The sequence below is a fragment of the Coregonus clupeaformis genome, chromosome 37, assembly GCF_020615455.1.
Source record: "Coregonus clupeaformis isolate EN_2021a chromosome 37, ASM2061545v1, whole genome shotgun sequence".
Classification (NCBI taxonomy): domain Eukaryota; kingdom Metazoa; phylum Chordata; class Actinopteri; order Salmoniformes; family Salmonidae; genus Coregonus; species Coregonus clupeaformis.
The window spans coordinates 21329990-21400857 of NC_059228.1; the positions used below are offsets into that span (position 1 = coordinate 21329990).

The 70868-nt window shown below is 44.8% G+C and overlaps 4 protein-coding genes across 7 annotated transcripts; 1 reads left to right on the top strand and 3 right to left on the bottom strand.

Moving 5' to 3' along the window:
- Window positions 1–1934: 1934 nt before the first annotated feature.
- LOC121553505 (alpha-actinin-2) lies at window positions 1935–23811 on the bottom strand. Of its 3 annotated transcripts, XM_041866650.1 has the most exons (22): window positions 23489–23810; window positions 13696–13810; window positions 13495–13614; window positions 13066–13152; window positions 12756–12843; window positions 12484–12562; window positions 11001–11082; window positions 10382–10467; window positions 9391–9483; window positions 8917–9147; window positions 8537–8684; window positions 8156–8306; window positions 7885–7993; window positions 5570–5710; window positions 5245–5427; window positions 5005–5139; window positions 4545–4724; window positions 4197–4343; window positions 3778–3855; window positions 3302–3367; window positions 2977–3135; window positions 1935–2775 (listed from the first exon to the last, which is right to left on the bottom strand). In XM_041866650.1, exons 1-22 carry the CDS (start codon window positions 23618–23620, stop codon window positions 2617–2619), a joined length of 2769 nt encoding a protein of 922 aa, XP_041722584.1. In that variant the 5' UTR covers window positions 23621–23810; the 3' UTR covers window positions 1935–2616. The 3 variants fall into 3 exon arrangements, 2 of the variants coding, with proteins under 2 accessions (XP_041722584.1, XP_041722583.1); XM_041866649.1 differs by lacking the exon at window positions 3778–3855; XR_005997541.1 differs by lacking the exon at window positions 1935–2775 and having other exon boundaries at window positions 3103–3135; window positions 3302–3461; window positions 23489–23811.
- A 4645-nt stretch (window positions 23812–28456) lies between these two features.
- LOC121553313 (prolyl 4-hydroxylase subunit alpha-1) lies at window positions 28457–43612 on the bottom strand. The gene is made up of 15 exons (XM_041866335.2): window positions 43371–43612; window positions 37867–37964; window positions 37517–37613; window positions 37266–37417; window positions 36942–37079; window positions 36622–36861; window positions 35975–36198; window positions 35270–35446; window positions 34347–34417; window positions 31435–31534; window positions 31284–31337; window positions 30739–30804; window positions 30539–30607; window positions 30334–30430; window positions 28457–29554 (listed from the first exon to the last, which is right to left on the bottom strand). The coding sequence occupies exons 1-15, from the start codon at window positions 43406–43408 to the stop codon at window positions 29484–29486; spliced, it is 1692 nt and encodes a 563-aa protein (XP_041722269.1). The 5' UTR covers window positions 43409–43612; the 3' UTR covers window positions 28457–29483.
- Window positions 43613–44606: 994 nt separating this feature from the next.
- Window positions 44607–46967, bottom strand: LOC121553259 (probable rhodanese domain-containing dual specificity protein phosphatase). The gene is made up of 4 exons (XM_041866279.1): window positions 46961–46967; window positions 46603–46771; window positions 46140–46276; window positions 44607–46001 (listed from the first exon to the last, which is right to left on the bottom strand). The coding sequence occupies exons 1-4, from the start codon at window positions 46965–46967 to the stop codon at window positions 45349–45351; spliced, it is 966 nt and encodes a 321-aa protein (XP_041722213.1). The 3' UTR covers window positions 44607–45348.
- A 9346-nt stretch (window positions 46968–56313) lies between these two features.
- Window positions 56314–70391, top strand: si:ch211-248a14.8. 2 transcript variants are annotated; one of them, XM_041866834.1, is made up of 6 exons: window positions 56314–56368; window positions 56783–56880; window positions 58129–58246; window positions 58406–58616; window positions 69107–69404; window positions 69552–70391. In XM_041866834.1, the coding sequence occupies exons 2-6, from the start codon at window positions 56856–56858 to the stop codon at window positions 69953–69955; spliced, it is 1056 nt and encodes a 351-aa protein (XP_041722768.1). In that variant the 5' UTR covers window positions 56314–56368; window positions 56783–56855; the 3' UTR covers window positions 69956–70391. The 2 variants fall into 2 exon arrangements, with proteins under 2 accessions (XP_041722768.1, XP_041722769.1); XM_041866835.2 differs by lacking the exon at window positions 56314–56368 and having other exon boundaries at window positions 56388–56880; window positions 58085–58246.
- Window positions 70392–70868: the final 477 nt, after the last annotated feature.

Here is a 70868-nt window from a genome sequence, read left to right on the forward strand (position 1 = left end):
CAGCATGTCTTCATCAAGTAACGTTAGCTTATCAAAAATGAACGATTAACCCTCTCACACGAATATAAAAGTACAGAAGGCCTACCTTACAGCATTACAGCAAACCAGGCTTAATTTTGACAAAATCATGCAAATCATTACGAGGTAAAAGCAAATTGCGACTGAAAACGTAGGTTTTAGTGAATTTACCGTGATGAGCTGTTTTATATGGAAGCCCATAACTGCCACCAATTTAACTGAATTTTATGACTCATGATTTGTCAACATGCACAATTAATCTGTGCTTTCGTTTGTTCAACTGTAGCCTACGGATAACAACCACAGCTGCAGGTAGCCTAGAGAAGCAGCCTTTGCGCTCTGATCATATCTGGGCCTGGCCAGGGGAAACGTAACATCATGGTTTTATAGCCTAAGCTATGTATTTATAGCCTAAAATAGGCCCATTTATTTGTGTTCTGAGAAAATGTGAATGTGATCATATTTGGTTTATATTCACACTTCGGGTGGCTAGGCTTGTCACACCCTGATCTGTTTCACCTGTCTTTGTGCTGGTCTCCACCCCCCTCCAGGTGTCGCCCATCTTCCCCATTATCCCCTGTGTATTTATACCTGTGTTCTCTGTTTGTCTGTTGCCAGTTCGTCTTGTGTCGTCAAGCCTACCAGCGGTTTTCCCGTACTCCTGTTTTGCTCTAGCCCGTTTTCCAGTTTTTCCCGGCTTTGACCATTCTGCCTGTCCTGACCCTGAGCCTGCCTGCCGTTCTGTACCTTGTGACACTGTTCTGGATTACCGACCTCTGCCTGCCCCGACCCTGAGCCTGCCTGCCGTTTCTGTACCTTTCGGACTCTGCTCTGGATTACTGACCTCTGCCTGCCCTTGACCTGTCGTTTGCCTGCCTCCTGTTTTTGTAAATAAACTTTTGCTATTTTGAACTGTCGGCATCTGGGTCTTATCCTGAGTTGCGATAAGGCCACCTAGGCCTTTTTAATAAAACAAGTATTGACTGGAATTAATCAATCAACACAATAGTGATGACATACAGTATGAGTATCTTTTTAATTACAGATGCAAAGGCCTAAATGATGCAATCCTGCATACAGCGAGCTCAGCTCTGTTAGTTTTTCTTTTTCAGTTTTTGTCCAATCGCAGTTTTTGTCTCTTTGTCTCTGTAAAGGGTTTTAATGTTTTCATCCTCCCTAGGGCCAGGAGTTTTCCAGGGGCTTTTAAAAAACACATATGACCTGATTAGAAAAAGAATCTGGTGCCATCTTTTGAATTCCAGGTGAAGCTGGTTGAGAGAATGACAAGAGTGTGCAAAGCTGTCATCAAGGCAAAGGGTGGCTATTTGAAGAATCTCAAATATAAAATATATTTTGATTTGTTTAACACTTTTTTGGTTACTACATGATTCCATATGTGCTATTTCATAGTTTTGATGTCTAATATTATTCTACAATTTAGAAAATAGTACAAATAAAGAAAAACCCTTGAATGAGTAGGTGTGTCCAAACGTTTGACTGGTACTGTACATTTTACATGTTTTTGGTGGTGAGGATGGGCTTCCATAGTTTTACGTGGCTCAGTGCAGCCGGCAGCTACTGCAATAATTTCAGAATGTAACAGGCTGTTACTGCAATTTCAGTCTCAAATATTAGGAAAATGTCTGTACATTTCAACTGTTTCAAAAACATTTCTCTGCTATTACCATTTATACTGTAGGAGTGTTGGCTCAATTAATGAGACAATTCTGTTTACACTGCCCTGCTTCAAGGGGGGCAGCTGTTGAGCGAGTGTTGTGCACTATACATGTGTAGCCGACATTTTTACGAAAAGAGTGTAGTAAGTGTGAAGAGACTTTTAGCTTTGGGTTTGAGAAATGTATATTGTGTGTGAACTGTGGAACTTATTGTTCAATCAATCACTCATAGCCTTTAGCCAAACTGTTCTTCATTTATATTGGGTAACTTGCGAGAAATGTTTGCATAGAGCAGGCACCATGTGCTATGATTATATCACAAGTACATTTTGTTGACATAAACAACACGTTTGTCATTACTTTTTAGAATGGAGTATGAGAGTCACACTTGATAACATTGACACAGATATCAGTATGCTATCATAGAACCTATTATGATACTTAAATGTCTTACTTTACTATCATTTCAATCAAGCTTTTGCTAAAATAGTCCAGATCTCTCAAATCAGCAAATGGATAATCCTGATGTTTGGGTCATCATATACCACTCTGTCTTATTACCAATCAGAACTCATACAGTAGTTCCTAATAAGGCACTGACAGGAGATGAGGAAACAACGTTTACTGATACTATTGTTCTGTAGTCAACTGTTCTATTATATCGAACTATTGCAGCTTATATGATCATATCATTTTTCTTAGCAGATAACAAAAACTGTTTTTCTATCTTCACTTCACCGCAGAACTCATATCAGGGAAACTATTGTGCCACACAATAGTAGGCAAATGTACAATATCTACCTAATGTGAATCTAACATAGCTAACATCACCTTGCTTTAACAGTGTGTTTGGTTAAAGGGGATTTCATCCAGAAGTGTTGGGTGGGGTCAAAAGGTCAATCTTGAGGGTCATCTTGCGGGTTTAGAGGTCACTCTCTCCGTAGAGGGCAGTGGAGAAGTCGGTGTAGTCTAGCGCTCCCGCGGGTCCCCCTGGACCACTGTAGGGGGCCATCCTCAAGATGCAGTACTCTGCCTGGTCAGGGGGGAGCTCCCTCCTCAGCTCCTCAACCAGGATGTAGGGCTGTAGAGGGGGGAGAAGAACGGGGAGGGGGAGAGAACAGGGGCTCATTTAGGGAAGTCCGCTCTAGCAAATTTTCATCATCTGACAGAATAATATGTGTGTTTACCGTTATACTGAATGTGCCCCTTCTGTGTGATTGACATGGTCCACTCAATTGCCACACTCCCATTCACTTTCTCTTTCTCTCTCGCACACACACACCTTATCGGCTGCCAGAATCCTGAAGGATGCCATGACCTGGTCAGCGGTGTCTGTGTCAGCGGTTTCTCTGGTCATAAAATCGATAAAGGATTGGAATGACACTGTGCCAGTGGCACTGGGATCTACCAGCATCATGATGCGGGCAAATTCCACTTCACCCTGACAGTCAAAGAGAGAGAGAGAGATCAGGGAGAGAGATCAGAGAAAAGAACACTCATATCTTTATTGGTCATTACGTCATCACACATAGAATATTAATACCTCTTGGTATTAGTATGCATTGTTTGCATACTGTAATTCTGTATGAGCACATTGAGACCCCTACCAAATCATAACCCATGGAGATCAGACAGGCCCTAAAGTCATCAGTGTCCATCGCCCCGTGTTTCTTCTGTAGTCAGAGGTCAAGGGTCGTAGGGTGGAGGTTGGGAGTGGGTCACCACACAGGGAGCAGAAGGGAGACCAGGAAGGGGAGAAGACCAAAGCTAACACAGAGACATGGACACACACACAACCAGACAGATGGACACAGTGACACAGACAGTAACATTAGAAGACATGGAGAGAGAGACAATAAATACTTTAGGAGTCATTTCTAAATTAACTGTCATAACAGGCCAAAGCTGCTGCCACCAACATCGTCATGCTGTAGAGCCCACTGTCAAAATATTGATACAACTCAGAAAATATGAGAGGTAGCAGCAGGTGTGGTCTGTTCTAGAAGGGATGGAAGAAGCCCAAGTCATCAGCGAGAGGTCAGTCAGGGATCATGAAAGTTTAGAGGTCAGTAGGGTTGAGTACCTGATGGTCATTGCCCACATGACCCAGGCTGATCAGACAGGCCTTGAACTCCTCACGACGCAGTTTGCCTGTGTCCTCCTGGGGCCAGGTGTTAGAGGGGGTGTTAGTCGCACAGAACTGTCTCACACACACATGCAAGTGTCCATAACATGAAGCATTACAACAATGTGGAACCAATATCAGACCTATACATTACACTATCATACAATAGTAGTTCTATTTGAATTTATATTTTTTGACTGTCTAAACAACCAAGCCCAGAGAGCAGTGACCGTTGTAGTACAGTATCAACCACAATATATTACCCCAGTTTCCTTATGCAGCTTCTGGTATTATGCTACTTAACATGCCATTCAGGTTAAATGTTAATATATGAATCAGAGAACCCGGGAGTCCAGGGAGCGGAAGGAGCACTGTACCCGGTCAAAGTGGTTAAAGGAGGAGCGGAACTCATGCATCTGTTCCTGGCTGATGCCCTTGGCGTCGCGGGTCAGTATCTGGGTCTCGATCTCGTTGATGGTGCGGGCGATGGTGGTAAGGAGGAGCTCCCAGCCCACACGGATGTGCTGTTACCATGATGACAAGACACATAGACAGATATAGACTCAGACAAACAGTTATAGACACAGACAGATTAATCAGTTGCCAATGTTTCCCAACAATGCACTTTGGAATCTCGATGACATCCATCATCATTATCCCCATGACCACATCTAATCTTCATAGACTGCATGCAGAGACCGTCTCTCTGTGGTGCTCTGCAGTACCTCCATGGTGTAGTTGGTGTGCTTGTTGTCAAACACCAGGGACTCCTGGATGAGCTGGTGGTCTCCCTCCAGCTTGTCGATGTTGGGCTTGTAGGTGACGATGACGTGCTCCAACTGCTTCAGCTGGGTCATCTGGTCCTCCAGGGTACCGCCCACCTCCAGGGAGCAGCGGCCAATCTCCTGTCAGAACAACGCACATGAGCAAGTCAGGTTTTTGTTCCGGTTCCAAAGGTACCCCTAGACCAGGGCTCTCCAACCCTGTTCCTGGATCGCTACCATCCTGTAGGTTTTCACTCCAACCCTAATCTAGCACACCTGATTCTAATAATTAGCTGGTTGATAAACTGAACCAGGTTAATTACAACTGGGGTTGGAGCAAAAACCTACCGGAGAGTAGCTCTCCAGGAACAGGGTTGGAGACCCCAGCCCTAGACACTAAACTGATGGCTGACTCTCTGACCTCCATCCTTGTCTGTATCCAGGGTCCGATGAGGTTAGCCTGGGCAGCAAACTGCTGTCTCAGCCTCTCGCTAGCATGCTGCCGGGCTAGCTCTTCCTGGAGGGAGCCTTCTCTCTGGGGAACCAGCTTCTTCACCTGGTCAGCAACATGGCGACAACACATACATCAATCTGACATAGAAAGTGACTATGTATGCGCATGCGTGTCTCAAGTGTACGTATGTGAATTTCGAGGTCCTACCTTGTCCCACTTGGCGAGGAGCTCCTCTGTGGTGATGGTGCTGTAGGGGTTGATTAGGTTGGCCTTGATGCCGTAGCTCTGAGAGATTTTCTGCACCTCCATGTGGATCCCGAGGATGGCCTGTCTCTCTCCGTCTGCCTCTGGGAGGGTGGCCTTGAACTGCTCATGGGCAGAGATCAGGCTCTGCAGAGGAGGAGGAGAGTAGAAGTTGCAGTGTTGGCTTGTACATTCAAGAACGTGGCAAGTAATGGGCACTGTGTCAAAATGACGTAACAGTTGTAACAACGATAGAATGATTAAAATATTAATAGCGAGTGATACGTACCTGGACCTCATCGATAGTGTGTACAATAAACATATCCTGCAGATCCTCCATGGCCCCTTCCATCCAGTTGTTGAAAGGTGCTGATCTCTTGGCAAACTCCAGGAACAACTGATCAATGGTTTCCAGCAATTTCTCTGTCCTCTGGAAAACAGAAGAGAGAAAAACACTTGTCATTCATCTCATTGACAATTAATCAACATTGCCTGTTTGGACTGTTAATCCCAGGATGCATCACATTGACATGACCCAATTGACCCCTGAGTTGGCAAGGTGGTCTGCATGGATTAGACCCCTCCCTTTGGGCAGGGAGAGGGGGCAGACAGCAGCCTAACCCCAAGCCTGGCTGTGGGTCTTGACACCTTTGTAGGTCATGAGCGCCCAGTAAGGATCAGAGGGGCTCAGAGGAAAAGGACTGTGGGTATCCTGCCTGCTAGATACTGGACAGGCAGCCATATCTAGATACAGTGCCTTCAGAAAGTATCCATACCCCTTTACTCATTCCACATTTTGTGGTGTTACAGCCTGAACTCAAAATGGATTAAATGTATATTTTTTCTCACCCATCTACACACTATACCCCATAATGACAAAATTAAAATATTTTTTTTGGGAAATTTATTGGAAATGAAATACAGAAATACAGTCTCTCATTTACATAAGTATTCACACCCCTGAGTCAATACTTTGTAGAAGCACCTTTGGCAGTGATGAGTCTTTCTGGGTAAGTCTCTAAGAGCTTTCCACACTTGGATTGTGCAACATTTGTCCATGATTTTATAAAAATTATTCAAGCTCTGTCAAATGTGTTGTTGATCATTGTTAGACAATCATTTTCAGGTGTTGCCATAGATTTTCAAGCAGATTTAAGTCAAAACTGTGCCTCGGCCACTCAGGAACATTCACTGTCTTCTTGGTAAGCAACTCCAATGTAGATTTGGTGTTTTAGGTTATTGTCCTGCTGAAAGGTGAATTCATCTCCCAGTGTCTGTTGGAAATCAGACTGAACCAGGTTTTCCTCTAGGATTTTGCCTGTACTTAGCTCCATTCAGTTTATTTTTTATCCTGAAAAACTCCACAGTCCTTAACGATTATAAGCATACCCATAACATGATGCAGCCACCACTATTCTTGAAAATATGGAGAGTGGTACTTAGTAATGTGTTGTGTTGGATTTGCCCCAAACATAACACTTTGTATTCAGGACAAAAAGTTAATTGCTTTGCCACAATTCTTGCAGTATTACTTTAGTGCCTTGTTGCCAACAGGATGCATGTTTTGGAATATGTATATTCTGTACAGGCTTCCTTTTCCCTCTGTCAATTAGGTTAGTATTATGGGGTTACTACAATGTTGTTGATCCATCCTCAGTTTTCTCCTATCACAGCCATTAAACTCTGTAACTGTTTTAAAGTCACCATTGGCCTCATGGCAACTGAGTTAGGAAGGACGCCTGTGTCTTTGTAGTGACTGGGTGTATTCATACACCATCCAAAATGTAATTAATAACTTCACCATGCTCAAAGGGATATTCAATGTCTGTTTGTTTACAATCTACCAAAAGGTTCCCTTCGCGAGGCATTGGAAAACCTCCCTGGTCTTTGTGGTTGAATCTGTGTTTGAAATTCAGTGCTCAACTGAGGGACCTTACAGATAATTGTATGTGTGGGGTACAGAGATGAGGTAGTCATGCAAAAATCATGTTAAACACTATTATTGCAACTTTTGTGACTTGTTAAGCAAATTCTTTACTCCTGAACTTATTTAGGCTTGCCATTACAAATGGGTTGAACACTTATTGACTCAAGACATTTCAGCTTACCATTTTTTATTAATTTGTAAGTAGTTCTAAAAACATAATTCCACTTTGACATTATGGGGTATTGTGTGTGTGTAGGCCAGTGACCATGAATCTCAATATAATCCATTTTAAATTCAGGCTGTAACACAACATAATGTGGAAAAAGTCAAGGGGTATGAATACTTTCTGAAGGAACTGTAAATGTGCCTTCATTTCATCCCCTTATCTCAATCAGCTGTCTTCATGCCCCACCCCTAGCTATCTCACTATAATATACATGAGATTTAGCTTTGTTATGGGTTAAGTAGTCCTGTGAACTATCCACCCCACCCCAAGGTAACGTCATTCACTGCTTAACCTCCTCAGCTCTCTTCTGGATTCATGGAACTGGTTCTCTTTCCAACACTACCAAGCTGTACTGTGCCGGCTAACTTTTCACTGGGCACAGCAGCTTAGCCCAGTTTAGCTTAGCTGGGAATATAACGTCATGTCCCAAACCTCAACCTCCTCCACTCACCTCCAGAGCCTCTCTCCTCTTCTGGGTCAGTGTACCAAGCTGATCCCACAGGTCACAGATTCTCTGGCACCTCTGGTTGACAGCAGCCACATCATGATAGTCCAGCTCACTGCACAACACCACATGAAGCATATAGGTTAATGAAGAGCAACTTCAGACTGTTTGGTATTATTTAAATAGAATGCCAGTTGTAGTCCTTGTCAAAACCATGATTTTAGGAATAGGACTTGGTTGGGACGATGGTTGGGAGGGTTAGAGGAAGGGTCCGTACTTGAGCTCCTGTGCGATGGCAGCAATCTGCTCCACCCTGTCCTGGTGAGCAGCCAGATCACTCTCAAATGCCTCGTGTTTCCGTAGCAATGCCCGCACCTCCGTCAGGGTGGCTGTCTCGTAGTCCTTCTGAGATAGAATCAACTCTTTCCCTGGGTCATACACACACACACAGAGAGAGAGAGAGAGAGAGAGAGAGAGAGGGGGGGTCATGAACCTCCCATTAGCAAAAACAAATGCTGAAGATTTACTGACATTTTCCCATTGACAAATCTCAAAGGATTTGGAGCTAATCAATTACATTCAAACGTCAAACTCTAGACAAACCAGGAACATAAGTAAACCCTCCACAGACAGACAGACAATCATGTCCCAGACAGACCATTAGCCCAGGTCTCATGGGTGGTGGCTTTCTGGAGGAACTTTTCAGCCAGGTGGTCCAGTCTCTCCAGCCTGCGGATCTCTGTCAGAAGCCACTCCTCGTAGCCTTTCTCTGCACCCTCCAGCCCCTGCCATGCACTGGCTATGTCCTACAGCCACACAGAGACACAAAGACCCGGGTCAAAACCAGCAAAGCACCACGCTCAGTAGATAGGCTATTAAAAAGGCTTTTTAACTCTATCAGCATTTTGGTAAGAGTGCCATGGTGTTTACCTTTGGTATTTTGATGATCTATATCCATAGCTACTGTACTTCGACTGGTGGCTTGTGTTTCATCAGTTTGATATGATTTATCATTGAATGCTGGGTGTTTACACTTACAGACACCATCTTTCCCTCAGAGGGCATGAAGGCGGGACGGTTGCTGATGCGCAGCTTGGTCTGCAGGGTGTTGAAGCTGATCTCCAGCTGGCACTTCTCCTGCACCTTGGGGGGCTTGTGCATGCGGCGGTAGTCTCTGAAATCCTCCAGCTTCCTCTGCATCTCAACCATGGTTTTCTCTGCAGTTCTGTTCTCCAACCATGGGGTAGTCCGGCGGATCCACTCCAGTAGCTACGGAACACAGAGGGTGGTGATGGGGTGGAGCTTTGGGATTGATGTGTTGTCATTCATCTCAATTCTGTTAAGTTGAATTGGACATTGAATTTGATTTGAATACTGGGAAATTCCATTCCTACGAGTTTGTGTGAGACGGTGGACTTTTTGAGTATTCAGATTGGGGTAGAAGTAGCTCTCCTGAGAGAGTTCACCAATATGAAAGCATACGTCCAAATGTATGCTTCTGTGTTGCTTTACCTCGCTGGCCAGCCTCTCGTATTCCTCCATCAGTTTCTCATTCTCCTGGTTCACACCCAGCACTTTAGAGATCCTGTTGGCCGCCGTCTCAGCCTACCAAGGTGAGGGAGGAAAGAGAGGTGAGGGGAGGGGATGGGGGAAAGAGAGATGAGGGGAGGGGGGAAAGAGAGATGAGGGGAGGGGGTGAAAGAGAGGTGAGGGGAGGGGGTGAGAGAGAGGTGAGGGGAGGGAGGAAAGAGAGATGAGGGGAGGGGTGAAAGAGAGATGAGGGGAGGAGGGAAAGAGAGATGAGGGGAGGAGGGAAAGAGAGATGGGGAGGGGGAAAGAGAGGTGAGGGGAGGAGGGAAAGAGGTGGGAGGGGAGGGGGGAAAGAGAGATGAGGTGAGGGGGGAAAGAGAGATGAGGGGAGGGGGAAAGAGAGGTGAGGGGAGGAGGGAAAGATAGATGAGGGGAGGGGGGAAAGAGAGATGAGGGGAGGAGGGAAATAGAGATGAGGGGAGGAGGGAAAGAGAGATGAGGGGAGGAGGGAAAGAGAGATGAGGGGAGGAGGGAAAGGGGGGGGTTTAAGAGAGGTGAGGGGAGGAGGGAAAGAGAGATGAGGGGAGGAGGGAAAGGGGGGGGTTTAAGAGAGGTGAGGGGAGGAGGGAAAGAGAGGTGAGGGGAGGAGGGAAAGAGAGGTGAGGTGGTTCTTGTCGCATATCTAGTGCTATTCCTCACACAATACAATTCAACCTACACCCCCCCCCAACACGCACACACCATTTAAGTCATTCCTTTAATGCAATCTGTGTGCATCATTTCAAAAACATTCATTTCAATGTGAAACTCACAATTTACCAACTCAGTAGAATTATGATCTCAAACAACTCATAGGCTAGAGAGGAGTGATTGACATATGGTAATCCTCATCAATTGGTTTAGGAGGTATTGTACCCACAACACATTGCATTCACAAACTCGATTCAAATTGTTCATGGTGCAAGCTGTATACCTGCTCGGCTCCAGCAAATGCATGATAGAAGCAGGACACATAGGTCATAATAGCTCTCTCATCAGGCTTGGGGGTGTTGATGATGTCTACAGAGGGCGGGAGGGACAGAAGAGGGTGACAGACGACAAGTAGAGAAGAAGGAAGATATGGAAGGTGGAGACAGGAAACACAAGAACACTGACAGAGGAGAAGGACCACAGATCGACTCCACACCTGAACTTAGCCCAGGGCTATCCTGGAGGTGGTCTATGGCAAAGGGATCTAAACAAGGACCTGGTCACCTTGACACTAGGACTACACAGCATCAATGTCCCCTCACCTTCTGTACCACTGCAAATGTGTGATACAAACTGGACATATAGGTCATAACAGTCCTGTCGTCTGGCCTGGCTGAGCTTATAAAATCTGTGTGGGGAGACCAGGCAGATAGGACTTTATCATTACAATGTGCATACAATGTGCATGAAGACAATCCTCCAGGCAATCCTGCAACAAAACCACAATCTGACTCCCACCATAACAGGACCAGATAAGATGGTTTATGTTTTCATAATGAGCAGAACGACATGACTTTAGCTAATGCCGATTTTCAAAACTTTGTTTCCTTAGAAGACATTACCTTCTGCGTCCAGCATCTTGGGAATATCCAGGTGCTTCTCTGCTATTTCAAACGCCAGGTTCAGGTTCCCCATTGGATCATCCTAGAAAAAGATCAATATTATAGAAACATACTTTCCAATTAAATTAATACACAAAGTCATCTTTTCATTTACTTTTTATATGAGAAAACAGTATTTGAAACCAGTTTACAAACTGTCCTGCATCCAGTGATGGTATTAACTAAACAGGTGACAGACAGTCAGTAAGTGCCTCCTCACTAATGGAGTAGTAATGGAGTAGGGTGAGTCAGTGTGTTTAGTGGGAGGAGAGGGCTCATGCTGCTGATTTTGTCCTAAGTCTGTTCCACTGATGCCGGCCGAGAGGAAAAAGCCTGTTACAGGACAGTGGCAGCTGCAGAGATCCAGGGTGGGCAGATACCCATGGGCCTGTTCCCCACACGGAGCCATTTCAGCAAGCTAACACTCAGGGCTTACTGAGCCCACTCACCTGGAGCCAGACACGACAGCTGACAGGATCTGTCTGGGCTCAATGCATGTGTGGGAGTGTTGGTGGGGGGGGGGCATTTAAAGGTGATTCTGATATAGGTGTGTGTGTCTGTGTGTGTGTGTGCATATGTCTGAGAGAGGGGGGACACCTCTACTGAAACCCAAAGCCTCTGGCTTTCCGAAAGGTTTGGGTTCCACAGATCAATCCATTTTCCTGTCTGTTTCCATACAACCGTGAATAGATTGATTGCCCTATAAAGAGCAGTACCAGGCAGAGGTATCTGCCAGCCACAGCTGAGGTAAACCCTGGGCTCTCCTGGGATGTGACTCACATTTCTCTGTCTATTCACAGTCAGGACTAAGTCAGTTCAGGATGGAGATGTAAATGTCACTCACTATTAACAAGGCCACAGCTTCCAAGGTGTAAGGAGAAACGTGTAGATTCCACACTGTAGCCTACTCTTTACACGTCCACATTTTATTTTACAAAATGTGTCTATACACAACACCTGAACACCGATACACTAATATACTCTTGAACTCTAATGAATGCACTACAGTGACCCAGTCTACCATAGAAAGGAGAAACCTTGAACAGCATAGGACTACACACTGTACACACAATTCTACACACAACATAGTCCACTTTTTATTTACACATACGATACCTTCAGATTGTGATAGTTGATTAGATCTGGCCTGTGTTTGTGTATCAGGGCACAGAAGGCTAACCCATCCTTCCAGCTTTATATAATGGTGGGCCAGGTGAGCATGTCATTAAGACAGTGAATGCAGACATCAGTAAGGAGAGATTGGGCAAGTTAAACATAACAAAGCACTCTTATATCTGCTTCTCAAAGGTCAATAGCTTTCTGTTAATCCATGCTGTGGGAAAAGACTGTGGAGTTACTATTCTGGACATCGGGAACCCTTCTCTGTTAGTATGTTGGAGGCACTTGACACCATCAAGGTTAGTGTTTGGGACACACGAGAGACCTTGTTGAGCTTAGCGTAGTCGATGAGGTCAGGCCTGTGTCTGTGAATCAGGGCACAGAAGGCCAGTCCGTCCTTCCAGCTTCACCAGCAGGCAGCAGAGATAACCAGGTCAGAGGTCAGAGTGGCATAATAACTGAGTAAAGCAGAGTTTACCATCACTGGTCCTAGAGAGCTACAGTGTCTGCAAGCTTTGCCTGTCTTATCACTTAGTACTAACACATAAGTACAGAATATAATAAAATAGAAAAAATACAATACAAAAGTGTTTTCACCTAACGTGGAAGTTCTGGACATTGACGTTCCTGTAGGGGGCAGTCTTTCTCTGGCACCACAAGAGAAGGCCTTCCTTTGCAGAGGTTTCTGAGAGGAGAGAGAAATACTTATTCAACAGAGCTATTCCCCAGTGAGATCTCTATTTCATTAACCAGGAAGTCAATACAGATCATCTCTTTTCAAGGGAGACCTGGCCAAGAAGATAGCTGCAGAATAAAAACATTATGCAGGACATAACCTATTTACAATAGTAATAAAGGCAGTTGATTTTTTTAAGTATGCTATTTTGTTTGAATTGTTCTATCTTACCTTCTACAGAGATGTCCTGGATGGCAAAGCGGAGGATGATGGTCCATATCATTCCAAGAGTCATCTTAATGTTACCATCCACAATTTCTGAGGAGAAAACATCCAATTACCATCAGATCCATCACATAATTAGAGTAGGAACTGCTTCAGAGAATTATCAAAAAGATAATGGGGCGGCAGGAAGCCTAGATGTTAAAAGCGGTGGGCCAGTAACTGAAAGGTCGCTGGTTCGAACCACTAAGCCGACTAGGTGAAAAATCGACCGATGTGTCCTAGAGCAAGACACTTAACCCTAATTGCTCCTGTAAATCACTTTGGATAAAAGTATCTGCTAAATGACTAAAATGTAAAATAATGAATGGATGAATCAAATAAGTCAAAAGATACTGAGCTGCCTGAACATGAAGTACTGCCTGAATAAAACATCACCTTCAGCTCCAATAGAGACAAGTTTCACTCCTTTGCTGGTGATGAAATCCAGGGCTTTGTTGACATTGGCAATCTTGTGAAAACGCATCTTCCCTCTGTCAGGCTTGGGTAACCTCTCACCTGAGGGAAAGAAACAGCATTTAACTCTAAGCGTAATCACTAACAATCAATGTATTCAACTATATATTAAACAAACAGTACCTGAAATAACTTCCAAGAGAAGCATGAGTTTGAGGCCATTCCTGAAGTCGTCCTCAATGTACTCAATCTGTGTTCCTGCTTTCCTCAGGTGGGAGTTACACCAAGCTGTGAAGGTCTACAAATGAAATGATATTTTGGTGAGTAAAATACAAATAGTACAATTTAATTTTCACATAACTTTGATGCAGTGACTTCAAATTAGGATGGGGTTGAGCATTGATGATCGAGACTTCCTGTGAGCTCATCAGAGAACATTGAGTGAGTTTTCCATCAAGGGTCTTATTCATCAAGGGTAGAATGTTCCAAAACGTTTTAAAACTTGAACAGTGAATTTAAAACTTGAAGGCTCATATACCCTTCCCACTTGAAAGTGTTTGCCAACCATACATTATGAAAGTAGCTACCTCCCCAATGTCTTTCATCACAATATGGATTTTTCTCCATTTCGCCTAGCTCTAGTGTATAGCCTGGTTGTAAACATACAAGACTAGCCTGGTTGTAAACATACAAGACTAGCCTGGTTGTAAACATACAAGACTAGCCTGTTTGTAAACATACAAGACTAGCCTGGTTGTAAACATACAAGACTAGCCTGGTTGTAAACATACAAGACTAGCCTGGTTGTAAACATACAAGACAACAGCTTAGCAGGACTTAGCCGGCGGTCATAAATTGTGATGACTCTGGTCCATAAAATACACATGAATTTGATTTTAATTCATGCTTTGTACTGTATCGTTATGCAAGACTTCAACATGAGAACTCTCTCCTGCTATGTTTATATTAAGTTACTCTATCTCACAACAGCAAACAGAACCCACAGGCAATCAACACTGTACCGTTGAAAGCCCTGAGAAGCCCCTAGCTCACATTCCAGATGATATAAGGTGTTCAATTTAGCCTGCTCTGGCGGTCCTAGTGATAAGAGACAGGAAGAAAACATTTTAACTGAATATCAAGATGAGAGGAAAATGTCACATGCATACACGTGTTTCTCTTTGCAAAGTAAAGAGACACACTTTTACTAAAATGATAACTACTGTCTGATAAATAAATAAAAATGCTAAGTGGAGCTATCGCCATATTGCTTTCACTATCTATCCAGTCCTTCTAGATATGTGAATACCGAAAGGGCAGAGGCTAAAATGGACGGAGGGCTATGGGCCTAAATTGAAACACCTAAATGTGTAATTTCTTGGATGTGTCACAAACTGGGAGTGCTCTACAGTATATTGAATGGGATATTTTGAACATCTCTTCTCAAAAAGCCTCAGTGGATCAGCCTCAATTTGACTCCTCACAACAACCAGGAATGTGATCTCTCAATCTGCCTCCAGCTTTCATCTACAGTGTTGACCGTACTGTGTAAACACAGGGAATGTATGTTTTCAAGCCATTCCAGTTCACACAGCATGACTGGGAGAGTGATCCTCTGGCCCTTAAGTTCTTATAGCACATAGCCTGGTCCCCCAGAGGGCTGTGGGTTAATGCCACCCGTCTGGAGAGGCTGCCCGGTGGGACGGCTGTCTAAATTAGGAATATTAGAGGCTTTGAAACAAAGGACCGCATTACACATGACAAAAGAGACCAAAGTGCATGTGACATTGAACGGCTGCCTCCTCGTTAAAACATGGCTGGCCCTCCAGACCTGACCTCGCCAGAGCTGCAGACCCCCCACCCCCTTTCCCCACTCCAACAGCTCTGACAATCAGAGCTAAATATATTCATGAATCATGTCCAATGAGGACCACCCATCATTGAAGTAGTTGAGCCTTTGCGGCTTTATGCGGTGTGGTCTGGAGGTAAAAAATCTAAGTTTAATAATGTTTTGTAAGGCGTTTAAGAATCCTACATTTATTTGTATATAAGAAAAGGGAAATAGGTGATTTTACTATATAACTTCAAACTCGTTCAAACACCTGAGCACGTTGGAGGCTGTTTCTTCATTGATTTCAGTCTTGGTTCCAAGAATGTCTTATGTGCCAAGGTTATTTTCACTACACAAGGCTAAATCAGTGGGTGGCATACCTGGTTGTGTCAGGTGGAACACCTAGCACGTGCTACAACATTGTAGCCTAATGGGCATGTTAGGCTACTGTATAAAGGTAAGGACAGTTCAGGGTGCAAGCAGGTCTTATTCAAGGGCAGCCCTGTCTTCCCCTGTGGCTCTTACTGGGTAATAGGATTAAAGTTGAGGGAAATGATTAGGGAAAGCTAATATAGAGCCCTACTTAAGATGCCAGAGAAGTTACTCAGAACTGCAAACAAATCCCACGTGGTCAACACTGCTATCCAACAATACCAGGCAGAAGGCCCTCAGTAGGCATATAGGTCTTCTTTAGCATGTACCTCAAATAAATATTTGTTTTGCCTCGTTAAACCAAGATATTTGAGGAACAGTTCAACCTCTTCCATAGCAATAAAGTGTGGGGAAATGGGGAAATGCTCTGCTGACAAGTATTTTTCTCCGCTCATACAGGAGTAATAAAGGCCTAGTGCACAATTATTATTATTTGTGTGTATACACTACCGGTCAAAAGTTTTAGAACACCTACTCATTCAAGGGTTTTTCTTTATTTTTACTATTTTCTACATTGTAGAATAATAGTGAAGACATCAAAACTATGAAATAACACATATGGAATCATTTAGCAACCTGTCAGCTTCCTGCTTCCCCTGTTTGTCTCCTGGCCTCTAGAGGTCAGCTGTGTTCCCCTTTGCCTTAGTTTTTCCTCATGTGTCCTAATTAGCTTATCTATGTCACCTGTGCCTTGTTTCCCCTTGAGTATTTTAGCTGTGTGTTTTCCCCTTGTTTCTCACTTGGTTATTGCGTCCTGTCTATGTGTCTCCTGCTTTGTCCCACCGTATCAGTCCTAGTAAGTTATTCAAAGTTATCTTTAGTTTGTTTTTCTCCCCTCGGGGAGTTGTTTTGTTTTGCCTCCTGTTTTGGAACATTAAATCTACTTACCTGGAGTATTGCCTGGGGTGTTTCATTTGGGTCCTACAACATCTCCTCTGTGGCTAAGGGGTAGTACCCCCAGCTCTACACATTTGAGACCGGAGTTCTAGCCCGGCTTGTGACAGAATAACCAAGTCAATCATGGACCCAGAAACACTCAGTTCCCAGGACCTGTTGGCGGTGATCATTCGACATGAGGCTTCTTTCCAGCGCCATGAAGCCGTTCTCAGCCGACAAGAGGAGCTGATGGCTAGACATTCTCAACTCCTGGCCGAAATGATGAGTTCCCTTCACCAGCTCTTTGAACGCCTCCTTGGTTCTCCCCCTTCCCCCGGTCACCTCCCAGTGACGACAGGCCTTCTCGGTTGGCGGAGCCCCGACTACCACCTCCCAAGCCCTTTTCTGGGGATCCAAGCTCTTGTCAGGGTTTCCTCACCCAATGCTCCCTCACCTTCGAGCTCCAACCCTCAAGTTTTCCCACAGACCGTTCCAAGATTGCCTACCTCATTACCCTTCTTTCAGACAAGGCGCTCGCCTGGGCCTCTGCGGTGTGGCAGTCCCAGGAGGCCTGTTGTGACTCCCACGCTGCATTTGTAGAAGAGTTCAAGCGGGTGTTCGATCATCCTGTCAGTGGGCGGGAGGCTTCCAAGCGCCTACTGTCTCTCCGTCAGGGCCCCCGAAGCACGGCAGATTTTGCCATTGAGTTCGAACCATAGCAGCAAGGGAGCGGATGGAATGATGAAGCGCTGAGGGTCTGCTTTCAGGGAGGGTTATCTGAGCCCCTTCAAGATGAGTTAGCCACCCGTGAACCAGCTGAAGATCTCGAGTCCCTCATAGCCTTGGCCATCCGCCTGGACAATCGTCTAAGAGAGCGGAGAACGGCTCGCCGTCAGGTGTCTCAGTCCCAAGTTCCTCTGAGCAGCTCTGTTTCTCCTGTTTGGACTCCGTCATTCAGAGCTGCCCCGGCTCCTGAACTGCCCCAGGATTCCCCGGAGAGCATGCAGTTAGGCCGTTCCAGGCTTTCTTCCAACGAAAGGAACGTCGCATGAGGGAGCGTCGGTGCCTCTACTGCGGGGTTGCCGGCCACTTCCGCTCCACTTGCCCCGAGCTTTCGGGAAACGCCTGTCCCCGCCCAGCTACAGGAGGGTTGTGATGGGGAAAATTAGAGCTCCTCCTACTAACGCGGTCCTAGCTATTCCAGCCACTCTGTCCTGGGAGGGCCACCAGCATCGGGTCCAGGCTATGATCGATTCCGGTGCCGCAGGTGATTTTATGGATGTAACCTTGGCTAAGGAACTTAAGATCCCTACCCAACTACTTCCTCAACCCCAGGCAGTTACAGCCTTAGATGGCAGACCTCTGGAACCAGGAAAAGTTACTGAGGCGACTCAGTCCCTGCGACTTACCATCTCTCAACACCAGCAGGAGGAGACCTTCTATCTCATTGACTCTCCCGAGTATCCTATTATCCTGGGTCACCCTTGGCTATGCAGACATAATCCCCAGATCGACTGGCCTACTGGCACCATTCTTAGCTGGGGTCCCACTTGCCAACTCACCTGCATGCTTCAGAGTTCCTCAGCCCCTAGTACCCAGTTTCAAGAGTCTGTTGACGTCTCCCGAGTCCCCAGTGTTTACCATCGGTTCAAAGCAGTGTTCAGCAAGGCCCGGGCTACTGCCTTACCGCCTCATCGCACTTATGACTGTGCCATTGATCTACTCCCTGGGTGCTGCCCTCCTAGAGGTCGGATCTTTTCCTTGTCCTCCCCGAGCACGCAGCTATGGACACCTACATTAAGGAGTCCTTGGCAGCCGGCCTCATCTATGCCTCTACTTCCCCGGCTGGGGCGGGCTTCTTTTTGTTGAAAAGAAAGACGGGGGTCTGAGGCCTTGTATTGATTACGGGGACTCAACAAGATCACGGTTCGGAATCGATACCCTCTTCCTCTCATGGCCACTGCTTTTGAGCTGCTTCAAGGGGCTTCCATTTTTACTAAGCTGGATCTCCGCAATGCTTACCATCTCGTGCGGATCCGGCCAGGAGACGAATGGAAGACGGCGTTCAACACGCCCACGGGACACTATGAATATCGGGTGATGCCGTTCGGGCTCACCAATGCCCCCGCAGTATTCCAAGCCCTGATTAATGATGTTCTCCGGGATATGCTTAATCTGTTCGTCTTCGTGTACCTGGACGATATCCTCATCTTCTCGAGGTCACTGAAGGAGCATGAGGGGCATGTTAGCCGGGTTCTCCAGAGGCTCCTTGACAATCACCTCTACGTTAAGCCTGAGAAGTGTGAATTTCATGTTTCTCAGACTCAGTTTCTCGGGTTTATTGTCACTCCCGGGCACCTAGAGATGGATCCCAAGAAGGTCAAGGCGGTCCACGATTGGCCCACACCTGCCACGGTCAAGGAGGTTCAACGGTTCATTGGCTTTTCTAACTTCTATCGGAAGTTCATCAAGAATTTCAGCTCGGTGGTAGCCCCCTTGACGACGCTTACCAAGGGAGGAGGGACCAAGATTCACTGGGGTCCGGAAGCAGCAGGGGCCTTCGAGGATCTCAAGCGCCGCTTCACTTCTGCCCCGATTCTGGTGACCCCTGACCCAGAGAGACCTTTCGTGGTGGAGGTGGACGCCTCAGAGGTGGGGGGTGGGAGCCGTCCTGTCACAGAGGGGTGCGGATGGGAGATTACACCCTTGTGCCTTCATGTCTCGCCGCCTGTCTGAGGCCGAGCGCAACTACCACGTGGGGGATCTAGAGTTGCTTGCGGTTAAACTGGCCTTGGAAGAGTGGCGCCATTGGCTTGAGGGGGCTCAGCACCCTTTCCAGGTTCTCACAGACCACAAGAACCTGGAATATCTCCAACAGGCTAAGCGGATGAACCCTCGGCAAGCACGATGGTCCCTTTTCTTTAATCGATTCCAGTTCATCCTGACTTACCGACCTGGCACCAAGAACGTCAAGCCGGATGCTCTGTCTCGAGTCTATTCTCCCGAGGTACAAGTGAAGCCCTTGGCATCGATTATTCCGAGGTCTAGGATCGTCGCACCTCTTCAGTGGGAACTAGAAAGAGGGGTACGAGAAGCTCTTGCCCATGAGCCCGATCCAGGCGGTGGTCCTGCCGGTCGCCTGTTCGTTCCTCTCTCGGTTCGGGCCCGCGTTTTGCAGTGGGGTCATGAGTCGCCCTTGACATGCCATCCTGGCAGTGCTCGCACACTGGAGTTCCTCCGACGGCGGTTTTGGTGGCCGTCCATCAAGAAGGACGTGCAGGTCTTTGTTGAGGCCTGCCCTGTGTGCAACCAGGGAAAGTCGACACGCCAGCGACCCCAGGGACTGCTCCATCCCTTACCTGTTCCTCGAAGGCCATGGTCACACCTTTCTCTGGACTTTGTTACGGGACTTCCTCTATCCCAGGGCAACACCGTCATCCTGGTGGTGGTAGACCGTTTCTCTAAGGCTGCCCGGTTTATTCCCCTGCCCAAGCTGCCCTCGGCTAAGGAGACTGCGGAGCTCCTCATGAACCATGTCTTCCGGATATTTGGCATTCCCCTGGACGTGGTCTCTGACCGAGGTCCCCAATTCTCGTCCCGGTTTTGGGGGGCCTTCTGCAGGCTTATTGGGGCCACAGCCAGCCTATCGTCAGGATTCCATCCAGAGTCTAATGGCCAAACGGAACGGATTAATCAGGATCTGGAGACCACCCTGCGGTGTATGGCGGCCAGTAATCCCACGTCTTGGGCCACCTATATTATTTGGGCTGAATATGCCCACAACACCCTCCAGTCCTCAGCCACCGGATTGTCCCCCTTCGAATGCCAGTTCGGTTACAACCCTCCTTTGTTTCCAGAGGAAGAGGCGCAAGTTGGTGTTCCCTCGGCCCAGCGCTTTGTCCAACGCTGTAGGCGGACCTGGAAGAAGGCCAGGTGTACCCTCCTTCGGACCTCCCAGAGATACCAAAGTCAGGCTAATCGCCACCGCCGGACGGCCCCTAGTTTCCGAGCTGGTCAGAGAGTTTGGTTGGCCACTAAGAACTTGCCCCCTCGGGTCGAATCCAAGAAGCTTTCCCAGAGATACATCGGCCCTTTCCGCATTTCTAGAAAGGTTAACCCTGTGTCGTATCGTTTAGTTCTGCCTCGCTCCCTTAGAGTTAACCCCACTTTCCATGTTTCACTCCTTAAACCTGTCTTGTCTTCTCCTTTTGCCCCCCACACAGACCCCCGCCACCTCCCAGGATCATAGACGGCCAGCCAGCCTACACAGTCCGCCGGATACTGGACTCCCGGAGGGTCCAGAACTCTCTGCAGTATCTGGTGGACTGGGAGGGCTACGGGCCAGAGGAGCGCTCCTGGGTTCCGGCCAGGGACATCCTGGACCCAGGGTTGATCCGAGATTTTCGCACCCTGGGGCCAGGGTGTTCTGGAAGGAACGTCAGGAGTCGTTCCTAGAGGAGGGGGTCCTGTCAGCTTCCTGCTTCCCCTGTTTGTCTCCTGGCCTCTAGAGGTCAGCTGTGTTCCCCTTTGCCTTAGTTTTTCCTCATGTGTCCTAATTAGCTTATCTATGTCACCTGTGCCTTGTTTCCCCTTGAGTATTTTAGCTGTGTGTTTTCCCCTTGTTTCTCACTTGGTTATTGCGTCCTGTCTATGTGTCTCCTGCTTTGTCCCACCGTATCAGTCCTAGTAAGTTATTCAAAGTTATCTTTAGTTTGTTTTTCTCCCCTCGGGGAGTTGTTTTGTTTTGCCTCCTGTTTTGGAACATTAAATCTACTTACCTGGAGTATTGCCTGGGGTGTTTCATTTGGGTCCTACAACATCTCCTCTGTGGCTAAGGGGTAGTACCCCCAGCTCTACACATTTGAGACCGGAGTTCTAGCCCGGCTTGTGACAGCAACCTAAAAAGTGTTAAACAAATCAAAATATATTTCTTCAAATAGCCACCCTTTGCCTTGATGACAGCTTTGCACACTCTTGGCATTCTCTCAACCAACTTCAACTGGAATGCTTTTCCAACAGACTTGAAAGAGTTCCCACATATGCTGAGCACTTGTTGGCTGCTTTTCTTTCACTCTGCAGTCCGACTCATCCCAAACCATTCAATTTGCTTGAGGTCGGGGGATTGTGGAGGCCAGGACATCTGATGCAGCACTCCATCACTCTCCTTCTTGGTAAAATAGCCCTTACACAGCCTGGAGGTGTTTTGGGTCATTGTCCTGTTGAAAACCAAATGATAGTCCCACTAAGCCCAAATCAGATGGGATGGCGTTTCGCTGCAGAATGCTGTGGTAGCCATGCTGATTAAGTGTGCCTTGAATTCTAAATAAATCACAGACAGTGTCACCAGCAAAGCACCCCCACACCATAACACCTCCTCCTGCATGGATTACGGTGGAAAATACACATGCGGAGATCATCCGTTCACCCTCACCGCGTCTCACAACGACACAGCGGTTGGAACCAAAAATCTCAAATTTGGACCAAAGGACAAAGGACAAATGCTCGTGTTTCTTGGCCCAAGCATGTCTCTTCTTATTATTGGTGTCCTTTAGTAGTGGTTTCTTTGAAGCAATTCGACCATGAAGGCCTGATTCACACAGTCTCCTCTGAACAGTTGATGTTGAGATGTGTCTGTTACTTGAACTCTGTGAAGCCTTTTTTTGGGCTGCAATTTCTGAGACTGGTAACTCTAATGAACTTATCCTCTGCAGCAGAGGTAACTCTTGGTCTTCGATTCCTGTGGCGGTCCTCATGAAAGCCAGTTTCATCATAGCGCTTGATGGTTTTTGCGACTGCACTTGAAGAAACTTTCAAAGTTCTTGAAATGTTCCGTATTGACTGACCTTCATGTCTTAAAGTAATGATGGACTGTCATTTCTCTTTGCTTATTTGAGCTGTTCTTGCCATAATATGGACTTGGTCTTTTACCAAATAGGGCTATCTTCTGTATATCCCCCCCTATCTTGTCACAACACAACTGATTGGCTCAAACGCATTAAGAAGGAAAGAAATTCCACAAATTAACTTTTAACAAGGCACACCTGTTAATTGAAATGCATTCCAGGTGACTACCTCATGAAGCTGGTTGAGAGAATGCCAAGAGTGTGCAAAGCTGTCATCAAGGCAAAGGGTGGCTATTTGAAGAATTTGTTTAACACTTTTTTGGTTACTATATGATTCTATATGTGTTATTTCATAGTTTTGATTATTCTACAACCTATAAAATAGTAAAAATAAAGAAAAACCCTTGAATGAGTAGGTTTTCAAAAAACTTTTGACTGGTAGTGTATAATTTTTTTTGAAATTGTGATTTATCAGGGGTTGCTGCAACACTCTCAGCACCCCTAACGCCAGTTGCTAAGAGCATTTCGGAAGGAAGACTTAATAACCTTCTGTTTGAGACCAGTTGACAGATACTGAGTTGGGGCCCTATACTCAGACTCTTGGACACTGGATTAATCTACTATATTGCCTTTTGGTCTCGAAGTTAAAATTAGATATAGCATCCATTCTAATCCCAAGGACGTCATCATGTGTTAGAAGCATCTGTTGACAGCTCTCATTCCTCGCATATCAGTGGAATGGCAACAGTCTCAAGAGCCGCTCATTGAGCTATTGTTAGCTGGTAGCAGCGCATCCGTCCGTCAATATTCCCGTCAACTGGAGCCAAGAGCCCCCCAGGATACCAGGAACCAGAGACAGAGCTTGGAGCCTGCGCTAAACGTGAATAACTCAATATTAAATTAATAAAAGTTAATAATCTCCCAATCCCGTGCTTAAGGTAGTCCTACTGTACTGTTTAATATGTTATCTGCAGGTCATCTTCTCTTGACTTACCTTTCTTTGCTGTTTTTCCCAGGCAGGGTCCAGCAACATGTCCCTGTCCCAGTCATCCTCCTGTATCATGTAGTCCTCCTCATCTCCGAATCCGTTATTATAATGCACTGTCGTCTCTATTTGGGTCATCATTGCGTCTTAAATCTTTGTATTCCCCCAAATTCAATGCGTTTTTGTCTTCCAATATTCTTATGTATTTAGACTCTGATAATTCAATTATTAACCTGGGCTGGGTAACTTCCACTGTCTCCCTATCTTTCTATTTGACTTCCTCTCTCACTCGCTTGCGGGTGTTCGGTCTGGCCGCAGTTGCCACAGCGGAACAAACGCTGATAGCAATTAGTACTGACAGGTCACATGACAGGCGCGCAGGGCGCCATACACTCAGGGGAAACACTCTTTTCACGCCACTAAGATGTAGCAGGTTAGGAAAATGTATGCAGCAGGTTAGGCGACTGAGGATAAGGTTAGGGAAAGGGTTAGCGAAAATGCTCTCCTAACCTGCTACGAATATCACTTTGTATCAAAGTGGCGTGAAATGAGTGTGTCCCATCCTGATTGTGCATGAGTGTTTAGTGGGGGGTTCGGCTAATAAACCAGGGGAGGCTTCACTCTACGAATCTTAATTGCACAAAGTATATTATTTGTCAGGGAATACTATTTGTAGATCAGTGATTCTACACCTCACTTTGCTCAAGCTGACCCTCTCCAATGGACTCGGAAGTTGTATTAAATTAGGGGCAGTTGAGACAATGAAACCAACAATGGGACTCGAACCAAGTGACTGTCCAGCCAACACCTTAACAGTTACGCCTTGAGGTCCGAACCTCTTGGCCAACACCTTAACCATTATGCCAAAATGTCTGACCTATTCGCGTAATGGTTAAGTAATGGTTAATGTGTTGGCTTGACTGTCTCCGCAGAAGTGGGATGGTGCCCATGAGGCCATCGGAGAGGCATGTACATGTGAGACGCTTGGTATAGAGAAGAGTGAAGACACGCTATCCCCCTTACGGCGTCCACATACATAGGTTTGGTTTGCTCCTGACAGAACTCGGCTAGACAACGCATACTCCCTAAAGACCTTCACTTGAAAAACGTGAAAAAAGCGGCAATATTACTGTTGTTTGTCCCTCTTCAGCCACCGTAGCAACAACATAGTCAGAAACACCTCCTCTAAATAGTCTGAATTAATCTAAGATAAATCAAGAAATCTGTAATTAATTTTGAGGTTTTTGCAGAGGTCATAGTCTTGCAATTTTACATCTAGCTAAGATGTTTGGTGCAGTATTTCGAAGAGTGATTTTTTTTTCATGAAAACTAGTCATCTCTTGTTGGATGACAACAAACACTTAATGTTTCCACTTTTACTAGGAGTAATACTGTTGACCAATCACCAACGAAGGGGCCTAGACTTCGGCTACTGTACTTAGACTCGCCTCAAGAAAAATGTTTGTGTGCACAAACAGCTGAAAAAAACCCTGACTAAGACCAAAAACTAAAATGTCACAAAATGTTGTCATAATATATGCGTAAACTGTTTCAATTAAGAAGCATAAGGTATGCTTTAGGAAAGGGATAATGTAGTGACTTAAAGATGTTCAGAGCTCTTGGCATAGAGTCCCACAGTGGAGGTGTCATAATACCCATAAAACCTAACGGCCAAACAGGGAAATGGTTCCAATCGTTTTTCCACCATTCATGTTATAAGGGCTGTGTTTCGTGTAGGCTTACCCTGGCATGATATTTTGATAACCATGTAACTCTCTCTCGGACAAAGTGAATTTTATTGATATATTCAGCTCTATTTACTCTCAGATTCGAGAATGCTAATTAGCATCAAAGTAGACATCAAGCAAAACTACAAATCCCTGCAAATTCCTGCACATCATCTCTAGCTGAGACCTTTGCTAAAAGGTATTGTGTCAATTTAAAATTAAAATTAAACAATTCACAAAATTGTCATTTAAATACATTTTTCCCATTTATTCATTACTACATTTAGCTAACATTCATAATAATAAATAATACACCATTTAGCAGACGCTTTTATCCAAAGCGACTTACAGTCATGCGTGCATACATTTTTGTGTATGGGTGGTCCCGGGGATCGAACCCACTACCTTGGCGTTACAAGCGCCGTGCTCTACCAGCTGAGCTATTAGCTGACCAGCTGAGCTACCATTTGAGACATTAGATAGTTAATCCAGAGATTTTTAGCTTTGCCTCGATTTGGCAGTTTCGTCCACATCATCATAGCATTTGTAGTTCTTTCTGATAGCCACATTAGCAGCTAATTAGCATTTCATCTTTGGGTCACCTTGTCCTAGAAAGATTTACACGGTTATCAAAACATCACGCCTGGGTAAACTTACACAAAACACAGCCCTTATTTTAAGTGTTTCTAAAATCCCCTACCGGAAAAATGAATGGTGGAAAAACGATTGGAACCATTTCCCTGTTTGACCGCTAGGTTTTATGGGTATTATTTATTTTTTATTAACCTTTATTTAAACAGGGAGTCACATTGATATAAAACTATTTTACAAGAGAGCCCTGTATATGTTTACAAATAAAACCCAATACATAAATGAAACACAATAGTGCTTTCGGAATATATTCAGACCCCTTCCCTTTTTCCATATTTTGTTATGTTACAGCCTTATTCTAAAATGGATTAAATAAAAACATGTATGACAATTGGGTACTTTTTCCACCACTGCTCAGGACCTCAGACTGGGGCGAAGGTTCCCCTTCCAAAAGGACAACGACCCTAAGCACACAGCCAAGACAACGCAGGAGTGGCTTCGGGACAAGTCTCTGAATGTCCTTGAGTGGCCCAGCCAGAGCCCGGACTTGAACCCGATCGAACATCTCTGGAGAGACCTGAAAATAGCTGTGCAGCGATGCTCCCCATCCAACTTGACAGCTTGAGAGGATCTGCAGAGAAGAATGGGAGAAACTCCCCAAATACAGGTGTGCCAAGCTTGTAGCGTCATACCCAAGAAGACTCAAGGCTGTAATCGCTGCCAAAGGTGCTTCAACAAAGTACTGAGTGAAGGGTCTGAATACTTATGTAAATGTGATTTTTCAGTTTTTCGTTTTTTATAAATTTGCAAAATATTGTAAAATCCTGTTTTTGCTTTGTCATTATGGGGTATTGTGTGTAGATTGATGAGGGGAAAAAACACTTGAATCCATTTTAGAATAAGGCTGTAATGTAACAAAATGTGTAAAAAGTCAAGGGGTCTGAATACTTTCCGAATGCACTGTATACATTACAAATAAAACACACTATAATAAAACACATAATACACAACATTAAACATATTTTAGAAAAGCAATCACATTCTGTAACATAAGTCTCCAATCAATCATTTAAAATGACTGAGAGGCACCAGAATATCTAATTGCAAGGAATTCTGCGTATTGTTCCACACATAAGGGGCAAAAAAACTAAAAGCAGTTTTTCCCAATTCTGTGGAGACCAAAGGGATCTCCAGAGTTATTCATCACTGAGAACAGGTTTGGATTCAACCCTGTCTATCACAATAGCCTGGGTTCTGTCACTAGATAACTCTGAAACCACAAACAGGCATCAGTGCCAAAGCTTAACACAGACAACTTATTCAATAAGATAGAATGACCAACTGCATCAAAAGCTTTTGACAAATCTATAAATAGGGCAGCACAATTCATCTTAGCATCCAAAGCATTGGCAATATCATTCACAACTGATGTGGTTGCAGTAATAGCGCGTATGACTCATACTGTGGTACTCTATGGTTAAGGTGTTGGCTCGACAGGTGCTAGACCCTGGTTTGAGTCCCGGTCGGATTCATTGATTAGAGACAGCTTGTATCAATTAAATAACTTTTCTTTGGATTTTCTACAGGCAGCAAACCTAGTAGATAATGCTGAAAATACCAGGTAAATATTTTTTAAGAAAATGGCCCTAGTGATGGCCGTTATGGCTGCTACATTGTTTGTATGCTATAAGGACTTCGGTCATCTCCCGAGTGGCGCAGTGGTCTAAGGCACTGCATCGCAGTGCTAGCTGTGCCACTAGAGATCCTGGTTCGAATCCAGGCTCTGTCGTAGCCGGCCGCGACCGGGAGACCCATGGGGTGGCGCACAATTGGCCCAGCGTCGTCCAGGGTAGGGGAGGGAATGGCCGGCAGGGATGTAGCTCAGTTGGTAGAGCATGGCGTTTGCAACGCCAGGGTTGTGGGTTCGTTTCCCACGGGGGGCTAGTATGAAAAAATAAAAAATAAAAGTAATGTATGCACTCACTAACTGTAAGTCGCTCTGGATAAGAGTGTCTGGTAAATGTAAATGTAAAAATGATAATAACTTTGGAGATAATAAGTGCTTTCCCATCTGTGTACACACAGGGGCGCTGTAGGACACCTAAGGATAATTGAAGTGATTTAGGGAGAGAAGCCATAGATAGCTCTTGGAATTTGATTTCCAGGTCTGGACACTGTCCCCTCCAACAGTGCAGACCTTAGGAATGTGATTCTGGACTCTAATAAGGCAAGGGGACATGACAGTAAGCAGGTCCTAGCAGTGATTTAACAAATGCATCCGCACCCACACATGCACGCACGTACACAATATTGTATTTCTGATGATACCAAACAAACTCTTTCATTCACCAACACAGACAGAGGCCTCCTCCCTTACTGTTCCTCTTCCAATCAACCTGGAGCCAGGCCAGTGTTCTGATGTGGCCCCGTGTTTCAACAGCTGACCACACACACACACTTTCTCTTCCACCCTCACACATAAACAGTACATAGCATCTCTCACATCCAGCATAGCTTTTATAAATCATCATAGCCTACTTCTATTGCATATTTGAGTGAAGATGGCCTACAAAGTCCCAGGCTGAACATTCAATGGTCATAGCTGAGGGCTTTAAACATGTAGTTGATGAGAAGGAAAACAGAACATCACTCAGGTGGGTAGCAATGACATATAGACTTTATTTCTATAGAAAACATTATTCCTGCACATTTGAAAGGACGTACAAACCACACAATGGGTGAATCTCGTCAGATATAAATATAATCTTTCTTCCTTGAGGCCCCCAGATAGTATTGCATAAAGAAACAGGCCTCACAATACTTTTCAGGGGGAAAAACACCAACAATTATTTGTCTTGCCTTCTAAAAAAATGCCACCACTTGTTTTGATGGGTCCACATCGATATCCTTTAAGGTTGCATGAATCTGAGTGAATCTTCCAAGACTTTAAAGAAACCATGTCCAATGTTCTTTCTCTCTCTTTTCCTTCGCACAAATGGGGAAGCGCAACTCATCCATCCATATGTCCAAAAAATGAAATGTTCTGTCTAAAATGTGAGTAAGTATTCAAGTCAGCCAAATACCAAACCAGGTCAATAAACAAATTATATCCCAGCTATAAACAGTTAAACATCAGATAAGATTCTCAATGGTGTACGTGGGAGTGTTTGATTCTATATCTGTGTGTGTGGTGTATGTTTGTGAGAGATATGTTAGTATAAACTGGAGTGACATCAAGGTTGAAATAAGAGATGGAGTGAACACTTGAACAAAATTGAGAAAACAGTCCATGGCATACTAGAAAGGAGCAGAGAGGAGATATTATTTACATTAGAACAGAGCTAGATGCAGAACCTGTGCTCTGAAATGACCATTTTTGCTGTGTACAGAGCCCATAAAGAGTGCAAACAGAGACATAAGGGTGAACACACAACGTGTTCATTTGAGACATATCCAACAGCCTTGAAAGCCCCAAAACATCCTGGGCTCAGAGAGGTACAGAGTGGGGGTAAGGAACAGATGAAGTGAAGGAGGGATGAAGAGGAAGAGAAGGAGGGATGCCAATGGCCCACTTTTTGTGGCCTGTAGCAGTGTTCTCGGGCCCTGGGGTTGAAGAGGAAGCAAGGGGTAGAGGAGGAGAGGGATAGAGGAGGAGGGGTGTGGAAGGGAAAAGCCTTCCCCCTTCATCATGCAGTCTCATTCAGGCCACAGGGTCGTCGGAACTCCTGCCCTCTTTCATGGATCCATTTGTTTGATACTGAGGGTGACAAGGAGGACAGAGAAAGACATTAGCTACCATAGCCTAGTCTGGTAAAAAATCTACAGTATTCTAGTCTACAATATACACTGTGTACAAAACATTAGGAACATCTGCTCTTTCCATGACATAGACTGACCAGGTGAATCCAGGGGAAAACTATGATCCCTTATTGATGTCACTTGTTAAATCCACTTCAATCAGTGTAGATGAACAGGAGACAGGTTAAAGAAGGATTTTTAAGCCTTGAGGCAATTGAGACGTGGATTATGTATGTGTGCCATTCAGAGGGTGAATGGGCAAGACAAAATATTTAAGTGCCTTTGAACGGGGTATGGTAGTAGGTGCCAAGAACTGCAACGCTGCTGGGTTTTTCATGCTCAACAGTTTCCCGTTTGTATTAAGAATGGTCCACCATCCAAAGGACATCCAGCCAACTTGACACAACTGTGGGAAGCATTGGAGTCCTCATGGGCCAGCATCCCTGTGGAACGCTTTCGACACCTTGTAGAGTCCATGCCCCCAACGATTTGAGGCTGTTCTGAGGGCAACTCAATATTAGGAAGGTGTTCTTAATGTTTTGTACACTCAGTTTATATCAGAGATAACTTGGTGACAACAATGATTACTTGAGAAAAGTAAAGGAATGACTGTTATAACCATAGAATTAGGAATTAGAATACTAGTAATAATAGTCATTTAATAGGATCTCTATGGTCATAACAGTGTCATAGACATTTACAGAGCTGAATTTAGGTGGTTTCAATACACAAACTCACCCCACTTGTTGCCCACCAATACTGGGCAGGCTGCGTGCCTTGTACTGTAGTCTCCCTCCCCACTGGGAAACAGGTTGTACCAGAACACTGCAGTCCCCTGTAATACATCACACACAGTAGAGACAGGTTACAGGGAACTATGTACCTACACTCATACACATAGGCTGCAAATACACATGCTCATTGCTCACAAGCATTTAGTCACCTTTTTGGGCCATACTGCAGCACCTACATCTGGGAATACTGTAGCACCTCCCGCTGCCACGTCACTCATCTAGAACCGAGAAAACAAGAACTAGGCTATTATCACCTTGGACTCTTCCCTAATCAAGAGAACAAAAAATAGTATTTATTTTAGGGCAGGGGGAAAAGAAGGAAGCAGTCCCATGAATATAGAGCACTCACATAGAAGAGCCAGGTGGCTATACGGTTTCCAGTGCCCAGCTCTTTGAAGGCATCAGGCTCATCTTTCTGTAGAGTGAGAAAAACAAGTTATCATGACATCACATGATCATTATGAGCAAAAATGACACATCCTAACTGTCACGGTTCCCCATTTTGCCCCCCCAAGTTTTCTGAGCAAAAAATAAAACAATATTATTTTTTTATATAAAAGACTGTAAAAACACCAGCAAATCAGCACCAAGTAATTTTAATTTTGGAAACCTGTTCCACGCATAATAGAGAGATATATGTCATTGTATACAAATGTTAGCAAGGTTTTAAATTATTATGCTTTGGTCAAATGTTATATCTGTTTGGGCTTCTTGCGGTCAATTTGCAGTCTACAAATTATTTGTAATTATGTTCCGCCCCCCTGACCATCCGCTCAAGAAAAAAGTAGGCCCGCGGCTGAATCTAGTTGATGATCCCTGCGATATGTAATCCAAAAACGTCTTACAGCAATAATGTGTGCAGTCATTAAATCAGGGCTGCAGGGCAATACTAACCCGTCCAAAGTCAAAGTGGGGCTCATACTGCCCACCCACGCCATAGTTTGCAACCTGCAAAGCAAAAGTGAGATCATTAATATTGGAAATGTAACTGTCAATCATCTCAAACAATGACACACACACACACACACAAACACACACACTTTACCTGTAACTCTTCTGCAGTGTCCATCTCCAGTCCTGTGAGGTCCTCAATCCGCTGGTTTATCTGATCAATCATTGGGTGTTCATATGCTGTCAGCCATGCACTGGGACAGGGGAAGGACACAGGGGTGGATAACAGGTCAAATACAGGGTGTGTAAATCGTAACGGGGGGTGGTAGAGTTACTATAGTACAGTAGTTATTATGGAAGAACAGTATAGAAGAGAGAGAGAACAGACAAAGCATGCTGCAAGCTACAGCTGAAGATGAAATATATCAACTACAGTAGGTTCATGTGTTACGTGCAGATGATACATGAGATGTGGGAGGAGCGTTGAGAGAGGAAGAGGAAGGACTTTAGAAAGCATCCTGACAGAGTCTCCAATCAGCTCAGCGTACAGTGGTTAGAGTGAAGTTTAGGAGTAACTAAATAAAGTTGTGTGTTTTTTTATGTACTTTTCAATAATGTAAGCCTTCTATAGGTTGAAGCTCTGAGTTTGCAGTCATCACATGACTTGGGAGAGTTCTGGAGGTCACAAGGGCTTTGGTGGTTGAATATTTTAGGGGCCCCAGAGGGGAGTATTTTTAAAAATGCTTTTAGTGAACACTACCAGCCTTTCACCATCCACCCAGGCCCAGATGTCTAAACCGCCCCCTCCAACAGGGAGCGTTCCATTCTGACTGGGAGTCATGGCTTCTTTCACATATCATATAAAGACGTCACAATATCTTATCTGTCATTTTATGGACCACAACTTTATTTTGTAGTCGTTTTTCTGGGTCATGCACCACGAGGCTCAGTGTGAAAATTAAAAAGTGTCAAACCACAGAAAATAGCATTAAAATTGTGGATTCTCTGCTTAATATATTTTCCATACTCTGCATAAAGTGAGAGTTGTAGCAGTTGTGGCCGCAATGATTTGAAGGCCAGAGGGCTAAAGTTTGAGTGTACGACATCGAGATGAGGTCCAGGCCAAAGGTAGCAGATCAGCCATCTGCTCTCCACACACCATCCCTTTTTATTGGCTACATTGTTGAATCTCTCAGCCAATAAGATGACTCCTCTTTCCCAGTGCAATACACTGTGTGTATTACTTAATACTGACATTCCTTGTAAGGTTAGCCAAATTCAAAACTAAGTTGTGTGTTAGTCTGTGTGTGTGAGAAAAGTGATTTATTAGAAGTTGCTGTTGGGGGAGTGAAGACAGTAAAACATTAATTGGACATGATAGAGTGGTGGTTAGGTCAACAAGTCTCTCTTCCTACAAATTCTCTCCTCTGCTGTGACTACTCTCCCACTTTGACCTCGTTGTCAGTTCAAATGAGGTTCACACTCAGTTCAGTTAATCCTTCACCACACACACAGTTGCACATACTTCAACACGAAGACACAGACAGACAGGCAGACACACACACACCTACACTTGCATGCAGACACACGTGCACACCCTAGCAAACACACACACAAATACACACTCCAATATACACAGTAATAAGCAGGGGCAGTAAAACCAAAGTGATGTGGGGTGGTATGGGTATGGCATGAGGGGTTCTATTTTAAGAAGATTAAGTTATTTAAGTAACTATGACTTAAGACTGGCACGTTCCCCTACAATCAGCAGACTGACCATAGATTGGGGTTGTCTGGTGTATTAGATCTCCTCAAGTGGGCACTCACTATTCATCAAAATTATGAACTGAGAGAGAGCGAGAGAGAGAGAGAGAGAGAGAGAGAGAGAGAGAGAGAGAGAGAGAGAGTGACAGGGAGAGAGAGAGAGTGTGTGTGTGCGTTTGTGTGCACAAACTTAAGGTGTAATTGGCCCTGTCTGCAAAGTAGCACAGAGGAGGAGAGAAGCCAGAATGAACTCATTCATCTGATTGTAAGAGAGCAGCATAGATTCACTGCAGAAAAAGGTGGTGAGGTGGCCCTACTGATCCAAAGACCTGCCAAAACCTGTAGAGCACATCCTGGGGATGCAGGGCAGATCAGGGTGGTATGGGATGGGAGACCAGAGGGGATGGGGGGTCTCTGGAGACCCTAATGTATAATGACCTTTGACCCCTTACCTCTTGGAGACTCTGTACATGGCTGTGATGAGTTTCCCAGTTAGGGGGTCATGTACTGTGGCTGCCTTAGCTAATTTCCCGGGCACAAGAAAAAACAGAGAGAGAGAGAGCGAGAGAGAGGTAACACAACAAAACAATAGATGAAGTAGAGTGAAACAGGAAGTGAAAGAAACAGAGAGAGAGGAGAGAGAGAAGCAGATTCGGTCACAAGCGGTTCATGTTATTCCGGCAGTATGCCTGGGGTTGTTTCAGGGCCAGTCCTTTAACCCAAGGTTAGTATAACTTCATGGTTTATTCTCTAGTTTAGGAGAACGCTAAACTAGTGATTACATTAGTGATGAAAGGAACAGAGGATTTGTGAAAAGTATTGCTCCCGATACACCCTTAGTTGGCCAAAAGCAACTATGTTAAAATCAACAACTACACCTATTGTTTCCTCCTCCCACTCCACTGGGTTCACATCCTAGAGAACTCCTGAGCAGAAACACATTTTCACCACAGACAGGACCGTACATTCATCTCTCCTTATTCATTAGCTTATACTCTGAACTTCTAGAACATCCCTGGACTCTTCTAGAATCTGACTTATGGTTAGACTAAGAAAATGTATCAGAGAGAGAGTGGAGGAGGGTTCAGTAAAAGTATGATTCTGTGCTTCTGCAGAGGAGTCTTCCAGCGTTGGAGGGAGGAATACGGACCGGACTCAGGGGCATAGGCCAGTGGCAGGTGTAAGAGGAGGGATTTGAGGTGGGGTGAGAATGGGGAGAGAGGTTATGGGTGCTCCCCCTTCTGCTCCACCCCTCCCCTCGACCCCCTCCTCCCCCCCTGCCTACACCTGGCTGCGCCTTACCTCTTGCTGATCCTGTAGGAGGCAGTCTCGAGCACACCAGTGATCGGGTTGGAGATGGTGGCCCGGCGGAGCTGTAAGCCAGAGAGAGGGGGTTTACAGGGTACCCTGACATCACCTTCATCACCCACCTCCACCCCACAGACCCTGCTTTGGGTGGGCTAACAGGGCTCAACCTGCCTCCACTTCCATGGCTCTTTAATATACACCCCTCACCACACACACTAAAAGCTTGCTGTCCCCTCTGGGAATACGTCTTGTCTAACCATTTATAGCAATCACTTTTTTATGGACTCTGGGCAACTACTATTAGGTCAACATCAAGTTCAAAGATCTCTACTAACAGTCTGAATTTGTGTCTAGATATCAGTAAGTCAACACTTATTGACTTGATCAATACATAATGTGTCATCCCACTGGGCAAAAACTGGTTGAATCAACGTTGTTTATACGTCATTTAAATGTGGAAAACTGATTGGATTTGAAAGAAGTCATCAATGTAAGGACATTCCGTATTTTTTTCACCTAACTTTTAACCTAAATCCAATGACATGGTGACATTTTTTGTTGATTTCATGTTGAATTCACATTAGTTGACAACTCAACCAAATGTAAATCACAACTAGACGTTGAAATGATGTCTGTGCCTAGTGGGAAGAGTGTTTATGTTTAGCATTAACATTCCCTATTCATTCTGCCTACTAGTGGCCTCGACCCTGCAGACACAGCTGCAGCTGGTCAGACTGTTACTAGTATGAGCATCTCTGATTACCCCAGAGCAAAGACACAGCAAATCCACTTCTGTAGGACCATGAAACCCTTCCGTCAGACACATCTGTGTGGCCATGACACCCTTCTGAACCCTTATTATCTCAATATAACACACACACACACACACACACACATAGACAGAGAGTAGAACTCACTCTGGGCTTGGCCAGCTCTTTGACCTTCTCGATCTCGCCGTGAGAGATGATGTCATGGTAACGGACGATGTAGGGCCGGTCCCACTCATCCTCCTGCTTCACCGGGCTCAGGAGGTACTTGGGGTGACCGTGGTTATCAAAGTAACGGCAGAAAAGCCGTCTCTGTCTGCGGGGGGTCTACAAGGCAGAGATGGGGCGGGTGGAGGGAGGTAAGAAGACAGACAGTTTGGCACGTACAGACGTAGTATCTCAATTTGAGCCAGTTTGCTATAGCAGGAAAATAATCCTGCAGTAACAGGAAATATTAATTATTATGTTGATTATAATTAATGGACATTTTTGTAGGGGTTGATACATTTTTGGTTAGGGGAAATCAAGTCTGAAATGTCAAAGTGGAAATTACTAACTTTAGAAGCCTTTTTAAAACTCAAATACAATACAAGTTTGCATTTCCTGCAGTGCAGGAAAATTCTCAGCAATAAAAGAGTAATCAAATTAAGATCTTGCATCTGTAGAGATAAAGAGATAAAGATACAATAAGAGGCAGACCTATAATTGAATGGTGGGAGCTCTCTTCTGTTACTCTTTGATAACTACAACTTGTGTTCAACTAACACATGGCACAACAACTCACACACACTCCTAACCCATTTACGTGAGCTCAACCACTCACTGTGTGTGAGTGAGTGAGTAATTCCTCCTCACCAACTTGATGCCCTCCCCTCGACACAGCATCTCATACATCTTCCTCTCTGGGACAGGCTCCCTGAAGCGCTTCTTCTTCTTGGAGGCATCACTTGTCAGTCTCTTCCTTCGCTCCTTGCCCTCCTCCCGGGCCTTCTGGGCCTCCTGTGCCTGGGCCTTCCTCTGATTTATCAGTTGAAACTCAAAGTACTTCAGGTTGCCGTTGGCACGCTGGTGTTCTGGGTCTGGAGTGAGGAGGGAGAGAGAGAGGGGACAGTGAGATGGAATACTGATGCTCATACAGTAACCAGACAAGGAAGATTCATTTGTAATATTCATCTGGATCTATCTGCATCACTAACTTCAGACCCTACTGCCACTTGGGACATTTCATGAGTAATCCTCTATCCCAGTTCATGCTGGGCATACAGGACAGCAGCTGTTGTTCAATGATTCCCCTGGAAGGCATCATATTCCCTCAGTACTCATTAACAGTGTTACACTACCAGTTAACCCCCAAGTATACCCATAACTTAGCTCCTTTAGTGTGCTCTCAGTTTCACTCCTTTAACTCTGTCAGTGTGTCCTTAGTTTGACCGCCTTAAACCCTCGCTCCCAGTGTGCCTAGTTTAACTCCTTTCATTCTGAGCCGCATTAGGGTAACTCACCCAGCATGAGTAGCCTCTTGGTGAGCTCCAGGGCCCTGCCTAGCTCCCCCTGCTGGTAGATGGCATAGCTGAGGTAGTCCAGCACGGTGACCTTGTCCACGGTAGACTCCTCTCCTTCATCCAGCTGCTTCAGGGCCTGTTCCATCCATAGCTCAGTGTGGTAGTAGTCCACCTCGCTGTAGGCAATCTTCCCCAGCTCAAAGCAGTCCTCCACTGTCATAGGGCTCTTGTGCGTCACTCCTGTGGATGAGTCAGTGGTTACAAACGTACAAAATATTAAAGGCCGGAGGTTCTCCCTCTAGCACTCCCTAACCCTTTACCTGGCAGGTCTCCTGTAGAGATGGTGTTGGTGTCCAGTCTGTAGGTGTCCTGCAGTCTGAGCAGGGCCTTGGCTGCGCCTGTCTGGTCCTCGTCTGTAGGGAAATGTTGCCTCTGGAGGGTCAGGTTAGAGATGAAGCCTGAGAGAAGGACAGAGATCCTCATTAGTGAGGATGCTCACTGTGAGCATACAAAAGACAAACAAACATTGCAGTAAATATTTTATGTTAAAAAAACAATTATCTGTCGGATGCTGCTTTGTGACTACTTTTAAACTTCCTTTTCCTCTCTTCTAATATGACCCTCATAGTGTCATCATGTCTAACCGTCCTTGGTGTCCTTCAGCACCAGGCTCTCCAGGTCTCCCCATTCTGTGTTCAGCCTCTTCATCAGTTTGAAGGCGTTGACCGGGTTTCCCAGGAAGCCCTCGGGGTCCTGCATGGCTATGGATGACAACACATCCAGCTTCTCTGCCCACCTAAGAGAGGGTTGGGAGAAGAGACACAATTCAGCTACTTTGTTTGTGTGTGTGCTTGCGTGCGCGCGTGAGCGTGTGTGTGGGCGTCTGGACACTCACTGTTTGACCTGCTTCAGCTTGTTCTCCTCTGCTGTGATATAATTATTCAGTGAAGTGACTAAGTCTTTCTCTGTGTACAACAGATCTGTCATGTGACCTAAGGGTGGAAAATACACACATTATCAAACTTGATTTTAAGTTGATTTAAACCAATCCTACACACGATAATAAGGAATACATTGTGTATTATATCTTTCAACTTCCATGTACATGAGAAAAAATGATAAACCCGTACTTCCGGGTAGATAAAATGCACAGTATGTGCTTGACAGACAGGCACTGAGGGCAGACCCAACGCCTGTCTCACAACCACTTGACTATCTATCTCATAGGAGAGGGAGGAGTCTCACCAATGGATGTGTAAAAGTCACTGTGGGCTGAAAGCGTCTGGAGCAGGGAGCTCAACACCCATAAATACCACCAACACTTTCGCTCCATCCTGCACATTCTGGGAGCGAGAGAGACAAAGAGAGATAGAGAGAGAGAGAGGGGAAGGCAGAGAGAGGAGGCCAGAATGAGGGGGAGTGAAAGAAGGACAATGAATGTATGTTGTTTGCTCACTCGAATACTCTGTCAGTTAATGTACTAGAAATAGTCATAACCAATAGGGTCGTTCCCTTTTGACAGAATGGTCCAATGATCTACAGGAGAGAATTTCCTGATGAAGAAGATAATTGAGACCAGAATTTCTCAGATACATCTGAAACTTATAGCATCATAGTCCACTCATCTTGTTCCCCCAGAGTTTAGGCTATCCTGACAAACAGGTCAGAAAACACACACAATTAACTATACCTGTGCTGCCTCTCATATAAATACTTAAAATAGAATGGGAATGGACATTGCTTGAGGGTAGGACTAACCCTAACCCTGGCTGTCTGCAGTCTGACACATCAAGGCCTCAATCCTCAACCCCCCAAAAGACAGCGGTTTGGTCAGTGTGAGGCCGTGGAAGGATAAGCCATAAGGAGATAGCAAACAGAAAAGAGAGAGAAAGGGAGTGTGAGCGAGTGAGTGTATGGGTGGGTGTGTGCGTGCGTGCGTGCATGCATGTGTGTTAGTGTGTTTCAAGGAGAGCTGTCCTCTAAAACAGTATTACATTAAATTACTTCCTCTCTGCATCACACCCACCACACTGAGATGAATATAACCCATTGGTTGTGGCCATAGAGTGGCTAGTTTGGCACATGAGCTCTGGAGTTGGCACTGTCATGGCTTTTGCTGGGCTTCCCCTATCTAGACATGCCTCAGCCCTGCGGGAGTGGTGCTGTGCTCTTCCTACCCCCATAGCGAGCCTCCACTAGTTGTCCAGTGTGTGTGTGTGTCTGTGTGTGTGTGTCAGGGAAGTAGCGTGGGCCTTGTTTCAACAAACATGACTGCCTATATTGCCCTCAGGGGTAGACATGGAGGGGGACAGAAGGGGAGGAGGGGAGGAGGGAACTTCACACATAGACATTACCTCTATTCCACAAACACACATTCATATTAGCCTATGGGGCTTTAAAACACACAGACAATACCCCGTCAATAGAGACAAGTCCACATTGCGGGGAACTTTAACATTGGAAGTTCCGTGAATGCTACAATACTATCCAGCAGATTTCTCTATTGTCAACAAAAATAAATCACCCCTCTACACATTAGCATATCTAGCATACCTACCACTCATTAAGCATGTAAGAAGGAATGGCAACATTGGACAGAGACTGCAGGATAACCTCCCTGTCTTAAAAGTAGCTGATCTGGCTGAAAACAGTAGCACTCTTTGTCCTGTAGCTGACACACACCCAATTCATTCAAGCACAAGAGTTATTTATATTGTTTAAATAATGCAGTCAAAACATAACTCAAAACAGATGCATACATCTGTACTGTAAGACTCTAAATCCCAGCTGCACTGATACGGAAATACCAATCTGGCAACCTCGCAGATAGTTTGGAAGACACTTGACACTGGAATGACGATCACTAACAACTAAAACTTACAAGCTGGTGACACACATCTGCATTCTACTGTGTACATGAGATGAAGGCTGAGGAAGGACACAAGTACAATTTCTAATATTTGGCTATCCATATGGCATATAGGACATCTGTATTACCTTTAGCATAACTCACCATGATATGAATAGGGAGGTCAGAGAGAGAGGTTTGAAAGCAGTGCCAAGTATGAAGTATGTATAAAAAGTACTAACCCGCTGCAAGGTAAAGTTAATTGCATGTACCTCCCTCCTCTTGCACCCACTCAGCCAACCGAGACTATCTACTGAGGGTTTAGTCAATGGACAGGCTTAGGCAAGTCCTCATTTTCTTAAACAGAGTGAGGATTTGAATGAAAATAAAGGAAACACATACAGGTGATTTTTCTATGAAGGTCAACAGGGAGTGGAGAAAGCCAGAAGCCAAGAACTGTCAGAGGAGACTGGTACGTACGTGTTAAATTCTATTTATCACAGAGAAACACAGAGTTGTCTTCCACAGTACTACACCACTACAGTAATGTTCCTCACTGGTGCTCAAATGACAGTAACACTTACATTTACATTACATTTACGTCATTTAGCAGACGCTCTTATCCAGAGCGACTTACAAATTGGTGCATTCACCTTATAGCCAGTGGGATAACCACTTTACAAAAAAAAATGTGGGGGGGGTGGGGTAAGGGGGGGGTTAGAAGGATTAATTTACTTACTTCACTTATGCTGCCAATCTGCTATAAAACTCATACGAATATCAACCTTGTTATTGCAGAGTGACAGTAGTGACAGTGTCACCGTTATGATAACAGCCTCAAAGTGTTATGTCGGAGCATGTAAAGTGTTACTGTTAATTACCAAGCCACTAGGAGAGCCACTAACCTCAATGGCTGCTCTACAGACCCCCATATGTAACTGGGTTACAACTAGCAGTAACCAGTCCCAGGAGAAATCACTTTGCCTGTATAGAAAACAGATTAACCACTTTACAAAATTAGACTGGGTTCTTTTCCTGAGGTTTTACCTCCTTGGGCCTATAGTCCGTTTGTACTTGTCATATGCCTGTAGGGCCTACTCGTTTCAAACAAGCCTGAGGTTAGTGTTATCCAGTGCTACTGTAGAGTTAAGTCCTTATGTCAACTCATTACTCTGTGTTACCTGTGAAACACACACACATCAATGGGGTTCAATCACTCATTCACAGTCTGGTATGCCAACTGCTCGGCATCTGACCGTAAGGCGCTACAGAGGGTAGTGCGTACGGCCCAGTACATCACTGGGGCCAAGCTTCCTGCCATCCAGGACCTATATACTAGGCGGTGTCAGAGGAAAGCCCCAAAATTTGTCAAAGACTCCAGTCACCCAAGTCATAGAGTGTTCTCTCTGCTACAGCACGGCAAGCGGTACCGCTGTCTATTATCTATGTATAGTCCCCCTACCTACATGTACAAATTACCTCGACTAACCTGTACCCACTGCAAATGTAGTCAGTACCGGTACCCCCTGTATATAGCCTTATTATTGTTATTTTATTGTGTTACTTTTGACTATTTTTTTACTTTCGTTTATTTGGTAAATCTTTTCTTAACTCTTTCTTGAACTGCATTGTTGGTTAAGGGATTGACAAGGGATTGGCAAAAGATTGGCAAGGGATTGGCAAAGCTGCTGGTAGTTGTATTAGGTGATAGAGGTATTGTGCCAGTGCCACAGACAGAACGTCACTTGGGAGTGAAAAAACCTTCCCGGTCTGTCAATCCCATTTTTTAAAGTTTCAGATCATTAGTCTCACATTGTTACAGTGTTGCCATTTGTGAAGTGAAGCTGTAATCTAACTAATGACTGTATTAAATTGGCTTGAAAAGGGAATTATAAGGGCTGTTAGTGTATTTCAAAGGTTGGTTGAAACACACACAGTCATGACTAAGCTTTGGATGACCAGACTAAATGTCAACATCCGACACTATTAGAATTATACCTTCCTGTGTCTGACCAAAGTGAGTATTCTGGTACTTCAAACACACACACACACACATTTTAACACTTATCCTTATTGTATTATGTTGTTGTTGAATTCAGACTACTGTTTGAGCTTTGTTTCACCTTCAACTAGAATATCTTCCAAGCACATCACCTGATATGATAGATGCTAACTGTTACGACCACACAGACAACGCTACACAAAAAAGGGTTCCAAAAATAGTTCCAGGTAGAACTCTGTTGGGTTCCATGTAGAACCCTCTCTGGAAATGGGTTCTACCTGTAACCGAAAGTGTTCTACCTGGAAACAAAAAGGGTTCTTCAAAGGGTTCTCCTATGGGGACAGCCGAAGAACCCTTTTAGGTTCTAGATAGCACTATTTTTCTAAGAGTGTAGGCCATGGAGAAATTTCAGACTGCATTACTTGTCACTTGAAATGTAGATGTGAAGGCTCTATTCCTGTGGCTTTCAGGGAGAGTCATGGAGCACCCCTGTCTGTACAGGTATTCTGTAAAACGTGCAATATCCTAAACATACAAAAGCACTGATATTATGGAAGAGAAGTGTTAACCTCCCAAGTCATTTAATAAGGGTCTTATCTTTACAATTTCATACAACATAAACCATACAATGCAGGGGCGCAACTTTCACTGGGGATGGAGAGGACATGTAACGCCACATTCTGAAATTTCATTTTTGCAAGTTGTACAATATGCTAGCTAGGCAAGCTAGGCTAGGGGTTAAGGTTAGGGTTAAAGTTAGGAGTTATGTTAAACGATTAGGGTTAGGGCAAAGTTTAGCTAACATGCTAAGCAGTTGCAAAGTTGCTAATTAACGCAAATTCAAAAGTTGTATGTGATGAGATTCGAAAACGCAATCTTTAAGTTGCTAGACAACCTTCTGTCTTATGTAACAATACCAAGCTTAACATATCATACTAATTTTAGTGTTCCGGATTGAAGTTGAATATGTTCAATCTAGTCTATGAGACCAGGCTAAGAATAAAGACTTATGAGTGAAAGTTCCAGAATCAGTCAGAGAGGAGGTGGAGAGCATTGCCACGTCTTCGCTCCTCCCCCGCATGGACGTTTCTCGGGATGTGAGTTTGTGAATGATGTGATTGCTCTACTACCTGCAACCGACAAGAAATTAATGAAAAAAACAGCGCAGTATCAACTGTGCGCCCAGCACGAAGGCACAAATACTTCTCTGGATATTGAGACAACTTGTTAATTCAGTAAGGAACTCAAAGTTAGCTCCTTCAGTCAATTAACACGATTTGCCTTTGTAGGGCAGTAAACACACGTTAACTTTGTAACAACTTGTGCATGAAATGACCTGCCGCTATGTAACAATCACTAACAACAATGTAACAGCCATGGTTGTCGATTTCGTTAAGTGTCAGGTTTATTCATTTTAGCCAAGGAAGGCTTGTAACAATTCCTTTTGATAGCCTACTAATGCCATGGCATATTCATAACTATATCCATTTTAAAATATAGCCTAATATAGCAATATCTGGAACGTTTTCATAGCATTCTAGTCTCTTGAGGCAGATAGATATCGCAGGCACAGTCATGTGTAAATAAACTCATACCCAAGTTGCATCGGAATTTTACGCAGTGGATGGGTTTGGAATAGGATGCCCGACGGTAGGTTTTGTGCGTAAAGTAGGCTACAAATAAATAAATGGCACGACGAGTTTGAATGGAATAGAGACAATAGATTGACTATAAGCAACTGATATCACATATTGGACATGCAACGTGTTTGTAGAGAAAGTTATTGATCTATTAATAATACAGATCTCATCCGATATGCTAATCAAACTTAACACTAGGCTAGGTTTAGACAAACAGATAACGTTAATTGTCAACATGCAAACAAACATGAATTATTACCGAAATGATAAGAGAGATTTGTCTTGGAACGGTGGCATAAAAACACTCCGGTGGCAAAATGTATTCCCGGCACCCGCTCGCAAGCTCTCCAAAGGTGTCCCTGCTCGGTGCTTTGGTACGGTTTATGACAGCCCCAACCTCCAGTCGCTCTTATCCTCAGCGTGCCATCGGTCCTCGGCTCGCCATCTGGCGGCAGGTTCTATCCTCGGAAACTGTTACGTGCAGAGGCTCACATACGCACTCGACCATAGTTTGGTACTGGGGAATTTCAGGGGAGAATGTTTGAGCATGCGTCCACAGCAATTTGGAAGCGTTCCCTCACATCCCTGTCATTATTGGGATCGAAAAATTCCTATAGACGTTTTGCTCCAGACACGTGATAAAAATGATGTTACTCCTAAATATTATGAAAAATTAGTCTGTTAGGCATTCCAGAATCCACTAATGTTTACAGTGTGTATTGTGGAGGACCGCTGGTGTTTGGTCCACATCTGAACACTTTTTCATTCAATTAACCTAGACCCAAGCCCTACTGATAAATGTTTTTGTCATTTTATGTTGGCTGATTCTTACTTTAACAGTTTGCCCCTAAAAATGAAATATTTGTATGCAAAGAATTTAAACAATGTAAGCCCTTATAGGCCCTTAGCCTAAAGGCCAGGCTGCAATAGGCACACGAAACTTTATTTATCGATTTGAATTAGTTTACTTTAACAGGCACAGGTATTAAGATCTTTACGGTCTCTATAGACCCCAATTTCACCCCAGTAGTAGGAGGTGGGGTCATTTATCATGTGGTCCTTCCACATTCCAGAAGATTCTCGATCTGCTTCCCAGTTTTTCTAGAGGGAAGCCGGCTGGAGAGAGCTGCAGGGGAGGAGCTTGGAACATACTGCCACATTCAGTCTTATGAATCAAATGGTATTCTCCACTGTTAGCCCTGTGTGCAGAAACAACCATCTATTCATTTGGAATAAAGTACCTTTCTGCATGGTACAGTCAGTGTAAACAAACCCTTGTGTGTGTGTCCACTTTTGTATTGGGAAAAAAACAACTCAATACCCATTCTCCTCTATCCTTGCAGTGACCTGTTTACAGTTTTTAAAACACACTATTGTACCAATTTATGTACACGTTATTACCATGTTATAACAGTTGTTATAACCTACTAAATTAATGATAAACCTCCACAGTGGTGAATCATACATATTTCAGAAGATAGATTGAGATAAATTACACTATTTGTTAGAGTACAGGAACCCTCCTGCATGGGGATGAGGGGTCAAATGGAGTAAACCAGTCACATAAGCAGGTTACTGGCTCCATTTCCTCTGTCTTTCTTTACTCCCTTCAAAGGCCTGGACACAGGTGTAAACGATATGGCAATAATAACCCAACTTTGACCTCGAGGCCCTTTCAACTGGAATTTATGTCCATGTGTTTCATATACAGAGCATCCTTACTTTGACTGCAACATCTCTAGTAACCACCAGATGACTCTGCTTTCTTCTAAACATAACTGTTCAATAGTTTTATGCTCAGTGATTGGAGAAACATCAGGGAAATATGTTTATATTATTCGTAGCTCTACCAGGTCCCAGACAAAATATTAGAGCCTGAACAAGCTTCTAACCAAGCTTTGAATACACAGATGACCTCTGTAACAGCTGGTATCAGCACTGATGCAAATACATTCACTTCCTCTCCCCTTATTCAATGTAATGCTGCAACATCAGTGTTTCAGTGTTCTGTAAAACATCATCCCTCAAATAACCCTTAATAAAACACGGTCCTAGACCTAGGCCAACAATGACAAAAAAAAAAAACTGCTTAAAGTTATTAAGACCATCAAGGTTAGACAACTCTCCCAATGAGTCTTTAAAAACGCCATTCTTTGAATCACAGTGGGCTCTGTCCACAGTCCACCTCCCTCTCCATGAGTTATGCACAGAAACTGCACTGGGCAAACCACATAACTTCACAGGCGGATGTCATCCAGCGAGGTAAGCCTTCGTCCGAACAGCTGTTCCTCGTAGGTCAACAGCTGCCGCAGGAAGTTCACGTTGGGTGCCGTGCATGCTCTCCTCTCCTTCAGCCAGCGGATGGCGTGTAGCAGTGTCCAGCGCTGGTGCTGCATTAGGAAGGCTAGCGTTAGCGCCGAGCTACGGCTCCGCCCCATGCTGCAGTGCACCAGCACCCGACCCCCAACCTCGCTGCTCAGGGCCCCAGCAATGAACCTTGCCGCCTGCGGCAGCGCCTCCACCAAGTCCTGCTGGGCGTCATCGCTCAGCCGCAGCCTCAGGTAGCTGAGGGTGCTGGGAAATGCATCAGGGCATTCAGCGGTAGCGTTGACCACATGGGTGATGTTAAGGTTCTCGAGGATGTGGTAGTCAGAGGCCTGGGCGGCTGATCCCTGATAGAGCTCCCCCTCCAGTATCTCAGAGGGGTAGATGGTGAGGGCGTACCTCTCAGGCTCTAGGACAACCATGCGGGAGGTGCAGAGGAAGGGGTAGAGACTGTGGAAGGCACCAAAGCCCCCCTGGAGGATGACAGGGTCCATGCCCAGGTCACTGAGCTGGAAGAAGCAACGCTGCAGGAACGGTGAGGCTGCCCTGGCCTCCACACTGCCAACTGATAAACACACAGACATAAAACAACCACACAGTGATGGTTAGAAGGGTACTTTTGCGCTGCTGAGGTTGTACAGTGTCTGTGTTGATTGTGTCTTCTGCTCCCTATGTTGTAGCAAAGGAGTGTGCAGTGTATTACCTGGGCTGTGGCCTTCCTCAGCGTACAGCAATATGATAGAGAACTCCTGGAGCTGCACACAGCTGATCAGACAGCCCAGATCTGGGTGGATCACTGTCACACTGGCCCTGGCTGTAACCAGATGACTCTGCTTGTACCTGACAAACAAGGAACACACACACATATCAACACAATGCTTTTACAGTAAGTATCTGTATTTGTATTTATTATGAATACCCATTAGCTGCTGCCAAGGCAGGAGCTAGTCTTCCTGGGGTCTAGCAACATTAAGGCAGTTATACAATTTGAAAAACATTACAATACATTCACAACAGATTTCACAACACATTAAGTGTGTGCCCTCAGGCCCCTACTCTACTACCACATATCTACAACAAGTCTGTGAGGTGTAGTGATCAAGTGGCTACATTGGGGAGTGTGTGGTTTTGTGTTCTGAAGGTGTGTTTTGCGTGAGTGCTCCCACCTCTCTGCACTGCGACAGTCCAGGATGAGGATGTAATTCGGGTCATGTAGAGCGGGATGTCCTGCCTCTGCGTTCAACAGGTTATATACCTGCTGGGGGGTGATGTAGCCTCGCTGCACACTCGCCCTCTCTGGGAAAGCAGGAATGAACACCTCCTGCACCTCACATACTACTGGACAACAGTATGCACACACACATGTACCTATGCTCACACACACACATCAGAGAAAATCATACACACAGAGCCGAAATGCATATTGTGTATGCAAATAATGATTGTGATCGGTAGGGTGATCCTTGTAGATAATGCAGATTGTGGTCCTTTGATCATAAATCCCCTCATGATAACTCCAGTCACAGTTCATGTCTACTTTAAATACACATTTATACTTCATCTTATATCCACTTGATCTAATATGGGCTGCTAACCTACCTTGGGTCTGTCTCTGCACTGGAGTCAGTGTGTGACATTGGGATGATTTGATAGTACCATTGACCTTCCTGTAGGAGACGCTGTTATTTGGTTGCAAGGTGTTGCTGCATTTTCTGGACGGTTCTATACGACAGTTAGTCACTCTGAGACAAATACACAAATACAATACCCAGCATTAACAAAGAACATTGGATGTATTATTTATTCAGCAATATATTTGACCAACATAATTATATTCTTCAGGGATGCATGCACGGCAACCCATATTAGACTACTGACACAAGCTGAGATGCCTATAGCAAGCAGTTAGACAGAACACTCACCTGGACACCACTATGCCCATGTTTCCCAGCGCCAGACATTTGGGAGGCCCAGCTGCTGCCCCTTATGTTCCCTTATCAGGGAGATATCCTTCCATGGTGAGAACAGTTCAAATTTCAGGCAAATCCTTGACCAGCCAACCAAATATATATAAGGTTAAATGTCTGTCAAATTGCCACCAAACTGGTTTGCTTGGCTCCGGTGTAAAATAGTTGTTTTCCTTGCCTTTTTTGTCAGTCACTCTCACACCTCCTTGTCAGGACCTTATTTTAGCGGGTTTCCTTGACGACTTAGCAGTGATAAGTGCTCTAGAATGCCACATGGGTGCTGGCTGTGACAGGTGAGGGAGGAGACTGATAGAAAGAAGAGAACAGCCTTTTGTCTCACTGCCATATAGTCAGACCATGAACACCACCCCAAAGCAGGTCTTCCTCATGGACCCCTGTTGTAGGACTCCATCCCTCCCAAATCAAATGATTCTATCAATAATTATTCTATATTATTCTACAATCGACAGATCCATTAAACACCTCCAACATGTTCAACAGATATTTAAATTGTTGATATTTTTATGAATACCTATGGCAGTCATAGACACTGAAATATATTAGGGGTGTACAGTGCTTTTTCCACATGTTGTTACATTGAAGCCTTTTATAAAATTGATTTAAAAAATGTTTTTCCTCAGCAATCTACACAGAATTCCCCATAATGACAAAACAAAAACTGGCTTTTAGAAATGTTTGCACATTTATAAAAAATAAAAAACTGAAATATTAAATTTACATACAGTGGGGAAAAAAGTATTTAGTCAGCCACCAATTGTGCAAGTTCTCCCACTTAAAAAGATGAGAGAGGCCTGTAATTTTCATCATAGGTACACGTCAACTATGACAGACAAAATGAGGAAAAAAAATCCAGAAAATCACATTGTAGGATTTTTTATGAATTTATTTGCAAATTATGGTGGAAAATAAGTATTTGGTCAATAACAAAAGTTTCTCAATACTTTGTTATATACCCTTTGTTGGCAATGACACAGGTCAAACGTTTTCTGTAAGTCTTCACAAGGTTTTCACACACTGTTGCTGGTATTTTGGCCCATTCCTCCATGCAGATCTCCTCTAGAGCAGTGATGTTTTGGGGCTGTCGCTGGGCAACACAGACTTTCAACTCCCTCCAAAGATTTTCTATGGGGTTGAGATCTGGAGACTGGCTAGGCCACTCCAGGACCTTGAAATGCTTCTTACGAAGCCACTCCTTCGTTGCCCGGGCGGTGAGTTTGGGATCATTGTCATGCTGAAAGACCCAGCCACGTTTCATCTTCAATGCCCTTGCTGATGGAAGGAGGTTTTCACTCAAAATCTCACGATACATGGCCCCATTCATTCTTTCCTTTACACGGATCAGTCGTCCTGGTCCCTTTGCAGAAAAACAGCCCCAAAGCATGATGTTTCCACCCCCATGCTTCACAGTAGGTATGGTGTTCTTTGGATGCAACTCAGCATTCTTTGTCCTCCAAACACGACGAGTTGAGTTTTTACCAAAAAGTTCTATTTTGGTTTCATCTGACCATATGACATTCTCCCAATCCTCTTCTGGATAATCCAAAGGCACTCTAGCAAACTTCAGACGGGCCTGGACATGTACTGGCTTAAGCAGGGGGACTGCAGGATTTGAGTCCCTGGCGGCGTAGTGTGTTACTGATGGTAGGCTTTGTTACTTTGGTCCCAGCTCTCTGCAGGTCATTCACTAGGTCCCCCATGTGGTTCTGGGATTTTTGCTCACCGTTCTTGTGATCATTTTGACCCCACGGGGTGAGCTCTTGCGTGGAGCCCCAGATCGAGGGAGATTATCAGTGGTCTTGCATGTCTTCCATTTCCTAATAATTGCTCCCACAGTTGATTTCTTCAAACCAAGCTGCTTACCTATTGCAGATTCAGTCTTCCCAGCCTGGTGCAGGTCTACAATTTTGTTTCTGGTGTCCTTTGACAGCTCTTTGGTCTTGGCCATAGTGGAGTTTGGAGTGTGACTGTTTGAGGTTGTGGACAGGTGTCTTTTATACGGATAACAAGTTCAAACAGGTGCCATTAATACAGGTAATGAGTGGAGGACAGAGGAGCCTCTTAAAGAAGAAGTTACAGGTCTGTGAGAGCCAGAAATCTTGCTTGTTTGTAGGTGACCAAATACTTATTTTCCACCATAATTTGCAAATAAATTCATTAAAAATCCTACAATGTGATTTTCTGGATTTTTTTTTCTCAATTTGTCTGTCATAGTTGACGTGTACCTATGATGAAAATTACAGGACTCTCTCATCTTTTTAAGTGGGAGAACTTGCACAATTGGTGGCTGACTAAATACTTTTTTTCCCCACTGTAAGTATTCAGACCCTTTACTCAGTACTTTGTTGAAGAACCTTTAGCAGCTATTACAGCCTAGAGTCTTCTTGGGTATGACGCTACAAGCTTGGTACACCTGTATTTGGGGAGTTTCTCCCATTCTTCTCTCAGATCTTCTCAAACTCTGTCAGGTTGGATGGGGAGCGTCGCTGCACAGCTATTTTCAGGTCTCTCCAGAGATGTTCGATCAGGTTCAAGTCCGGGTTCTGGCTGGGCCACTCAAGGACATTCAGAGACTTGTCCCGAAGCCACTGCTGCGTTGTCTTGGCTGTGTGCTTAGGGTCGTTGTCCTTTTGGAAGGTGAACCTTTGCCCCAGTCTGGAGCATGTTTTCATAAAGGATCTCTCTGTACTTTGCTCCATTCATCTTTCCCTCGATCCTGATTAGTCTCCCAGTCCCTGCCGCTGAAAAGCATCCCCACAGCATGATGCTGCACCCACCATGGTTCACCGTAGGTGCCAGGTTTCCTCCAGACGTGACGCTTGGCAATCAGGCCAAAGAGTTTAATCTTGGTTTCTTCAGACCAGAGAATCTTGTTTCTCATGGTCTGAGAGTCCTTTAGGTGCCTTTTGGCAAACTCCAAGCGGGCTGTCATGTGCCTTTTACTGAGGAGTGGCTTCCGTCTGGCCACTCTACCATAAAGGCCTGATTGGTGGAGTGCTGCAGAGATGGTTGTCCTTCTGGAAGGTTCACTCATCTCCATAGAGGAACTCTGGAGCTCAGTCAGAGTGACCATAGGGTTCTTGGTCACCTCCCTGACCAAGACCCTTCTACCCCGATTGCTCAGTTTGGCCGGCAGGCCAGCTCTAGGAAGAGTCTTGGTGGTGCCAAACTTCTTCCATTTAAGAATGATGGAGGCCACTGTGTTCTTGGGGACCTTCAATGCTACAGAAATGTTTTGGTACCCTTCCCCAGATCTGTGCCTCGACACAATCTTGTCTCAGAGCTCTAAATCAAATAAAATCAAATGTTATTGGTCACATACACGTGTTTAGCAGATGTTATTGCGGGTGTAGCGAAATGCTTGTGCTTCTAGCTCCGACAGTGCAGTAATATCTAACAAGTAATATCTAACAATTTCACAACATATACCCAATACACACAAATCTAAGTAAGGAATGAATTAAGAATATATACATATATGGACGAGCGATGTCAGAGCGGCATGGACTAAGATACAGTAGAATAGTATAGAATACAGTATATACATATGAGATGAGTAATGCAAGATATGCAAACATTATTAAAGTGGCTAGTGTTCCGTTTCTTAAAGTGGCCAGTGATTTCTAGTCTATGTCTATAGGCAGCAGCCTCTAATGTGCTAGTGATGGCTGTTTAACAGTCTGATGGCCTTGAGATAGAAGCTGGTTTTCAGTCTCTCTGTCCCAGCTTTGATGCACCTGTACTGACCTCGCCTTCTCGATGATAGGGGGGTGAACAGGCAGTGGCTCGGGTGGTTGATGTCCTTGATGATATTTTGATGATCTACGGACAATTTCTTCGACCTTATGGCTTGGTTTTTGCTCTGACGTGCATTGTCAACTGTGGGACCTTATATAGACAGGTGTGTGCCTTTCCAAATCATGCCCAATCAATTGAGTTTACCCCAGATGGTAAATCAAGTTCTAGAATTATCTCAAGGATGATCAATGGAAACAGGATGCACCTGACCTCAATTTCGAGTCTCATAGCAAAGTGTCTGAATACTTAGGTAAATAAGGTATTTCTGTTTTTTATATTTAAGAAATTTGCAAACATTTATACAAACCTGTTTTCGCTTTGTCATTATAGGTTATTGTGTTGAAATTGATGAGGAAAAATGTGTATTTAATCAATTTTAGAATAAGGCTGTAACGTAACAAAATATGGAAAAAGGGAAGGGGTCTGAATACTTTCCAAATACACTGTAAGCTTATATGATTATACAATACAACGCAACCACACAATGGAGAGGGTATCAGCTTGATTAATTATTTTAATATGTAGAAATGTTCCATGATGTTACTGATAAAGCATCAATCAATCTTGATGAATCCGTCTCACCAGGTTCCATCAAAGTACTCTATCTCCACTGTGTTGTGTGCTAGTTTGATCAGGCGTGTTACTATAGTACCCTGGCTATGCATTAGGCTCTCTCCACTGTTTGAATACAGATACCAGCCCCCTTCTCTTCTCAAGTCACATGAGTCTGTTTACTTTGAACGCTTTGCCCAGATGGCTGCATGGCTTAGGCTACCCCTCAGAGCCTGGTTCCTCTCTAGGTTTCTTCCTAGGTTTCTGCCTTTCTAGGGAGTTTTTCCTAACCACCGTGCTTCTACATTACATTTTACATTTTCGTCATTTAGCAGGCGCTCTTATCCAGAGCGACTTACAAATTGGTTCATTCACATTATGATAGCCAATGGGACAACCACTTTACCACAATATATTATTATTATTATTATTTTTATTTATTTTTTGGGGGGGTGGGGTAGGGGGAGGGTAGAAGGATTACTTTTATCCTATCCCAGGTATTCCTTAAAGAGGTGGAGTTTCAAGTGTCTCCGGAAAGTGGTGAGTGACTCCGCTGTCCTGGCGTCGTGAGGGAGCTTGTTCCACCATTGGGGTGCCAGAGCAGCAAACAGTTTTGACTGGGCTGAGCGGGAACTGTGCTTCCGCAGAGGTAGGGTGGTCAGCAGGCCAGAGGTGGATGAACGCAATGCCCTCGTTTGGGTGTAGGGACTGATCAGAGCCTGAAGGTACGGAGGTGCTGTTCCCCTCACAGCTCCGTAGGCAAGCACCATGGTCTTGTAGCAGATGCAAGCTTCAACTGGAAGCCAGTGGAGTGTGCGGAGGAGCGGGGTGACGTGAGAGAACTTGGGAAGGTTGAACACCAGACGGGCTGCAGCGTTCTGGATGAGTTGTAGGGGTTTAATGGCACAGGCAGGGAGCCCAGCCAACAGCGAGTTGCAGTAATCCAGACGGGAGATGACAAGTGCCTGGATTAGGACCTGTGCCGCTTCCTGTGTAAGGTAGGGTCGTACTCTGCGAATGTTGTAGAGCATGAACCTACAGGATCGGGTCACCGCTTTGATGTTAGCGGAGAACGACAGGGTGTTGTCCAGGGTCATGCCAAGGTTCTTTGCACTCTGGGAGGAGGACACAACGGAGTTGTCAACCGTGATGGCGAGATCATGGAGCGGGGCAGTCCTTCCCCGGGAGGAAGAGCAACTCTGTCTTGCCGAGGTTCAGCTTGAGGTGGTGATCCGTCATCCACACTGATATGTCTGCCAGACATGCAGAGATGCGATTCGCCACCTGGTTATCAGAAGGGGGAAAGGAGAAGATTAATTGTGTGTTGTCTGCATAGCAATGATAGGAGAGACCATGTGAGGATATGACAGAGCCAAGTGTCTTGGTGTATAGAGAAAATAGGAGAGGGCCTAGAACTGAGCCCTGGGGGACACCAGTGGTGAGAGCACGTGGTGCGGAGACAGATTCTCGCCACGCCACCTGGTAGGAGCGACCTGTGAGGTAGGACGCAATCCAAGAGTGAGCCGCGCCAGAGATGCCCAACTCGGAGAGGGTGGAGAGGAGGATCTGATGGTTCACAGTATCAAAGGCAGCAGATAGGTCTAGAAGGACGAGAGCAGAGGAGAGAGAGTTAGCTTTAGCAGTGCGGAGAGCCTCCGTGACACAGAGAAGAGCAGTCTCAGTTGAATGACCAGTCTTGAAACCTGACTGGTTTGGATCAAGAAGGTAATTCTGAGAGAGATAACAAGAGAGTTGGCTAAAGACGACACGCTCAAGAGTTTTGGAGAGAAAAGAAAGAAGGGATACTGGTCTGTAGTTGTTGACATCGGAGAATTCGAGTGTAGGTTTTTTGAGAAGGGGTGCAACTCTCGCTCTCTTGAAGACGGAAGGGACATAGCCAGTGGTAAAGGATGAGTTGATGAGCGAGGTGAGGTAAGGGAGAAGGTCTCCGGAAATGGTCTGGAGAAGAGAGGAGGGGATAGGGTCAAGCGGGCAGGTTGTTGGGCGGCCGGCCGTCACAAGTCGCAAGATTTCATCTGGAGAGAGAGGGGAGAAAGAAGTCAAAGCATAGGGTAGGGCAGTGTGAGCAGGACCAGCGGTGTCATTTGACTTAATAAATGAGGATCGGATGTCGTCAACCTTCTTTTCAAAATGGTTGACAAAGTCATCCACAGAGAGGGTGGAGGGAGGGGGATGAGGAGGAGGATTCAGCAGGGAGGAGAAGGTGGAAAAGAGCTTCCTAGGGTTAGAGGTAGAGGCTTGAAATTTAGAGTGGTAGAAAGTGGCTTTAGCAGCAGAAACAGAGGAAGAAAATGTACTGTAGAGAGGAGGGAGTGAAAAGATGACAGGTCGGCAGGGAGTCTAGTTTTCCTCCATTTCCGCTCGGCTGCCCAGAGCCCTGTTCTGTGAGCTCGCAATGAGTCGTCAAGCCACGGAGCTGGAGGGGAGGACCGAGCTGGCCGGGAGGATAGGGGACATAGAGAGTCAAAAGATGCAGAAAGGGAGGAGAGGAGGGTTGAGGAGGCAGAATCAGGAGATTGGAGGGAGAAGGATTGAGCAGAGGGAAGAGATGATAGGATGGAAGAGGAGAGAGTAGCGGGAGAGAGAGAGCGAAGATTGCGACGGCGCATTACCATCTGAGTAGGGGCAGAGTGAGTAGTGTTGGTAGAGAGCGAGATATATAATGATACAAAGTAATGGTCGGAGACTTGGAGGGGAGTTGCAGTGACATTAGTAGAAGAACAGCATCTAGTAAAGATGAGGTCAAGCGTATTGCCTGCCTTGTGAGTAGGGGGAGACGGTGAGAGGGTGAGGTCAAAAGAGGAGAGGAGTGGAAAGAAGGAGGCAGAGAGAAATTAGTCAAAGGTAGATGTAGGGAGGTTAAAGTCACCCAGAACTGTGAGGAGTGAGCCATCCTCAGGAAAGGAACTTATCAAGGCGTCAAGCTCATTGATGAACTCTCCAAGGGAACCTGGAGGGCGATAAATGATAAGGATGTTAAGCTTGAATGGGCTAGTGACTGTGACAGCATGGAATTCAAATGAGGAGATAGACAGATGGGTCAGGGGAGAAAGAGAGAATGTCCACTTGGGAGAGATGAGGATTCCTGTGCCGCCACCCCGCTGACCTGATGTAAAAAGGGCTTTATAAATAAAAGTAGATTGAATTTGATTGATTTCTGAGGTGTTGTGAAGTTTGGTAGGGCGATACAAAGGCCAGCTAGTACACACACTCACATGCATGTTCAGTGTTCACTAACACATGTATTTTCAGTAATCTGTACAGGCAAATTATCAAGTATTTCTTGCTGTTCTCCTCTGCTGGAATATCACAGGAGTGTCAGTTGTGCGGAGAGATAGGAGATAGGAGAGAGAGAGAGAGAGAGAGAGAGAGAGAGAGAGAGAGAGAGAGAGAGAGAGAGAGAGAGAGAGAGAGAGAGAGAGAGAGAGAGAGAGAGAGAGAGAGAGAGAGAGAGAGAGAGAGAGAGAGAGAGAGAGAGAGAGAGAGAGAGAGAGAGAGAGAGGGAGAGGGAGAGGGAGAGGGAGAGGGAGAGGGAGAGAGAGAGAGAGAGAGAGAGAGAGAGAGATATTACATTTTAAATGTCTCTATTCTTTTGAAATGTTTGTGTGTGTAATGTTTACTGTTCTTTTTGTATTGTTTATTTCACTTTTGTTTAATTATCTATTCCACTTGCTTTGGCAATGTAAACATATGTTTCCCATGCCAATACAGCCCTTTGAATTGAGTGTGTGGGGGGGGGGGACACCAACAATGTCACAAGCAGATGTCTGTACCACGCTGTGAATGATCAGTGATGAGATTCCCACCAGGGTTACTGTAGGATTCGACACACCTCCATGCACATATGAAGTCATACTAAGCAGTATGGCATGTCACATTTGTGTTCTAGTATCCTAGTTTAATTATAAAGTTAATCTGTACGGCTACAAATGCTGAGCATAGATCAGACAAATACATTGTTTATTTAGGAATTTAAGAAAAGAAAGTCAATGATAAGACATAGGTCTAACAGAACTTCCATATAGTATGTAAAGCATTCATGACACACACAGGTACAGTGTATACGTGCTTTTAACACTAGGCTACATACAGTTTAGGTTCTATAACCCATGGGGCGGCGCGCAATTGGCCCAGCGTCGTCCAGGGTAGGGGAGGGAATGGCCGGCAGGGATATAGCTCAGTTGATAGAGCATGGCGTTTGCAACGCCAGGGTTGTGGGTTCGATTCCCACAAGGGGTATGAAAAAATAATAATGTATGCACTAACTGTAAGTCGCTCTGGATAAGAGCGTCTGCTAAATGACTAAAATGTAAAATGTATAAGCATATAGCTAGCATAAAACCATGACCAAGCCATGCTATTTGTACAATATGTCAAAGTTTACGACCGTCTACAATGTGGCAAACAGGTATTTTCCAAATAGCTTCAGGGTATACAATGCCTACAATTGCATCCTGGGTAGATAACCAGCTGACATGCATGGGTTAAAACCTGTCAGATTGTCTTATCTGAAAACACAACCGCCTCTCCTTTTAGGGATGATATCAGCAACCTCGGGGTGATCTACTTACATATGGTGTGTAGAACAACTATTATTCACTCATTTTAGAGGGCTACTGTTTCTTGATCCTTTTCTGTTAAACAAAATACAGATGGAGTTTAATGCAATGAAAATGTAAAATGATTTCCCTATTTAAGAACATATAGATACATACTGTATTTGTTAGTGGTTTTTGCCCACCAACAGAGACACTACATTGACTGATGAGGTTAAAGTCCATCTAGATGTCAATACCTAACTGAGTGCTTAGTGTTCGTGTAGGTTCTCATGGAAAATGCATTCCGCTCAGGCCATTGGCCATCACACACTCCACCGCTGCCACACAGAACAGAGGACGGGCACCATTTTAAACCTGGTTGGTAAGGAACACGCTTCTGTGGTTAATATACTCACACCAACCTGTTTCATCTGTGGATATTGCTTGGAAAGGAGAAGAAGAAGAGGGAAAATGGAGGATATTGAACGTTGAATAAGTGGAATAAACACCTACTGTAAAAACACCATGATGGAACAATTGAGACTCAATGGTAAGTCCATCAGTTTGACATTTTTCATCATGTACATATTAAGTGTAACAATGTTAGATTTGCTGTTCTTATGCTTGAGACTATTTGAGTTTTATATGGTGCCTATGTCATGTGTTTATGATTCTTGCGTGTGAGGTTACATGCAGACTTGCTATGTACACTACCATTGTACGGTATCATTGTCCCTTCAGTAAGTTCAGTTGATCAAGATGTAAAATAAGTATAACATGCATGGTTTATTTACATAATGACATTTCCAATCTGATAATGTTACAAACAGCATGCCCTTTTGTAAAAACAAACCAATCTTCCCACCCTATATTACAGATCACAGATAGAAAGGTGGAGATGAAATGTCTAGGAAACAACAGAACATTTTCTTTTCAATCAAATCAAAGTTTATTGGTTGCGTAGACAGTTTAGCAGATGTTAACACAAACTCTGTTCAAAAACGTGCACACTTACTTCCTCGCTTCCTTAAAGTAGTCACTGATCTAATACATTTGGATAAAAAAACAAGGGTTCTTGTGTAGCGAAATGCTTATTTTACTAGCTCCTAACAATGTAGTAAAATGACAAACAAGTACACAAATAAAAAAATATTAAAAATAACAAGAAATTAAGAAAATAGAACGAAATAGCACTGTAACAGTAATCCAAATGCAATCTGTACATATAACCACCGGAATACTTTACACAAGATATACTAAGAATGATATGTACAGCAGTAGATATATTAGAGTGAGCTATGTCAAGAATCCAGTATATAAATAAATATGCAGTGTGTATAAACAGTGTAACTAAAATACAAGGTACAGTAGTAGAAATATTAGAATGAGCTATGTCGAGAATACAGTATATAAATACACAGTACAAAACCCCATGCAAAATGGATAGAATTGTGGGAAATTAGCTATGTGTATAGACAGTATGGACAGTATGTGAATAGAAAAGGTGTGTAGGGCAGCAGTCTCTAAGGTGCAGGGTAGAGTACCTGGTGGTAGCCGGCTAGTGACAGTGTCTGAAGTTCAGGGTTCATAGAGTAGTGTCTGAGTAAATACAGGGTATATTCCATTTATTGTTCTGTCAAAGTGTTTTGGCATTTACAACTACAGTGCCTCACAGCAAAGTTCAAATAATAAAGAAATAAAGATATCAATGTGATTGGTGCCATGGAAGTGATCGGTGATCGCCTAATGTTTAGGGAGGGGAGGAATGATGACTCTCTACCTCCATTACCTGCTGCAGTAGAAGGGTTGATAGTTTGGCTCCAGCCCCTCTTCCGCTCGCTGAGAGGCAGTTGGACTATGACAATGGACCCCAGGGGTACCCACCCCACTACCAGGGGCTGTCTCCTCACCGAATGGTATTCACCTGTTTTCTATAATAGTAGACAATAGTTGAATAGTACTTAATTGTAGACAGTTAATTGCAGTGCATTCCAATTAGTTTCTGTGTTAATCAATAATCTTCTGAAGTACACTCCATCTGTAACACTCTCTCTACCATTGTGTTCCCTGAGCAGTCCTTGGTGGATGAGATGGAGGAGGAGTGCTTGTACACTTAGGAGGCTTTCGTCTGATGTATGGAAGCCTCTGGTGCCATTACTCTGCTTTAGCGCCGCTCTAGTGGTCGTGGTGTTATATGCCCTGGTAGATCGGCTCCGCAGCTTTGTAGCTGATATCTTCATTCCCCAGTACCACTACCCGTTTGCTGTACCAATCACCTTTGTCCAGGTAGGTCACCATTTGCTCAGGGTTATTATAGGAATAATCTGTGTCGGGTTTTGAGTTGTGGTGTTGGGATTTTGCATGAGCCAACATAATGTTTATCATCATCATTAGGCCTTTGCTATGTGGTAACTTTTACAAATAATAATGTTGGTAATGAAATGCATTTCTGAAATGTGCTTCTAGTCACATATTCTCAATCTGTTCCCATAAATTAGTATGGGTGCTCCCCTGATGCTAGTATGTTCTGATAGTGTCGTTATATGAGTGACTATGTGTGCTTGTATATTAGGGAGTGTCCATGTATATGTACACTTACAGCAGTGGTTACCAACCTTTTCTGAGTAAAGATCACTTTCTAAATGTCACGCCCTGACCTATAGAACTCTAGTTAGTTTGGTCAGGGTGTGAACATCATGTGTGTGTTGATTCTATGTTTGTATTTCTATGTTTGGCTGGGTGTGGTTCCCAATCAGAGGCAGCTGTCGCTCGTTGTTTCTGATTGGGGATCATACTTAGGCAGGAAAACTGTGTTGTGGGATCTTGTTTTGTGCTCGGTGAGTTTGGCTTGTGTGTGTGTGTGTGTGTGTGTGTGTGTGTGTGTGTGTGTGTGTGTGTGGCCTTCTGATGTCACGTTTCGTTGCCTGTTGTTGTTTTGTATGTTTATTCGGTTTAATAAACATGGATGCATTTCACGCTGCGCCTTGGTCTGACCCGTCCTTCAAGTCCGTGACAGAAGATCCCACCACCAATGGACCAAGCAGCGTGCCCAGGAGGAGCAGAGAGTATGGACTTGGAGGGAGATAAGAGAGGATCTGGCCAAGCAGATGGAGGCCCTGAAAGGGATCAGGGTGGAGAAGGAGAGACAGCCCCAATAAAACATTTTTGGGGGGCTAAAAGGGTGGTCGGGTAGCGACAGAGAGGAGCCCCGACCACTACACTCGTGGGGGCTCAAAGAAGAGTCCTCACTGGAGGAGGACGGGGCGCGGAGTGTAAAGGACGGAGACAGTCGTAGACCTTCAGCGCCGGTTCCCAGTCCGGTACGCCCCGTACCTGCTCCCCGCACCAAACCAGTGGTGCGTGTTCCCAGTCCGGCCCGGCCCGTTCCTGCTCCTCGCACCAGACCAGTGGTGCGTGTTCCCAGTCCGGAACGTGCCTGCTCCTCGCACCAAACCAGTGGTGCGTGTCACCAGCCCGGTATGCCCCGTACCGGCTCCCCGCACCAAGCCAGTGGTGCGTGTTCCCAGTCCGGTACGGCCCGTGCCTGCTCCACCGGTGCCTGGTCCAGCACTGGTCAACAGTTCCACTCCAGAGCCAGAGCAGTCCGCTCCACCGGTGCCCAGTCCAGCTCCGGTCAACGGTTCCACTCCGGAGCCAGAGCAGTCCGCTCCACCGGTGCCTGATCCAGCTCCGGTCGGTTGCTCCACTCCGGAGCCAGAGCGGTCCGCTCCACCGGTGCTCAGTCCAGCTCCGGTCAGCGGCTCCACTCCGGAGCCAGAGCAGTCCGCTCCACCGGGATCCGGTGCAGCTCCAGTCAGCGGCTCCACTCCGGGTCCAGACTTCAGCCCCTCTATAGGTTCGGAGTCTCCCACACCAGGGTCCAGACAGGGATCGGTGCATCGTGGGAGGACTGAGAGGGGAAGCTCCGCGTTGAGGTCCAGACCGGTCCAGGGGTGCAACGCGGAGTCAGTAAGGGAGGAGACGTCAAGCCCGGAGCCGGAGCCGCCACCGAGGCTGGAAGCCCACCCGGACCCGCCCCTGTTAAGTCAGGTTTGTGCGGCCGGAGTCCGCACCTTTGGGGGGGGGGGGTACTGTCACGCCCTGACCTATAGAACTCTAGTTAGTTTGGTCAGGGTGTGAATATCATGTGTGTGTTGATTCTATGTTTGTATTTCTATGTTTGGCCGGGTGTGGTTCACAGTCAGAGGCAGCTGTCGCTCGTTGTCTCTGATTGGGGATCATACTTAGGCAGCCAGTTTTCCTGCCTGTGTTGTGGGATCTTGTTTTGTGCTCGGTGAGTTTGGCTTGTGTGTATAGCCTTCCGACGTCACGTTTCGTTGCCTGTTGTTTTGTATGTTTATTCGGTTTAATAAACATGGATGCATTTCACGCTGCGCCTTGGTCTGACCCGTCCTTCAACGTCCGTGACACTAAATCAAAATGCAAGCCGAGATCTACCGCTCAGATATTTTTTAAACATGACTTAAAAAACGTAAGCTTATGCAACACTAACCAATTAAAAACAATTCTGTAGCAATGAGGTTTGTGCAGTAGTGTGAGAGTGTGATTTGAAGGAGTCAGGCGCAGGAGGGTAAATCACTGAATACAGAGTTTATTCCGTAGGACACAGTTACGCTGGATAGCGTCAACAAAATACAGGCACACAGGGAACAATATCCCCGGAAATACAAGGTACGGTTAGCTCAACCGAGCTACACTCAACTCACAAATAACAATCACCCACAAGGACAAGGGGGGCAGAGGAAACACTTATACATGTACTAATGAGGGGATATGAACCAGGTGTGTGTAATACACAAGACAAGACAAATGGAATGATGAGATATGGAGCGGCAGTGGCTAGTAGGCTGGTGACGACGAACTCCGAAGCCTGCCCGAACAAGGAGGGGAGGAAGTCGTGACAAGTAGGCTATAGGCCCAATACATTATCTCTCTATATTGGCTATGCTTGAATTGCCCTGCCAATGTTGTTCTTCTCAGACCATTTTGAAATTATATATACACTACCAGTCAAAAGTTTGGACACACCTACTCATTCAAGGGTTTTCTTTATTTTTACATTGTAGAATAATAGTGAAGACATCAAAACTATGAAAACAGGGGTTTACAGAAGATAGCCCTATTTGGTAAAAGACCAAGTCCATATTATGGCAAGAACAGATCAAATAAGCAAAGAGAAATTACAGTCCATCATTACTTTAAGACATGAAGGTCAGTCAATACGGAACATTTCAAGAACTTTGAAAGTTTCTTCAAGTGCAGTCTCAAAAACCATCAAGTGCTATGATGTAACTGGCTTTCATGAGGACCGCCACAGGAATGGAAGACCCAGAGTTACCTCTGCTGCAGAGGATTAGTTCATTAGAGTTACCAGCCTCAGAAATTGCAGCCCAAAAAAAATGCTTCACAGAGTTCAAGTAACATACTTCTCAACATCAACTGTTCAGAGGAGACTATGTGAATCAGGCCTTCATGGTCGAATTGCTGCAAAGAAACCACTACTAAAGGACACCAATATTAAGAAGAGACCTACTTGGGCCAAGAAACAATTAGACCGGTGGAAATGTGTCCTTTGGTCTGGAGTTCAAATTTGAGATTTTTGGTTCCAACAGCTGTGAGACGCGGTGTGGGTGAACGGATGATGTCCGCATGTGTAGTTCCCACCGTAAAGCATGGAGGAGGAGGTGTTATGGTGTGGGGGTGCTTTGCTGGTGACACTGTCTGTGGTTTATTTATAATTCAAGGCACACTTAACCAGCATGACTACCACAGCATTCTGCAGCGATACGCCATCCCATCTGGTTTGGGCCTCCAGGCTGTGTAAGGGCTATTTTACCAAGAAGGAGAGTGATGGAGTGCTGCACCAGATGACCTGGCCTCCACAATCCCCCTGACCTCAACCCAATTGAGATGGTTTGGGATGAGTCGGACGGCAGAGTGAAGGAAAAGCAGCCAACAAGTGCTCAGTTTATGTGGGAACTCCTTCAAGACTGTTGGAAAAGCATTCCAGGTGAAGCTGGTTGAGAGAATGCCAAGAGTGTACAAAGCTGTGATCAAGGCAAAGGGTGGCTATTTGAAGAATTTGAAGAACACCTTTTTGGTTACTACAGTTGAAGTCGGAAATTTACATACACCTTAGCCAAATACATTTAAACTCAGTTTTTCACAATGCCTGACATTTAAATCCTAGTAACAATTCCCTGTTTTAGGTCAGTTAGGATCACCACTTAATTTTAAGAATGTGAAATGTCAGAATAATAGTAGAGAGAATGATTTATTTCAGCTTTTATTTCTTTCATCACATTCCCAGTGGGTCAGAAGTTTACATACAATCAATTTGTATTTGGTAGCATTGCCTTTAAATTGTTTAACTTGGGTCAAACGTTTCGGGTAGCCTTCCACAAGCTTCCCACAATAAGTTGGGTGAATTTTGGCCCATTCCTCCTGACAGAGCTGGTGTAACTGAGTCAGGCTTGTAGGCCTCCTTGCTCGCACAAGCTTTTTCAGTTCTGCCCACACATTTTCTATAGGATTGAGGTCTTTGTGATGGCCACTCCAATACCTTTACTTTGTTGTCCTTAAGCCATTTTGGAAGTATGCTTGGGGTCATTGTCCATTTGGAAGACCCATTTGCGACTAAGCTTTAACTTCCTGACTGATGTCTTGAGATGTTGCTTCAATATATCCACATAATTTTCCTTCCTCATGATGCCATCTATTTTTTGAAGTGCACCAGTCCCTCCTGCAGCAAAGCACCCCCATAGCATGATGCTGCCACCCCCGTGCTTCACGGTTGGGATGGTGTTCTTCGGCTTGCAAGCAACCCCCTTTTTCCTCCAAACATAACGATGGTCATTATGGCCAAACAGTTCTATTTTTGTTTCATCAGACCAGAGGACATTTCTCCAAAAAGAACGATCTTTGTCCCCATGTGCAGTTGCAAACCGTAGTCTGGCTTTTTTATGGCGGTTTTGGAGCAGTGGCTTCTTCCTTGCTGAGCGGCCTTTCAGGTTATGTCGATATAGGACTCGTTTTACTATGGATATATATTATTTTGTACCTGTTTCCTCAAGCATCTTCACAAGGTCCTTTGCTGTTGTTCTGGGATTGAAAGTGCGTTCATCTCTAGGAGACAGAACGCGTCTCCTTCCTGAGCGGTGTGACGGCTGCGTGGTCCCATGGTGTTTATACTTGCGTACTATTGTTTGTACAGATGAACATGGTACCTTCAGGCGTTTGGAAATTGTTCCCAAGGATGAACCAGACTTGTGGAGGTCTACAATTATTTTTCTGAGGTCTTGGCTGATTTATTTTTATTTTCCCATGATGTCAAGCAAAGAGGCACTGAGTTTGAAGGTAGGCCTTGAAATACATCCACAGGTACACCTCCAATTGACTCAAATTATGTCAATTAGCCTATCAGAAGCTTCTAAAGCCATGACATACTTTTCTGGGATTTTCCAAGCTGTTTAAAAGGCACAGTCAACTTAGTGTATGTAAACTTCTGACCCACTAGAATTGTGATACAGTGAATTATAAGTGAAATAATCTGTCTGTAAACAATTGTTGGAAAAATTACTTGTGCCATGCACAAAGTAGATTTCCTAACCGACTTGCCAAAACTGTAGTTTGTTAACAAGAAATGTGTGGAGTGGTTGATAAACAAGTTTTAATGACTCCAACTTAAGTGTATGTAAACTTCCGTCTTCAACTGTACATGATTCCATATGTGTTATTTCATATTTTTGATGTCTTCACTATTATTCTACAATGTAGAAAATAGTAAAAATAAAGAAAAACCCTTGAATGAGTAGGTCTGTTCAAACTTTTAACTGGGACTGTGTATATATTTAAAAAAAAATTGGTGTATATGATCACACTGGTAATAGATCATTTGTTGTATAACTTGTGAGGCACAGCTGAGTGAACATAATATTATTATGTTTTTTTTTTTATTGGACTGATGGCCTGCATCTGATGGTCAGTCTGAGGGGAGGTAAGGAGCAGCGGTGAGGCTGCCTCTCACCCGACTCATCGTCCCTCTGCTCTCCCTCCCTCTGCTGAGAAAAGGGGACACAGTCTTCCAGCTGATGGCGAAAACTCAAGTCACACTGCGTTATTACTGCCTCATACACCAATTCATGTTGTTCCTCCTATGACCAGAGATAGTGAAATATTCCTCGATAATAAAAAAAGACAGAAGCCGCAAATAATAACAATGCAAGCTTATCAGAACACTTTGTTACACTCATTCATTGCAGCTGCAGTGCTGGTTGTAGTGTGAGTGGAAGTACGGAGAACGCACATTTTATGGCTTATAAAAGTGTCTAACAAAGTGTTGACAGTGTTAAATAAGAACTTAAACATGAACTTACTCATAAAAACAGCAGTTCTTTGCTGTATTTATTGAGTCTCTCTCTAGTCATGGTTTTAAAAGTTTTAAAATCTCACAGTATCAACTTTGCTGTGCATTCGAGGTTTCTTTTTACAGTCTATGGCTTGAGGAAAATGTGCAGACATGGTGATCTGAGCTATCTGATTGACCAGCGGTAGGCCTATAGGTGCACTTGCGGGAACACTTTGTTCAAAATTGGAACACTTTGCCTTCCCGGCGCTAGGGCTGCTGAATCAAGTGAACATACCGCCAACAGCGCAAAAACCTAAATAAAAAAGGAACTCAAGGGTTTATCATAGTTTTTTTTACAGAAATGTTTGGTGATCGACTAAGAATGCCTTGGAGATCGACCAATTGGTGACCACTGACTTAAACTTACATACAGACACTTACCACCACACACACACCCACCACTTATTCTGCTGCCATACGGTTAATTGTGGGGCTTGCGCAGCAAAAGCCCCATCTTAGATATTCAACATACTGTACTTCTTCTTTAGCACGCTACTCCTCCTACACCATTTAAGCTAGAAACACCATTTGACCACAATCACACAACTTCTGAACACACCTAGTGACCACAACCACACAGCTACTGACAACAACCACACATCTTCTGACCACAACCACACAATTTATGATAACACACCTACTGATGATTCAACTGCTGACCACAACTACGGACCACAACCACACAACAACCACACTACTGCTGACCACATCTAGTGACCACAAAAACCTAAATACTGAACACAACCACAACACTTCTAACCACAACCACACAACTTCTAACCACAACCACACGACTTCTGACCACAACCACACTACTTCTCACCACAACCACTGACCTAAACCACACAACTGCTTACCACATCTATTGACCACAACCACTGACCACAACCACACAACTTCTGACCACAACCACACAACTACTGACCACAACCACACAATGTATGATAACACACCTACTGATGATTCAACTGCTGACCACAACTACTGACCACAACCACACAACTTCTAACCACAACCACATGACTTCTGACCACAACCACACAACTACTGACCACAACCACACAACTACTGACTACAACCACACAACTACTGACCACAACCACACAACTACTGGTCACAACCACACAACTTCTGACCACATCTAGTGACCACAACCACACAACTACTGGTCACAACCACACAACTTCTGACCACATCTAGTGACCACAACCACACAGCTACTGACAACAACCACACATCTTCTGACCACAACCACACAATTTATGATAACACACCTACTGATGATTCAACTGCTGACCACAACTACGGACCACAACCACACAACAACCACACTACTGCTGACCACATCTAGTGACCACAAAAACCTAAATACTGAACACAACCACAACACTTCTAACCACAACCACACAACTTCTAACCACAACCACACGACTTCTGACCACAACCACACTACTTCTCACCACAACCACTGACCTAAACCACACAACTGCTTACCACATCTATTGACCACAACCACTGACCACAACCACACAACTTCTGACCACAACCACACAACTACTGACCACAACCACACAATGTATGATAACACACCTACTGATGATTCAACTGCTGACCACAACTACTGACCACAACCACACAACTTCTAACCACAACCACATGACTTCTGACCACAACCACACAACTACTGACCACAACCACACAACTACTGACTACAACCACACAACTACTGACCACAACCACACAACTACTGGTCACAACCACACAACTTCTGACCACATCTAGTGACCACAACCACACAACTACTGGTCACAACCACACAACTTCTGACCACATCTAGTGACCACAACCACACAACTACTGACCACAACCACACAACTTCTGACCGCAATTACACAACTGCTTACCATATCTAGTGACCACAACCACACAACTTTTGACAGTAACCACACAACTACTGACCACAGCCACACAACTTCTGACCACAAGCACACAACTTCTGACCACAACCACACAACTACTGACCACAACCACACAACTTCTGAAAACAACTACTGGTCACAACCCCACAACTTCTGACCACATCTAGTGACCACAACCACACAACTACTGACAACAACCATACAACTTCTGACCACAACCACAGAACTGCTTACCACATCTGCTGACAACAACCACACAATTCTGACCATAACCACACAACTACTGACCACAAACACACAACTACTGACCACAACCACACAACTGCTTACCACAATGTCTGACCATAACCACACAACTACTGACGACAACCACACAACTTCTGACCACTCAACGTTTGACCACAACTACTGACCAAAACCACACAACTTCTGAATACAACCACACAACTGCTTACCACATCGATTGACCACAACCACACAACTGCTGACCACAACCACACAACTTCTGACCACTCAACTTTTGACCACAACTACTGACCAAAACCACACAACTTCTGAATACAACCACACAACTGCTTAACACATCGATTGACCTCAACCACACAACTACTGACCACAACCACACAATGTCTGACCACACAACTACTGGGCACAACCACACAACTTCTGACCACAACCACACAACTTCTGACCACATATAGTGACCACAACCACACAACTACTGACAACAACCACACAACTTCTGACCTCAACCACACAACCTCTGACCACACAACCACTGACCACTCATCTACTGACCACAACCACACATCTACTGACCAGAACCACACAACTTCTGACCAGACCACAACCACAAAACTACTGACAACTCAACTGCTTACCACAACTTCTTACCACAACCACACAACTTCTGACCACATCTAGTGACGACAACCACACAACTACTGACAACAACCATACAACTTCTGACCATGACCACACAACTGCTTACCACATCTAGTGACCAAAACCACAAAACTACTGACCACAACCACACAACTTCTGACCACACAACTACTGACCTCTCATCTACTGAACACAACTACTGACCACAACCACACAACTTCTGACCAGAAGCACACAACTACTGACCACACAACTACTGACAACTCAACTGCTGACCACAACTTCTGACCACAAGCATACAACTGCTTACCACATCTAGTGACACAACCACACAACTACTGACCACAACTACACAACTACTGACCACAAATACACAACTTCTGACCAGAAGCACACACTTACTGACCACAACCACAAAACATCTGACCACACAACTACTGACAACTCAACTGCTGACCACAACTACTGACCACAACCACACAACTTCTCACCACAACCACACAACTTCTGACCACATAACTACTGACCTCTCATCTACTGAACACAACTACATAACTTCTGACCAGAAGCACACAACTACTGACCACAACCACACAACTTCTGATCACACAACTGCTGACCACAACTTCTGACCACAACCACTCAACTTCTGAAAACAACCACTCAACTACTGACCACAAAAACACAACTTCTGACATCAACCACACAACTACTTACCACATCTAGTGACCACAACCAAACAACTACTGACAACAACAACAACTTCTGACCACACCCACACAACTGCTTACCACATCTAGTGACCACAACCACACAACTTCTGACCACACATTTAACTACTGACCATATCCACACAACTACTGACCACAACCACAACTACTGAACCACTACTACTGACCACTACTGACTATCAATGGGCATTTAAAATGATTTAACTATTCGAAAAACATAATCAAAGTACACCTTTTTAAACTTCTTTCACATAAATAATTTAAAAAGAGCTTTAGCATGCCCCACAACTTTACTTGTAAAGTTACAATCTAGTTATTATTATTATTACTTCTGCTACCAGTCACTTTCTCATAATCCCTGCCTACATGTACATATCTACCTCAAATACTCCAGTATCCCTGCACATTGTAAATGTGGTACTGACACTGACCATGTATATAGCTTCCTCGCTTATTTCTTATTATTAGTTTTTTCTTTATTATATATATACACATTTTATTTTTATCAGTTATACTATTTTGATATTGATTACTGCACTGTTGGGTTGAGCTTGCAAGTGAAGCATTTCACTGTACTTGAACTACAGTATATCTGTGAGTGAGACCCTGGGTGAATTCATACAGTACGTGTGTGCACATGCATGATTGGAAGACCCAGGCCCAAGGCTAAAAATACCCTAAAATCACCTGAGGTTATTTTTCTTGACACTGCAGGACATAATTGGCTACCTCTTGCAATCTCCAGGATGGTTAATGTTTGAAATGGCGAATGATGGCTAATGTTTGCCTATGTTTATGGCATGTCTCTCCCAGGTGCTGGTGACTCTGCTATACTTGCTGGTCCTCCATGCCGTGGGCCTGGCGCCACTGAAGCCCTACTCTCTGTCTCTGGGTGAGCGCCTGCTGGTGCCCTCTATCTGTGGCAGTGCCCAGGCTGTGCTGGGTGTGTGGGCAGAGGCCAATGCCCACTCTGGCGTGTACCCACTCACCATGGGCCTGCTGCCCCTGTTCTGTGTGGGCTGGAGCCACGGCCTGCGGCTGGCACGACTCCCGTCAGTCCACCTAACGGGCCTTATCACAGTCATCACTTTCACCTCCGTCACTATTACAGGTAAATGCGTTTACAGTGTTTAGCTTGAGGGGAAAGTCGTCTCTCTTACCAGCATTGACCAGTTAATAACAGACTCATAGCATCAAATGTGTTGGCTGGTCAATCATATGTTGTGTCAGTACACTAACTCACCCCTTCTCCCTGCAGTGTCTCAGGGTCTCCCGTCAGTGGAGGTTCTGGAGTGTCTCTACGCCCCGCTGGCCCTCCTTCTCCACAGCCTCTCTCTGACCTGGCTGGCCAAGGTGGCTGAGAACGAGCGCCGGCGCCACAGCAGCTCCCATACCTCGCCCTTTGACCTGTACTTCACCCTGATGGTGAACCAGAGCCTGGTGCTGGGTTTCCTGTGCCTGCTGCACCCGGAGGGCCCCCGGGCACTGGGCGAGGGTAGCTGGCATAGCCTGCTATTCATGGGGTACCTGCTGGTCATTCTGCTGCTGGGAGCTCTACAGAATCTCTTGGTCGACATGACCGCTATGGCCTTCTCACCGCTGGCTGCAGCGCTACTCCACACAGCACGTGGATTAACAAGACCTTTGTACAGCCTATTGTAGAGATCCAACATAGAGGAGGATGAAGTTGAGAGACTAGTCAGTCTGAAGTCAGTTTTGCATCCCTCCTAATGATTAAAGGGAGGATTTGTCAAGGATAATCTGATCCTAGATATGTGCCAGGAGCAAGATACATAGTTTTACTACAGTATTATTCACTCTAGGAGCCAAGACTTCAACTCCCATGGTGCAGCACTTGGGACTTTTATTACAATTGCATTTTGTTCCTAACATTTGGGCTGGATTGATTTGATTGTTAACTTCAACCATACAGGAATTATCAAGTGACTTGAATCAAATCAAATCAAGCTTTATTTATACAGCAAATTTCAGACATGCAATGCAACGCAATGTGCCTTACAGGAAAAAAACAATGAAAATAAAAGCTGAAATATTTACTACAAAACAAACAAAAACTAAAGAATGACACAAACTGAATGACTAAAAAGCAGCCTATGGAAAAGCAAAGCTAAAAAGATGTGTTTTCAGATCTCTTTTTAAAATGTCCACAGTTTCATTCCCCCTCAGGTTCTCTGGCAGGCTATTCCAGAGGCTGGGGGCATAATAACTAAAGACTGCCTCTCCATGCCTCTTGGTCCTAGGCTTTGGGATAGTTAAAAGGCCAGTGCCAGAGGACCTGAGGGACCTACTGGGTACACAACTGAAAAGCATGTCTGACATGTATTGGGGTGCACAATCGTGGATTGATTTAAAAACCTATAAAATAATCTTAAAATTAGTTCTAAACTCACAGGCTGCCAGTGCAGACCTTAAAACCGGTGTAATGTGTGCTCTCCATCTGGTCTTGGTCAGTACCAGTGCTGCAGCATTCTGTATGTTTTGCAGTTGACAAATGGCTTTCTTTGGTAGACCAGACAGGAGAGCATTATAGTAGTCAAGCCTGCTTGTAATAAAA

Bases quoted from the DNA above. Each gene is read 5' to 3' on its own strand.
- LOC121553505 (XM_041866650.1), bottom strand. From the start codon at position 23,620: ATGATGACCCAAATAGAGACGACAGTGCATTATAATAACGGATTCGGA. The intron at 13,153-13,494 runs GTGATGTTTTAT...TTTTCTCCTCAG, and splicing joins TGTCTCTATTGGAGCTGAAG to AAATTGTGGATGGTAACATT. The intron at 3,856-4,196 runs GTACAGTGCTCC...ACCTGGCCCCAG, and splicing joins CCTTTAACCACTTTGACCGG to GAGGACACAGGCAAACTGCG.
- LOC121553313 (XM_041866335.2), bottom strand. From the start codon at position 43,408: ATGCCACCGTTCCAAGACAAATCTCTCTTATCATTTCG. The intron at 37,418-37,516 runs GTGAGTGTCCAG...ACCCTCTCTTAG, and splicing joins AAGCTGAAGCAGGTCAAACA to GTGGGCAGAGAAGCTGGATG. The intron at 30,431-30,538 runs GTGACTAAATGC...GATGTATTACAG, and splicing joins CTGCAGTATGGCCCAAAAAG to GGGACTGCAGTGTTCTGGTA.
- LOC121553259 (XM_041866279.1), bottom strand. The intron at 46,277-46,602 runs GTGGGAGCACTC...CTTGTTTGTCAG, and splicing joins GACTGTCGCAGTGCAGAGAG to GTACAAGCAGAGTCATCTGG. The intron at 46,002-46,139 runs GTAATACACTGC...TGTGTTTATCAG, and splicing joins TGAGGAAGGCCACAGCCCAG to TTGGCAGTGTGGAGGCCAGG.
- si:ch211-248a14.8 (XM_041866834.1), top strand. From the start codon at position 56,856: ATGATGGAACAATTGAGACTCAATG. The intron at 58,247-58,405 runs GTATTCACCTGT...TTCCCTGAGCAG, and splicing joins GGCTGTCTCCTCACCGAATG to TCCTTGGTGGATGAGATGGA. The intron at 58,617-69,106 runs GTAGGTCACCAT...TGTCTCTCCCAG, and splicing joins TACCAATCACCTTTGTCCAG to GTGCTGGTGACTCTGCTATA.